The sequence below is a fragment of the Quercus lobata genome, chromosome 2 (assembly GCF_001633185.2).
Source record: "Quercus lobata isolate SW786 chromosome 2, ValleyOak3.0 Primary Assembly, whole genome shotgun sequence".
NCBI lineage: Eukaryota > Viridiplantae > Streptophyta > Magnoliopsida > Fagales > Fagaceae > Quercus > Quercus lobata.
This window is the reverse complement of record NC_044905.1, coordinates 27,964,873-28,036,961: the sequence shown is the minus strand read 5'-3', so window position 1 is coordinate 28,036,961 and position 72,089 is coordinate 27,964,873. Positions and strand designations below refer to the sequence as shown.

The 72,089-nt window shown below is 35.6% G+C and overlaps 2 protein-coding genes across 6 annotated transcripts; one reads left to right on the top strand and one right to left on the bottom strand.

Annotated features, from left to right (window-relative positions):
* Positions 1–33,622: 33,622 nt before the first annotated feature.
* LOC115975184 (mediator of RNA polymerase II transcription subunit 10b-like) lies at positions 33,623–45,934 on the top strand. 5 transcript variants are annotated; one of them, XR_004088094.1, is made up of 9 exons: positions 33,623–33,899; positions 40,028–40,089; positions 42,241–42,514; positions 42,607–42,687; positions 42,796–42,898; positions 43,034–43,123; positions 43,842–43,921; positions 44,919–45,048; positions 45,190–45,934. XR_004088094.1 is itself a non-coding variant. In XM_031095879.1 (8 exons), exons 3-7 carry the CDS (start codon positions 42,288–42,290, stop codon positions 43,911–43,913), a joined length of 573 nt encoding a protein of 190 aa, XP_030951739.1. In that variant the 5' UTR covers positions 33,623–33,899; positions 40,028–40,089; positions 42,241–42,287; the 3' UTR covers positions 43,914–43,921; positions 45,190–45,934. The 5 variants fall into 5 exon arrangements, 4 of the variants coding, with proteins under 4 accessions (XP_030951739.1, XP_030951738.1, XP_030951740.1 ...); XM_031095879.1 differs by lacking the exon at positions 44,919–45,048; XM_031095878.1 differs by lacking the exons at positions 44,919–45,048; positions 45,190–45,934 and adding an exon at positions 44,258–44,570.
* Positions 45,935–47,501: 1,567 nt separating this feature from the next.
* On the bottom strand, positions 47,502–48,698 carry LOC115975183 (homeobox-leucine zipper protein ATHB-7-like). Its single transcript, XM_031095876.1, has 2 exons — positions 48,112–48,698; positions 47,502–47,923 (listed from the first exon to the last, which is right to left on the bottom strand). Exons 1-2 carry the CDS (start codon positions 48,400–48,402, stop codon positions 47,618–47,620), a joined length of 597 nt encoding a protein of 198 aa, XP_030951736.1. The 5' UTR covers positions 48,403–48,698; the 3' UTR covers positions 47,502–47,617.
* Between the last annotated feature and the right edge of the window lie 23,391 nt (positions 48,699–72,089).

The window sequence follows — 72,089 nt, the reverse complement described above, 5'->3', positions numbered from 1 at the left end:
TTTAAGGTAAAATGTGTAAAATTGTACACTTTTTGTATTTTAGAAGAGTTGATGTGAGTGTTCTAACAGATAATATGAACAAACTTTTGTACAATCTGAAAATGCATTTGTTGGTAACCAGTAAAATATATTGGGTTTAGCAACTTTTTTGGGGCAACTTTAAGATCTATATCACTCTCCAATTCATTGCCCCTTTTAGTCATTTTGAATCTTAATTTACCTATATATATTGATAACGCTAGGAGTAATCTATACTACTATTTAAGAGACTTCCCCTTTTTGGGATCTTAAATTTAGAAGCCCAAAATACTTTCAAATTCATCCATTTCTAATGCTTAAATCATAGGGTTAGACATGTAAAATTAGTAATTTAAAAACTCCTAATTTTTAGCTAAATTAAAAAAAAAAAAAAAAAATTCTCTCACCTCCACATTTCTCTCTCGCATTAGTTGTCAAGTACTAATACAATTTCTTCTTTTTGAAAAAAAATAAAACTACTATTTTTTTTTCCAGAAATGTACCATTTTTTTTATTACTAAACATTTTTTTTTTCCATCTTCACATTTCTCTCTCACATTAGTAGTCAAGTACTAATATAATTTTTTCTTAAAATAAAAAAATAAAATAAAACTGTCATGACTAAAACCTTTAAAGCCAAAAAATAAAAATAAAAAGCATCATCACATGCCCAAGCTGTACGTCCAATGACATTTTGCTTGGTTATTTTGGGCCAAGCTAAGCGGGTTCTAGTTAAAGTATTCTCATTGATGGAAACCCACTGTCCAAATGTCCAACTCATGTTGAAGCCCAAACCATAATTGTGTGCCAACAACAGTCTTCATCAATTGGAAGTTCAATCCAAATGGACCAAATCTGAATTTGTTTAACCTGACTTTTCTCCATTTGGTTTAAACACACAGAATGACACAAACACATTCAATCAAAATGTTTAAAATTTAAATATTTAACTGAATTTGAAATAAAGTTATTAAATTCTCAATCCATTTAATAAAGGAATTAATGCAGATATCTTATTTTCTTCTAATTTTAATTTTGTTTGTGATTTTTGCCATATTATAATAACTTTATTTTGAAGTATCACATAATAAGCCATCTGTTTTTGCCTAATCATAACAAAATGTTAGACTAAACTCAAAGACATATACAATTCTACTTAAACAGTGGGTTATTATTATTATTATTTTTTGGCTTACAACAAGTCGCAGAAGGGAGGATTCAAATCTAAGTTTGGAGAATCGGATAATACCCTTAAGTTAAAAAAAATTCCTGGTCCTTTTTTCCTCTTTCTAAGTTCGATTTTGACGGCCTTACTTTGGTTAGATCTTTGAGTTTGATCAAGTGTCTTAAAAGAAATTTATATCCATTAGCTAACTAATACAGACTTGCCAGAAAATTAGCCTAGTGGCACAAAACAAAACAATGAGTGAAGTAAAATTGAAAACTAACACATATCATCTTGCAGATTAGAGTACGTATACTTTAGGAAGTGATTTTAGAACTAACATATATAAAGCTTCGATAATCAACTCATCTCAATTTTCACTTACTTAACCGGAAGGATTTTTTTTTTAAAAAAAATTCTAAAATAGGCTTCCATCAAGAAGTAAGGAGCAAACCGGTTTGATAATTGAAGTGGAGAAGACAAAATTGGAGCAAAAAATGTGAATTAGTTTTTTACCACTTTGATGAATTTAAGATTTGGGTGGTTTGGATTTTTTTTTTTTTTTTACAAGAAAGAATTTATATTCTAGTCTAATCTAAGTGTAATGTGTGTGAAACTCCCTCCTAGAAACTTGAACCTCGACCCTTACCCCTAACACCCCATATGCATTTATACCAGTGGAGTCACCAACGTACCAAGGGTGCGTGGTGGTGGTGGTTTGGATTGTTGGGTGCAAGCAAGGTAGCACGCCCACGTGAAAGCTCTTTAATGAGCTAAGCTACTCCTATTGTATTTAGGAGTTAGTGTGTGTTTGGCAAAAATTATTTTTGCTAACTTATTTTACTATTCAGCTTATTTTTGCTACTATTTATGAGCCCCACTGCACTTTTTGGTACTATTCATGAGTCTCACTGTACTATTTCAGCTAACTTTTACCTTTATCTACAGTACTTTCAGCAAAAAAATTTCAGTTTCAGCAAAATAAGCGGATTTCAGACAGACCCTTAGTGTGTTGAATAATTAATGCATGATAAGAATTTTAGTTGAAGTTGATTAAGAAATCCAAGTGTTCCTAGGAAAAGATTAGAGTTTATGTGCTACTAGGAGTGTAAGGCAGGTGAGGTTTCTTTTGTATATAAAGGCATGCGTGCGCTAAAAAGAAGAATACACACAAGCTGAAAAAGAGTGCCCCATAGTGAAGGAAAAAGAAAAAGGTCCGCACAAGAGAAAAAGAGAGAGAGCAGCCAAGAGTGAGCCACTTAGAGAAAGAAGACAGCCAAGAAAGAGAGCTGTGCATGGAGAAGAAAATAAAATGAGAGAACAAAGTGTGGCCGCATTTGAGAAAGATAATTAGTGTGTGTGAGAGCAAAGAAAATAAGAGAAATTTTTTCTTTAACCGTGAAACATACACAAGAATAATTGTAATTGATTTGATAATAGTAAAATTATTGAGTTTATCCCTTAGTTTTTCCCTTCAAAGAGAAAGGATTTTCCACGTAAATTTGTGTTCTTGTGTGTGGTTGTTTTTTTTGAATTGCTAATATTTGTGATAATATTATTTGGGACCCAACAAGTGGTATCAGGCTAGAGGTTAGAGTAGAAGCGATGGTCGGAGAAGAAGGCAAGGCTTCAAGAATTGAGAAGTTTGATGGAACAAACTTCGGGTATTGGAGGATGCAGATTGAAGATTATCTCTGTGGGAAGAAATTGCATCTGCCTCTTTTAAGGAAGAAACCTGAAATTATGAAGGATGAAGACTTGAACCTTCTTAATAAACAGGTATTAGGAGTTATTCGATTAACTCTGTCAAGATCGGTTGTGCACAATGTTGTAAAAAAAAAGACTACAGTGGATTTGATAAAGGTTTTGTCTGGCATATATGAAAAGCCTGTAGACACTCGATTTTGCACCCATAATTTAATCTTGGAAGATGACTAGAGTGACAATTCATATACCCCAAAATTTAGAATTGCATTACATGCATTAATTCATTCATTTCATATCATAAAAATGATCTTGAGATTCTAACGGTTGCGATGGTATGTCCGATTTCCAAATTGGATCGTCTGATTGAAAGATATCATAGGATCAAGTTTTCACGATTTGCATGCATTTTGTTTGGGTGGAGCCGATCACGATTAATTTAAATTAATTTTGATTAGTTAGACAATTAAAATTAATTAAACAAATTTGTGATCGGTTGTTGGTTAGTGTCAAAAGTAAGCTTGCTTGCATGAGAATAAAGTGGATAATCAGATAACAAAGAGGTTGTGGATAATCAAGTATTTTTAGAATATTTATCTACAAGATAATTATCACTTTAAAGACCTGAATATCAAGAAAAAGTGATTAATTTTTAGAATACGGATTAAAAATGCGTCTATGTACAATTTTTGGCTCAAAAATTCTCAATAAATGAGTTTAAATTAGACCAAAACTCAAACACGAGCTCGACACCCAAGAGTGCCTGTCGGCTCTCTTGGAGTGCCGATTGGCACTTCCTAAGTGCCTACTAGCCCAAAAGCTTGGCCCAACCCGAGGAGCCCCTGATTGAGATAAAGCCTATCTTTTTTGGATTTTTAGAGATAAGGACGCATTCCAACTTGTATCTGATCTCATTTAGCTTATTTTTTAAGCATCCCAACCTCTATAAATAGAGGGGAAAAAATCAGAATTAAGGGCTCTTCTTTTCTGACTTTTCTATTCCCTTTACGTCAAAGATGTTTTGGAGATTTTTGCTTTAGGAACTTCTTTTTTGTAAGAAAAGTATTTTAGACTTCAAAGAGGTGAACAAACTTCTTTGATTTCTAAAATATTCTTTCATTAGAAGAGTACGCTCATGCAAGAGGTATTTTTTTTTCTTTCTTTTCTTCTTCCATTGATTAGTATGTTTTTGTTTGATGCATGAATATGTTTAGTATGTTTTATGATGTCTTGTTCTTAATATATAATTGCCATGCTTAGATATTGTAGATGATTATTTATTTCAATTCTTTCTTTTTGACTTTGAAATCTGCAATGACTATCAAAACTCTTTTATAAAGATTCAAAACTGATCTGTATTTTCATTAAATACAGATTTGATTTTTTTCAAAACCCAAATTTTTTCTAAACTCAAAACTGATCAGGATTTTCATTAAATACAGATTTGATTTTTGTTTTCTAAAAAGCTTTCTTTGTTATAAAATTGCAGATTTTGAAATTCAAAAGAAGGGATTGAAAGTTAGGTTAAGGTTTTTTTAATATGTAATGCATGCATAATAAATTTGTCTCATGAATGTGGATCCTCTTTCAAAAGTCTTTTTTTTTTTTTTTTTTTTTATATGTCCAACAACAGATTTGATTTTTTACAAATAAAATCATTTTTTTTACTTTACACAAATCAGATCTAATTCTTTTCAAAATCTTTTTTTTTATTATTTATAAAAAATAGATCTGATTTTTCTTGATAAAATTACTTTTTTTTTAACTTTACAAAAATAGATCTAGTCCTTTTTAACAAAATCATTTTTTTTTTTAACTTTACAAAAAACAAATCTGATTTTTTTAACAAACCAAATTTTTTCTAACTTTACACGAAACAGATCTGATTTTTCTTGATAAAATCTTGCTTTTTACTCTTTACAAAAACAAATCTGATTTTTTTTACAAACCAAGTCTTATTATTTTAATTTCTAAGACAGATATGAATTTTCTTTAAAAAGAGGACACGTCCATAAGGCAAATTTATTTAAGTTAATATTTTGCAAGTGTTTGTCATGTGCATTATAACATATCATTCAACATCATTCAAAAAATGGTATATTGGTCATTAGAGTCTAGAAGATTAGACTTTGTCTGGGCGAAATGGGTGCCTAACACATTCTTATTCGTAAACTAGCCCTCAAGCTTAGGATTTTTGGAAAGGTAGATTAGTGTTTTGTCTTTTAATTTTGGTAGATTGTAAGTAGGGCCAAAACTTTGTAGTCTTTTGCATAGATTGTAAGAGCATCCACAGCAGTGGAGCTAAAAATTTAGCTTTTTGTCTCTACCAAAAGTTACTTTATCTATTTTACATACACACATGCTGCAACAGTAGATCTATTTTAGCTTTCAACACAATAAAATAATATAAACCCCACAATAAAATAATATATCCCATACAATAAAATAATATAACCCACTACCCAAAAAACATACACGGCACCAACCACAACCACCTCTATCATCAGCCACAACCACGACCACACCCACAACCACCACCACAACTCCACTACCACCGTCGCCGCCACCATTCATCAACCAGAGAAACCCAGCCACCATTCATCAACCATCAACAAAATCAAAACCCATTCATCTAAATAGAAATAGAACCCATCATCAACAATCAAATTAGCCAAAAGCCACCACAAAACCAAAGAAACCCAACAACCATCAACAAACCCCATTCATCAACCATCAACAAAATCAAAACCCATTCATCAAAATAAAAATAGAACCCATCAACATAAAACCCAATCAGAGAGATAGCAAAGAGATAGGGGCGGAGAACGAAGAGATCAATAGGCGCTGGGCAAGGGCTTGGGTCGGCGCTGGGCAGGGGCTTGTCTCGTTGGCACTGGGCGGGGCTTGGGTCGGCGCTGGGCAGGGGCTTGTCTCGTTGGCACTGGGTGGGGCTTAGGTCGTCGGCGCTGGGCTGGACTTGGGTCATCGGCACTGGGCAGGGGCTTGGGTTGGCGCTAGGCGGGGCTTGGATCGTTGGCGCTAGGCGGGGCTTGGGTCGTTGACGCTGGGCAAGGGCTTGGGTCGGCACTGGGAGGGGGCTTGGGTCATCAGCGTTGGGCAGAGCTTGGGTTGGCGCTGGGCGGGGGCTTGAGAGATGAGAGCTTGACAGACGGCATGGGCTGGGACGGCGACGGCGACGGCGACGGCGTGGGCTGGGACGGCGACGGCGTGGGCTGGGACGGCGACGGCGACGGCGTGGGCTGGGAGATGAGAGTTTGATGAGAGAACTGAGTTTGAGGGTGATGATGAGAGAGAGCACGGTGAGATAGAATAAAATAAATGAAAAATAAAATAAAATAAGTTAAGGATTATTTTAATCGGAAGTTGAATAAAAAAAAATTTTTTTTTTTAGATGTTTGCTACAGTGCACATTTATCTATAGATGTGCACTGTAGCAAATCAGCTAAAAATTATACCTTTACCTCCACTGCTGCAAGGCTTTTTTGGTATATTGGTGGAGCTAAAATAGCATTATAGCTTTTTAGCTCCACTGCTGCAAATGCTCTAACTAGGACCCAAAGCCTTGTAAGGTTAATTTACCAAAATTGTATTTTTCTTTATTCAATCAATGACATTCGAAGTATTTTGAACATGTAATTTGTATTTATTTTTTCTTTCTTTTTTTGTATAAAAAATAAGCGGTGACTCCACACCACTACCCAAAAAAGAGATGCCCTTACAAGCACCCAAATCTCTTATTAAGAAGCCCTAAATTTTCTCTGGTCTCTCACAAAGCCGTCAGCTAACAACAAGGTATATCTGATGAAGAAGTTATTTAATCTAAAGAAGGCAGAAGGCACTTCTGTAGTGCAACATCTGAATGAATTCAATACAATCACAAATCAATTATCCATGGTGGAAATTGAATTTGATAATGAGGTTCATGCATTGATTCTTTTGGCTTCTTTACCAAACAGTTGGGAAGCCATGAGAATGGTAGTGAACAATTCTGCAGGGAAAAACAAACTCAAATATGATGATATTCGAGATTTGATTTTAAGTGAAGAGGTTTGGAGGAGAGATGAGAATATGACAATGCACAAGATCAAGCCTTTGTCACAGGGAACAAGAGCAAAGGTATAAGCAGAGGACCTAATGATCGAAAATTCAATAGTAGGTCATAATCAAGAGATAGATCTCAGTTCAAGGAAACTAGAGAACACTTCCATTATGGGAAAAAGGGTCACTTAAGAAGAGATTGTTGGCATTGGAATAAGAAACAAAATAAAGGAAATATGAAAAGAATGATAGTGAGAAAAATACTACAGCTGCTATGATTGCTGAGGATGTTGTGGTGCTCTCTATTAAAGAACAAAAGTGTGAGCATGTTGCTAATAATGATGTTGAGTGGGTTGTTGATTCTACATCTTCCCACCATGTTATATCTACAAAGGAGTTGTTTACCACGTACAAAGCAAGAGACTTTGGTACAATGAAGATGGGTAATTCTAGTTACTCAAAAATTGTGAGAATTGGTGATTTGTGCATCAAAACAAATGTTGGTAGCACTGTGATGTTGAAGGATGTGCAACATGTTCCAAATTTAAGAATGAATGTGTTTTCTACATTGACGATTGATTGAGCTGGTTATTGTAACTACCTTGGTAATTGAAGATGGAAACTTACTAAAGGGCCATTGGTTATTGTAAGAAGACATGCATGTTGTGGTATGTGCATGACTCATGTGAAGACTTGTAAGAAGAAGTTCAATGAGGTTAAAAATTTTGAGAAGACTCCACAGTTGAGAGTTGGAATTAATGGTGTTAATACCAAAAGGGTGAAATTCTCATTGCCTGATAGTGCTTTAGAAGAGGAAGTGGCAGGTGACGAAGAATATGAAAATGTCAAGGCTGCATGGGATGATGATAAAGTGAAAGACCTTGGAGGTCTTGAGTAGGGGGAGCAATATCCTCCACTAGAGATTGTTGAACCTCATGAGAAAAGGATTGCTGGATAACATCGAATTGTTAGCTTAAAGAATAATTGGGCTTTTGATGAGGGTGAGCCAAGGGATTAGATTAAGGAAATCCAAGATGAGATGAATTCTTTAAGAATAAAAGGTATTGACATTGATGAGGTGTTCTCAGTGTTGGTGAAGATAATGAAGAAGGTCAAGCTTGGAGTTGGCTTGATCGACATGGAATTGAATTGAAGAGATAGATTGAAAATCTCCTCCTATCAATGGGCTGGAGGGGGAGATTGTTGGGTGCAAGCTGGAACCAAGGTCCAGCCCGCATGAAAACTCTTTAATGAGCTAAGTTAATCTTATTGTATTTAGGAGTTAGTGTGTTGACTAATTAATGCATAACAAGAATTTTAGTTGAAGTTGATTAAGGAATCCAAGTGTTCCTAGGAAAAGAATTAGACTTTATGTGCTACTAGAAGTGTAAGGTAGCTAAAGTTTCTTTTGTATATAAAAGGCATGCGTGATCTAAAAAGAAGAATACACACAAGCTGAAAAAGAATGCCGCATAGTGAAGAAAAAAGAAAAAGGTGTCGTACAAGAGAAAAAGAGAGAGAGCAGCCAAGAGTGAGCCGCTTAGAGAAAGAAGACAGCCAAGAAAGAGAGTTATGCATGGAGAAGAAAATAAAAAGAGAGAGAAAAGTATTGCCTCATTTGAGAAAGATAATTAGTGTGTGTGAGAACAAAGAAAACAAAAGAGATTTTTTCTTTAGCTGTGAGACATATATAAGAATTATTGTAATTAATTTGATAATAGTGAAATTATTCGGAGTTTGTCATATGGTTTTTCCTTTCAAAGAGAAAGGATTTTCCACGAAACTTTTGTGTTCTTGTGTGTGATTGTTTTTTTTTTTTTTTTTGGATTGCTAATAATTGTGATAATATTATTTGGGACCCAGCATGGATTAGATACTGGTTTTTTTTTTTTTTTTTAATTACATTTTATCATCCTAAACTATAATCTGTATTATCTTTTGCACCCTGATATCAATTTTGTTATTATATTTGACAAAAAAATCCAAATACATGCAAATCACATGACTCTTGCTTAAGTGACACCAAGTCGAAAAACCCAAATGTCCCTCTTCCCAAGTCAAAACTCAAAAGATCCTCACAAGTTTGAGGTATGATTATGAATATGATCTCTCTCTCAATGATTTGTTTGGTTTTCAATGAAAATGTATGAAATCAGTAGAATTAAAAGAAATTAACAAATTGCCAAGAGTCAACCATTTCACATGTTAGCAGAAATATTAGGTGTAGTTGGTGTATTCGGTAGCTCCCTATTAAGTGCTATGCATTTTTATAACCCTTGGGGTTTAAACTTTCACACTATTTTTGTACCAAGACCTATCCTGTGTAATGTGTTAGAAGTTATTTCTCTAGCTGTTCACAACCGGATCCATTATTGTTAGATCTCTCCTAATGTATTCTAACTTGGATCCTATATGATGTATCTGTTTTCTTTGGTATCAAAAAAAAAAAAAAAAAAAAAAACTATTATGCATGGTTTCTTGTTAACTTTAGTTTGATTAGAGAAACCACATAAAATCAACCTGCTAATGAATATTACAAATTTTGTCAATAGGAAGAAACTTAAAATATCATAGTTACTCATGGTTATTTTGGTTGATTGATTTTCTAAGGCCAAAATAGGAAATTAACCCTATTTGCCAAACAATATAATTAGTAGGCACTGTTTTCAGACTATATTTTTTACTAGCATCTCGAGTCTAAGAGACTCGATTTAGGGCCTATAAATCGAGTCTCAAAGACTCGATTTTCATGGTTTGATCATGTTTGATATGACATTTTTTCCACGTGACGACCACTTGGAAATCGAGTCTCTAAGACTCGATTTATAAGCCAACCCTACAAAATAAGTAATATCCTGCATCTTTAGCCTCCTTCTCATCAGAGAAGAAAAAGAGAGGAAAAAAGAAAAAAACCAGAAACAGAACCCAGAAATAGAATACCGGCGCCGCCCTCAATGACTACGCTTACCACTCCCTTCACCACCAACTAAGTCATCAGGCAGCGCGACCTAGGCGGTGGTCAAAGTGTATTTTTTTTATTTTTGGGTTTGGGTTTCCAATTCGATCAGTTTTTATTTTGTATTTTGTTCTTAGGTTTTTTGGGGCTTTGGAAGTTTGAGAAAGGAGAGTGGGAGAAGAAGAGGGCGAGAGGAAGATGGGAAAGAATGACTTTTGTTTGTTTTGTTGAAGAATAAGGAGAAGGACAATCTGGGTCTAGCTACCAGTACCACTCCAGACAATTGAGTAAATGTTGCAGATGTAAATCGAGTCTTAGAGACTCGATTTCCAGGTGAATACCACGTGAAAAAAGTGCCAACTCAGACCTGATCTGAATATGAAAACCGACCCTCAAAGACTCAATTTATAGCCCAAAAATCGAGCCTCTTAGACTCGAAATGTTAGTAAAAAATATAGTTTGAAAACAATGCCTACTAATTTTATTGTTTGGCAAACAGGGTTAATTTCCCATTTTGGCCATTTTCTAATAAGCTAGTTTCAACCCTTCCCATTTTTCTTGGTGTTTCAAACGAAAACATCTAGGATGTAAATCCCTCCTCTTCCATTGTTGTAACTATCGAATTATTAAAAGAAATTAACAAAATTATATGGGTTGGGTATTAGATCACATACTACTGCTTCAACAGGTCCTAATAAAAAGATTTGATATTTGGTGCTAGCATCTATCTCCCATGGGAATCCCACATTTATAAGGTCCACCTCTGTGAGAAAGATGATATAACTTATAAAAAAAAAATGAGAAAAAAAGTTTTTAAAAAGCAAAATTTTTAAAGAGTAATCATTTTTTTTTTAATCTTTTTTTGATGGGTTTAAGAGTAATTCTAGTACCATATAAAAAAGTTACAACTTTTGCCACAACTACCTTACACGGCAAATTGTGGCTGGTTGTTTGTCACTTTTACATGTATTCCATGATTTTTTTTTCCACTACTTACAATCTCCCACATGGACTGTTATAGTTAAAGTTGTGATTTTTTTTTTGAAGTAATGCTACATTCACAACATTTTTATAACACTTTCACAGCAAATCTTAGGTGGCAAATTATTAGTGGTGGGGAAGAAAATAATTTTAGTGATAAATTCAAATTAAAAACTTATAACAATCTGCTACCTAGGATTTGTTATGAAAATATTGTAAAAATGTTGTGGATGTAACACTTTTCATAGTTCTAACACAAAGACACACAACAAACTCCATTCAAAAGTCATAGTAACTTTTAAGAGAGGGTGGGGCAAGTTATACTACATACAATACACTTTCTTAAAAAATGTGGGTCAATTACTTATTCTTTTTTTTTGGAAACAAACACACACACAACACACTTTTTTTAAATCCATATCTTAAAATTACCTTTCTTTTTCCACCCATAACAATCAATAACAAATTACCACTTGCATTAAAAATAAATTAATAAATAACAACCTACCTCTTAGGTTTTAGGATTTATTATGAAAGTGTTGCGAAAATGTTATGGGTAAAAATTGGCAACTAACACCAATCCCTAGACAATATAGTTAGTTAGCAATGTTTACTAGTATCTCGAGTTTAAAAGACTCGATTTACCCCTAAGAACTCGAGCCTCAAAGGCTTGATTTTTGTGTTTTGATGTAGATGATGTGGTTTTTTTTATCCACGTAGAACTCGACCATTAGAGGCTTGATTTCCATATCAACCCTTAGAGACTCGATTTCCGTATTCTGATGTACATGACGTGATTTTTTTATCCACCTGGAACTCGACCTTTAGAGGCTCGATTTCATAAAAGCAAAATTCCCTTCACGCTATCATTCACTCACACTCTCCACTCTCAGTCGTTCACACTCACCACAAAGTCACTCTTAATTCCTCACTCTGATTCTTCCTCTACACTCTCAATTCCTCGTCCTCCACCAAATTCCTCGTCCAAACAAGGATTCTTCTCCCTCTACTCTTCCCCCTAAATCAAACCCTAAATCCACACACTCACCTAAACACTTCGGCCACCCTGCCTCACTGAAACCCGCTACCCATAAGTCGTAGCTTCTGTATCATTGAAACCCACAAGTCATAGCTTTTGCTCGTGAAACACCAAGTAATCCATTTCTTTGTTAAATGATTTTTTTTTTTGTGGGTTTGATTTTTTATTTTTACTCTTTTTTGTGTTCGTGGGTTGAACTGTTGATATATGCTTAAATCATTGAATCATGTATATATTGATATACGGATCCTCACTGTCCTAAAATTCACTATTAAAAAAAAAATGAATTAGGCAAATCAAATTTCTATCTTGTATTTTGTCAAAAAAAGGGAACGCATTTCAAATTTCTATCAAGTTTGAAATGCATTGTTCTATGATATGAAATGTGAGTTGGATGGATCTTCTATCAAATTTCTGTGCTTTGTTCTGTGATATGCATTTCACTTCAGTAATAGCTTGTAAGAGTTAAATTTGATTTGGTATATATGTTCCTTTTGCCATTATCTGTTACAAAGAAACATTAATCGCATTGTTTAGCAAAAAAAAAAAAAAAAAAAAACACTAATTTAATGTTTAATTTTGAAATGATATCGTTTCATTAGTAATGAACAAAAGGACTAAAATGATTTCGTTGCTAAAGTTAATATATGCCTGGCTCTATATTATTACATCTGACTTGTGTGCTTGTTAAACTACATTGAGTAATTTAAGCATGTTAATCATGTAGTTTTTTCAAGTAAGACAGAACAATTAATATAACCAAAATGATGCAACATCTGATATAAAATATTTTTATGATATTTTCACATTCCCTTCTAATTTGAATTTTCTCAAACAAATGCATCTAGAGTTGGATGTATTCCTCTAGAAAATTAGGCATCAAGGTGGGGTGATAGTTGAAGGAACTCAAAGAAATTACTCTCATAGAGATTAAGATATAACAACAACAATAAAGCCTTAGTCCTAAAACTTTTGGGGTTAGCCATGGATCCTCAAAAGACTTATTAAATTAGACCACATGTATTCTTCTTTTCCATTCTATCATATCCAAAATCATACTCATGGAAATTAAGATAATATTGGTTAAAGTTTTTTCAAAAAGAAAAAAATGAAAAACTAAGGGACATCTTATATTTTCTATGTTGTAGCTATTTTTGTATCAATGACTTTTTGGGGCTTTTTTTAGAGCTCTTTAGGGATTAACAGGGTGACCCTTTTCTATTATGACTTTTCTAAAAGTGGTTTTAGGGTTGCATGCTAATCTAGCTAGACTACAATGCTTTTATAAGTATTGTTGAGTAGGGGCTCTCCTACTTATATAAGGCTTCTTTTGGGGTCTCAATTTAAGCTCAATTCTTTGCAACATCTAACCATTAAGCAAACACATGAACCTTTTTGGAAGGTGTCCTAGGGAAGTGTGCTAGGGATTGGTTAACTTTGGTGGTTGCCACACCATCAAGACATTATAAGAGATGTAGTCTGAACTGGGAAGGGGAAGGGAAATAGTTGAAGAATTGGTAAAGTGAGATAACATTTCCATCTAGGACTTAATGGGTCCTTTGAGACCAGGCTAACATCGAATATAAATATTGATCTCTTAGGTAAGTATTGTGAAATTTTAATAGATAGGACTCAATTTACTTTAGCCTTCCTCTTCTCACCATTGTAGTGTTCGGCAAACATCTGAGATGAGTGTTTCTTGAAAGAGCGATTGAAGTGGTTAAGGAAGGGAAATTGTAAATTTTGTAATTTTATTTTATATGTTTAGAACCACTATGGACATGAATGTTTGAACACTTTTTATATTAGTAAGTTAATCGCTCATCTAATGTGTCTTGAACCCACAAGTCACTACCTCATCCCTATCCTCCACCTTACTCTTTAAGAGAAGGATGCTATTAGAATATGATATGGGAGGTTGAAATCATGATGTGTCTATTTTTTCAAAAGTCCCCATAATTCAATTGTTGAATATTTGTAGAATCTGTACAGGCATTGTCAGAGCTATAAACAATTAATACCTTGCAAGTCACTCATTTATCAAACTAACTGCTTGTCATTCTTGTGCAATATGGCTGTTACAAATGCTAACGAGATTGAGATTGCATGGCCTGGACCCATTGATGATTCGGTGTTAACTTTGCAAGCCCAACATCGGTCAGATGCTATTTGGGATGGGTAGGTAAAACACAACACTAAAACTAGTTGTTATGTTTTGAATTCTATCTTTCATATGGTACCCCATTTCATTCATAGAATGTAGACACACATTATATCTTATAACTTTTCTTAGTATAACTTCATGTAAATTCTATATTAATCCATGGTTTTATCATGTGCAGGATTCGGGGGCACTTACTTGTCATAGTCATAATGAAGAGTTTATCAATCTAGAGCCAATGATGGATGACCGTGTTGTTAACATAATTAAGGGAGTTGGTTTGGAAGGACTCCTCAAGACCCCAGGTAGAGAGATTGATCATGGGTTGATAACAGCCTTAGTGGAGAGATGGTGGCTCGAGACTTACACCTTTCATATGCCATATGGTGAGGTGACTATCACGTTGCAGGATGTGGAGTTTCTTCTTGGGCTTCCTGTTGATGGTGAGGTTGTAACTGGTAGCATTGAGAAAGTTTGGAAGGACGTGTGTCAGGACTTCCTTGACTTTAGTGTTCCTTTGGATAATATAATGGTGTTGCAAGGCTAGAGGATTGTCATCAAACAACTTTTGGAGCAAGTTGCAGTTCCATTGCCACCTAATGTTGAAGAGGATCAGGTGCATAAATATGCATGGTGCTACATTCTAGCGCTACTAGGGGAAACAATCTTCATGGACAAGTTTGGCAATAGGGTGCATCTAATGTGGGTGCAGTTATTGGAAGACCTTTGTAACCTATGAAGATACAGTTGGGGAAGTGATTGCCTTACATGGTTGTACAGAAAGTTATGTAAGGCAAGTGATAAGAGGACGAGTAAGATTAATAGGTCCTTACTGTTGGTCCAGTATTGGGCATGGGTCAGGTTCCCATTTTTGTGCCCGAGTGTTAAGTGTGGCCCGCTAATAGGTGTTTATGGTCCTCGAGTGCATGGTCCATTGTCCCTGAAGTAAGTCTCTACCTCAGATACCTCATATACATTCCGTGATCATTACCTAACCATGCAACTTGATTACATTATAGATTAATTACATTATAATTTTAATCATAAGAGTATGTTTGTCGAAAAGTTGTAGATATTGATCCCCTCGTTCTTGATTGTAGGTGGTTGTGGGTCCCAAGTAAGAAAAACAGGCCCTTCAACATCTTTTAGCTCCAGTATCGCAAGCAAATAGCTTCAATGCTATCGGACTAGGTACCAAAATGTGTTTTTTGACATGTTTAGGAATAAGATATAGTTTTGGTGAACTTTGAAATATACACATTGTAATTGTCTGTTACTCAAAAAGATGGAAAGTTGCCTAATGTGTTGCCTACTTGTTTTTTGGCTGCTGTAGGTGGTGTGACAACCGTATGAAGTTGAATTATGCGACCTTCCTAAGTATTGCGTTGCAGGGAGGGCAGTGTGGACGGCAACAGTGCCGCTAGTATATTTCCACCTAGTAGAGAAACATACATTGGATCGTGTCGTTCGTTAGTTTGGGATGGTCCAGGAAATTCCCCAACCCGTTAATACTGATATAGTGCTTCATGGGATTGATTTAAGGGGAAAGGTCGGTGTCGATTGGACGCGGAAACATACTGGACATATTCTCGATTGGGGTAATCGATTTGAATGGTGGTGTCAAGCAGTGCTTGGTGATATGCCTCTTCACCATGAGTACTTCGATTGGTTTCATAGTGTAACTCAGAGGTTCATCGATCACTGGGGCGCTAAAATGATTATAATGGTAAGTTCTTTCATTTCTCCATTTCTTATTTAGTTTTGGAATTTGTTTCCTTGGGAGCCTTTTGCATTCTGAGTTAGGCATGACTATAGCTAGCTTGGATTTGATGACATCTTGGCCTAGCTAACCCGTCTTGACTTTGGCATGCAATCATGATCTTTTCCTCACATTAATTATTGGAAAATGGAAATTCCATATAATTTGCAATTTTTTTTTTTAATTTATTAAACTATCGTTTAGGGGGTATTTTTGTTTGGTAAGCATGCATGAGTGTACTAATTCACCTTATAAAAGCCTAGAGCCTTTTCTACTATTGTAAGGCCATTCATATTGGCTTGAGGATAAGTAGACTATATGTATGATATTATGAATGTGGGATTTTGTATTTCAATTAGTTGTTAATTATTTTCATTCTTTTTGACCACTAAAACATGGTATTGGGTTGTGATTTATCATCAAAATACAAGCTTAATTTTTTACTTAATCATAATTTTTTAACTTGGTGGAAACTAAAGGAGAAGTTTATATTATGAAGGATTGACATTTGTTGGATATTGCTTGTATGTTCGTCATTCTTTGGTATTATTTCCTACATTATTTTGAAACATTATTAACTTGAAGCAAAATACTCTATGCCAAGTACTCTAGGTGACTGCATTTCATATGTTGTGAAATCTGAGATCCAGAGCTTTGATACTTGTGGGGATCGTTCGATTAATAGGCCCATAGGATTCAGAATGGGTTCAGGATTGTTGGGCCAGTGGCCCATCGGAGGCCATATACCCGTCCGAGGACACCATGGTCCTCGGCAGAACGCGTCCGAGGACGATCGCGTCCGAGGACGATCAGGACGTGGTCTCGTTGCAATCAGATCTCAGAATTCAGTCATCTCAAAGGGTAGGGTAGCCGACTAAAGATGAAAGAGATAAGGCAAACAAATATCTGAAGCTACAGCTACCTCCGCATTAATGACCTTTCAACCAACTCTCTGGCCGCATTAATGTGGAGGTGATACCTAAACATTGGGGAAGCAGCCTTACAGCTGCCCATAGGAAGTTCCAGGAGGTGCCAGAGGGGACAGAAAGAAATCCTCCGAACCCAACCTACATGTGTGCGGCGAGGATAGAGCGCAAAGGGAGATATATAAACTAAAAGAAGAACATGAAAAAGGGGGATCGAGACAGAAAAAAAGAAAAAAGAAAAAGAACAAGAGACGGAAAGTAGAGAGAAAAAAGGGAGAAGAGAAAGAAGGATTGGTACTAGTCATTAAGGAGGAATATCCAGAGTATCAACTGAAAAACCTTGAACGTTCATGAAATTGAGTCTTTGGAGGATAGATTACAGCTAGCCTAGTTCTTTGCACCCACGCTCTAAAAATCATATTGTCTGGGCCCTTTACGTATGAACCCGATACTGTTTTGGTTCGGTACTAAATCTTGTCCTTACAATTGGCGCCGTCTGTGGGGAGAACTTGTGTTAGCTTGTGCAACCTCTAATACAACGTTTTCGATGGAAGGAGTGGAACTGCCTCACCCCGCAGCGGGGCTGCATCAGGGTGATATCAGCCCGCATCAGGCGGAGTCAAGGGGCTCTCAGCATGGTGGTCCTCGAAGAAGTCCCGAACAGAGGGAAGTCCAGGAGGGGAGCATACATACTACTCACACCACGAGAACCCGTACACGCGGGAAGAGTCACGTTTCCCATGTGAAGCATGATGGGGATCTGCAACGTGAGATTGCGGACTTGAAGAGAGAGTTACGCCATGCACGACGAGAACGTTCGCCACCTCGCTTCGAACTATCATCCGGGGAGTCGGATGAAACTAGTTATAGGCGGAGGTCGAGGACTCCGCAAAGCGAAACTTTCTCCTACGAAGAGGAGCGTCGTCATAGGCGTAGGCGTAAAAGTCCCACTAGCAGGGGCTTGGGAAACGATGCGATGAACAAAGCATTGAGTCAGATTTCCAAATCACCATTTACAAGAAGCATAGATGATGCTACCCATCCTCAGCGGTTTAATCAACCTACGTTCTCTCTGTATGATGGCCACTCGGATCCGATGGAACATGTAAGTTATTACAGCCAGAAGATGGCTATTCATTCCAGGGATGATGCTTTGATGTGCAAGATTTTTCCATCGAGTTTGGGTCCGACGGCGATGAGGTGGTTCAATGGCTTAAGGTCCAATTCTGTGGGATCCTTCAAAGCACTGACCCAGGCTTTTGGTGCTCGCTTTATTACATGCAGCATAACTCCTTTGCCTCTGGGCTCCTTGTTGACTTTGTCTATGCGAGAGGGTGAGACTCTCAAGAGCTACTCGGATAGATACTGGGAAATGTTTAACGAGATAGGGGGGAAGAATGACGCTGTGGCTATAACCACTTTCAAAGCCGGTCTCCCAGCTGACTACGACTTGAGGAAATCTTTGACGGGCAAACCTGTCACCAGTGTGCGCCAGCTGATGGACAGAATAGAGAAGTACAAGAGAATAGAGGAGGATCAACATCAGGGGAAAGGAAAGGCCAAAGTGATCCCTCAGGAGAGAAGGGATTTCAGGTCGGATTGTTATAATAATAATCGACCAAGGAGGGACTTCGCTGGGCAGTCAGCCTCGGCGGATGCCCAGGCCGTTAATGCAGTGTTTCGGGAGCCTGTTCAACAGGTCTTGGAGAAGATAAAGGATGAGCCATTCTTCAAATGGCCGAATAGGATGGCGGGAGAGCCTACAAAGCGCAACCCGAGTTTGTATTGCCATTACCATCAAGACCATGGTCACACGACAGACAACTGTAGGAATTTATGGGACCATTTGGAGCAGTTGGTCCGAGAAGGGAAATTAAAGCAACTCTTGCACCATTCCAGTAGAAGGGCGAACCAGGCAGGTTCTGAGGTGCGGGGGGATGCCTCATCAAGGCTACCCCGGGGAACGATCAATGTCATCTTTGCGGCCCCGGGAAGGACTGGCTCTTGCCCCACAAGAGTGTCGTCGGTGTCCCGATTCCCCGCCGAGGATCGTTCTCAAGCATCGAAGAGGGCCAAGAGGCGTGTCCCTTTGATTTTGGGTTTTTCAGATGAAGATTTGATTGGAACTATACAACCCCATGAGGATGCCTTGGTGGTCACGCTGAGAATTGGTGGGTACGATGTCCGAAGAGTGATGGTTGATCAGGGGAGCACAGCGGATGTGATGTATCCGGATTTATACAAGGGGCTAGGTTTGAAACCGGGGGACTTGACGACCTATAATTCCCCTCTAGCCAGTTTTGAGGGAAGATTGGTCATTCCTATGGGGCTAATCAGGTTGCCCGTACAGTCAGGCACGGAGGTGATGGAGGTGGATTTTATTGTCGTAGATGTTTATTCTCCATATACGGCTATCTTGGGCAGACCTTGGCTTCACGCACTTAAAGCGGTTTCGTCCACCCTACATCAGAAGGTGAAGTACCCATCCGGAGACCAAGTGCTGGAGATAGTAGGGAACCAAGCGGCTGCTCGGCAATGCCAAGTAGCGGCCATTCAGCATCGGCCAGAGGCAGAAACCTCGGCTACAGCCGATAATGAGTCGTAGCAATTAAAGCCCCCAGCGTCGGGTTTAGACATACTAACCAATGGGGTGGAGTGTGAAGATCTGGAAAAGGTGATTGTCGTTGATGATCCAGAAAAATTCTTCCGGGTTGGGGCTAAGCTGCCTCTGCAAGAGAAAGCGAGTTTGCTTCAATTCCTCCGAGCCAATGTGGACGTCTTTGCATGGGACCCGTATGAAGCCCCAGGAGTAGACCCAAGTTTCATTTGCCACCGGCTCAACGTGAACCCTGCCATTCCCCCTAGGAGACAAATCCCTCGGCGACCATCGAAAGAGCATGCCGAGGCAGTTAAAAGTGAAGTCGCCAAACTGAAACAGGCTGGGGCTATTAAAGAAGTCTTTTATCCCCAATGGCTGGCCAATACGGTAGTAGTAAAGAAAAAAACAGGGAAGTGGCGAGTGTGCGTTGATTTCACCGATCTTAATAAGGCCTGCCCTAAAGACCCATTTCCTATGCCCAAGATTGACCAGTTGGTGGATGCAACCGTGGGCCACCCTAGGATGAGTTTCTTGGATGCCTTTCAAGGATATCACCAAATACCGCTGGCCGTTGATGATCAGGAAAAAACCGCTTTCGTGACCCCGATTGGGAACTACCATTACAAGGTGATGCCCTTCGGTCTAAAAAACGCTGGGTCTACCTACCAACGTATGATGACGAAAATGTTTGAGCCACAACTGGACAGAAGTATTGAAGTTTATATTGATGACATGGTGGTGAAAAGCAAGGTAGTGACTGAACATGTGGAGGACCTCACTAGCATCTTCGGGATATTAAGAGAGCATAAGTTGCGCCTGAATGCTTCGAAGTGTTCCTTTGGTGTAGGTTCCGGGAAATTCTTGGGGTACATGGTGACCCATAGGGGAATTGAGGTGAATCCAGATCAGATTAGGGCCATTAACAATTTGCAAGCGCCTCGAAATCTAAAGGAAGTCCAGAGGTTGACGGGGATGACTGCTGCGTTGAACCGGTTCATCTCCAGGTCGGCTAAAAGGTGTCGTCCTTTTTTCCATCTGTTACATAAGTGGCAGGGATTCGAATGGACCGAGGAGTGCGCTGAGGCGTTCCAGCAGTTGAAAGACTATTTATCCAAACCGCCTATCATGTCTAGCCCTGAAGTGGATGAGGTGTTGTATGCCTATCTGGCAGTAGCTCCTCACGCAGTCAGTTTCGTCTTGATGCGAGAAGACAGTGGCGTCCAGAGGCCGGTTTATTATGTGAGTAAATCCCTCCATGAAGCCAAGGTGAGATATCTGTTGTTAGAGAAGGCCATACTGGCAGTCGTTCATGCAACACGTAAACTTCCGCACTATTTTCAAGCTCACATTGTAGTTGTCTTAACCCAATTGCCTCTCAAATCCATACTTAGAAGTGCTGACTATACCGGCAGAATTGCCAAGTGGGGAACGATTCTGGGTGCTTTTGACATCAAATACATGCCCCGCACCTCTGTGAAGGGTCAAGTTCTTGCCGATCTGGTAGCTGAATTCGCTGAGTGCCCTGAGGAAGTTAGTAGGAATCAAGATCACATGGATGAAAAATCGGTTGGCATAATATCCGCTCCAGGAGGGCCGATATGGAAGGTATACGTGGATGGGGCCGCAAACCAACGGGGAGCTGGATTGGGATTGGTTCTGATATCTCCCGAAGAGGTCATCATCGAGAAGTCGCTAAGACTAGGGTTCTCAGCTACTAATAATGAATCAGAGTACGAAGCTCTGATAATGGGAATGAGCATGGTCCATAAAATGGGTGGGAAGGCGGTGAAACTGTTCTCGGACTCAAAGCTGGTCGTTGGCCAGGTGACTGGAGAGTTGGAGGCCAGAGACCCAAGGATGCAAGGGTATCTGAGCCGGGTTAGGCATATGCGAACAGAGTTCGAATCTTTTGACGTATTACATATTCCACGAGGTGAAAATACCCATGCAGACTCCTTAGCGACCCTTGCCACCTCCTCAGTACGAAGTTTCCCTCGGGTAATTATTGTCGAAGACTTGCATACTCCCACTTCCCCAGAAAAGGAAGTTTGCCAAATTCGTCAAGCTAGTCTGACGCCATGCTAGATTGACCCTATATTAAAATTTCTCGACAATGACGTGTTGCCCGAGGATAAGGTGGAAGCTGAGAAAATACGAAGGAGAGCACCTCGGTACTGGTTATCCGAGAATAAAAAGCTATATAGACGGTCCTTCTCTGGGCCATACTTGCTCTGCGTGCCTCCTGAGACCGCAGAATCAATCCTGGAAGAGTTGCATGAGGGCATTTGTGGAAGCCATACCGGAGGAAGGTCCCTGTCATGCCGAGCACTAACGCAAGGTTATTGGTGGCCGAATATGCAGAAAAAAGCGCAGGAGTACGTTAAGAAATGCGATCAGTGTCAAAGATATGCTCCGAATATCCACCAACCCGGAGGAGTTCTTAACCCTCTTTCGAGCCCTTGGCCCTTTGCGCAATGGGGGCTGGACATTGTCGGCCCTTTTCCTAAAGCTATAGGAAACAAGAAGTACCTGCTGGTCGGCACAGACTACTTTACTAAATGGGTTGAAGCTGAACCCTTGGCGAACATCCGGGACGTAGATGTGAAGAAATTTGTCTGGAAGAACATTGTTACGCGATTTGGAATCCCACGAGCTCTTGTTTCGAACAATGGGCTCCAGTTCGATAGCAATGCCTTTAGGAAATACTGTTCAGAACTGGGAATAAGAAACAGATATTCCACTCCAGCTTATCCGTAAGGCAATGGGCAGGCTGAAGCTGTTAACAAGGTCATTGTCAATGGGCTTAAGAAGAGACTAGACGACGCGAAAGGAAAATGGGTGGAAGAACTACCACATGTGCTTTGGACGTATCGAACAACACCCCGACGTTCGACGGGAGAAACTCCCTTTTCCATGACCTATGGGGCTGAGGCCGTTATTCCCCTGGAAACTGGATTCCCAACATTGAAGACCAGTGCATTCTCTTCTAGCAACAATGATGCAATGTTGGAAAAAAGTCTAGACCTGATTGAAGAACGAAGGGAGAGCGCGATGGTACGGCTAGCTTACTACCAGCACAAACTCAAGCAGTGCTACGATAGTAATGTGAGGATGAGGCCGTTAGCCATAGGAGATCTGGTGCTGAGAAAAGTCCTGGGGGCCACTAAGAATCCAAATTGGGGAAAACTGGGACCCAATTGGGAGGGACCATACCGGATTACTTCTGTAGCAAGAATAGGGGCTTACTATCTAGAAGACCTAGATGAAAAACCTGTACTCCATCCTTGGAATGTAAATAATCTCAGAAGGTATTATTACTAGTAAAGAAGTTTCAATTCAGATTTTCTCTTTTAAACTTACGTCGAATATGCATCCTGTAAATTTCGCATCTTGTCATATCATACTGAATTGTTAAACAGAAACTGAGTTATGCCAGGTCCTCGGATCGCAAACTTAGTGGAAATTAACATCCTATCATACTGAATTGTTAAACAGAAACTGAGTTATGCCAGGTCCTCGGATCGCAAATTTAGTGGAAATTAACATCCTATCATACTGAATTGTTAAACAGAAACTGAGTTATGCTGGGTCCTCGAATCGCAAACTTAGTGGAAATTAACATCCTATCATACTGGATTGTTAAACAGAAACTGAGTTATGCCAGGTCCTCGGATCGCAAACTTAGTGGAAATTAACATCCTATCATACTGAATTGTTAAACAGAAACTGAGTTATGCCAGGTCCTCAGATCGCAAACTTAGTGGAAATTAACATCCTATCATTCATACTGAACTGTTGAACAGAAACTAGGTCATGTCAAGTCCTCAGACCGTAAACTCGGTAGAAATTGACTTGCTAAGTGGTGTATCGAATTATTAAATGGTAAATAGAGCGATGATGAGCTTTCTAAATCATAAACTTGGTGAAAATAATGCCCTATGAACATTCATTAAAGAGTCAGAAAGAGAAAGCCCCGAATGCAAGGTTGGCGTATAATGAAAAAGGTGATTGAGATGGACCCATACAAAATTACGACGACAAAGTAAGTACGGGTGAAGATAACTTAGAGTCATCAGAATGATAAGAAGCTAAACGAGAAAGTACTCTGTTAAATGTCTAGTCAAAGTTACAAAACAGTTTCTACTTTTTTACTTTTAATCGGTAATGTCCCTAGTTGATTGAACTGTGGAGTCCAATTCTTGTTGAAAACCTTGTGAGACCGTCTCTGCCTTTGAAGAAGTGGTGGGTTTGTTGGGGGAAGCTCCTGGAGGGGAATTGCGAGGCAGAGCCTCCTCGTTAGGGTTAATAGCTGGGGAAGGGGTATCAGCCTGGTACGATTGAGGCGCTGAAGAGCGTATCGCTTCGGGGTAATATACGTTCTCTGGCTTACGTAGTTCAGATGAGGCTTCAACCCCAGCACGGTCCAGAGCCTCACTCCAGGTTCTTGTGCAGAAGATGCGGCATACCTCCGGAACTTCGGCTCTTAGGGCTTTCTCAGTTTCAGCTATCCCAAGTTCATAGCCCCTCTGCTCGGCTTCGTTCATTGCCTGTTCGGACTTGATTTTCGCTTTCTCGGCTTGTTCTTTGAGCTTTTCAGCTTTCTCCCTTAGCTTCTGAGTCTCTTCCAGATGCTTCTTAAGAACAAGAACTTGCTCCTGAGTCTTCTTCAGCTCGGCATTCGCTTCGCGCAGAAGCTTGGCTTGTTCCTTGGTCTGCTTCTGGTAACCTTCTGATGTCAATTCAGCATTCTTGCGAGCTTCTTCTTCGACCTGTAGTTTTTTCCTTGCGACGATTAAATCTTGTTCAGATTTGGACAAGGTTTGTACAGCCGTTGCCCTTCTTTTTCTTTCACCATCTAGCTGGTTGGAGCAAGCATTGAGCATCTCGTCGAGCTTGAAAGTATTTTGGATGATTTGTAAGAAACGGGGTGTGAATTAGCGTCCTAGTTAATGAAAAATGCGCATTAGTAAGCAACAGTCGCACAATGAAACAGTGTAAAAAACAGTATCTCACCATGCCCAAATATCGTTTATTGTCAAGGATGAGTTGATTCTTCCTCACATTCTTTATCTCAGCCATATCCTTTGGGAGCAATAAGGCCTCCTCTATGGCCGAGGCTACATGACACCCAATGCCGCCGTTGAAGTCCCTTATAGAGGCATCGTCTTGCAGGGGCTCCCCACCGAGCATAGGAGCTGGTAGCCACGCCTGTGAATCGGGACGTGGGGAATCGGATTTCTCTTGACCCCGCGTAGCGGCGTGCCTAGTTTTCTGCTGCTTTGCAGCTCGTTGGACATCCTCCTCTCGAGTGGGGCGAGATTTACTCGCATCTATCACCTCCTTACCCTTCTGTTCTCTGCGCTTTTCTTGCTCGGCAGCACTGGTTGGCGTTGGTTGCGGAGAAGATTGAGGAGGGTGGCGAGGAACTGTAGGAGGAGACCTGGCTGGAAGAGATGAAACCAGGGATGGTACTGTTTGGGCAGGTGCAGCCTTTCCCTGTTGACCTTCCATCAGCTCCATTAAACTTTTCTAGAGTTTCCTGTGTACCCCCATCTCGTCAGAATTTTCCTCGGGGCTTGTGGGCTGATCGAGAATCTCTAAGTCGTCCGTGGATTCAGACACTGTTACAACGATTTCCTTGTTTTTTCCCCTTTTCCTTTTCCTATTGGTTCCCTTTTTCTTGAAGGAAGATGAGGGTAAAGAAGGCCCCGCCGAGACGCTGGCCACAAGAAGAGGCTCTGTGAGAGGTGTCTGTTTGGAAGTGGGATACCCTCTGGAACAACGAACCCTTCGTAGGCAACACTGATACGGCGAAGCCGAGGATCGCGTGCCCTAATCACGTACTTCAGCGCCTGAAAGCCGAAAGAAAGGGGGGTATAGCCAAGAATTAAATGTGCTGCCCGTAGCTGACCATCAGCCTCGTTCACGTATATTTCGGCTTTCAATAATCTGTCCAGGCTCGCTTTATTGACTAATCTGAGATTGGGTTTCGTGTAGCGTCTATCTGCAAAACCGTTAATTTTAAAGTTAAATTTGTAAGATCCGAAAATAATAAAGGTAAGTAAAATGTGTTTACGAGCTAAGTGGCATAAGTCTGTAACTTTGCACCCACCTGGTGTTCCTTCTACTGTTGGGCAAGGTAGACCATCATGCCATTCCCCAGAAAAAATAAGGAAATCCTCCTTTAAGTACTTATTTGAAGTAGGGAGACACTGAATTAGCCTTACTGCAGGATATCTCGACTTGAGATAATAATCCTGGTCAGCTAGGCGGTGAAGGCTGTATACCCAATTCACGTCGTGATGGGATAGGTTTAGATCCATTCTCTGATTCAAAGCGTCTATACTCCCCAAAACCCTAAACATATTGGGAGCGCATTGGGTGGGGGATAGCCTAAAGAAATTAAGATAACCCCTAGTGATACTGCCCATGGGGATGGTCATCCCGCCTTCAATAAAGGCAATCATGGGGATAACCACCTCCCCAGTTTGCCTGGCGTCAACCCACTCCCCTTGGGCTGCATACCTCATCCCTACCACAGGTGGGATATTGTACTTAGAGCGGAAGTTTCTAATACCCTCCTCGGAGTCAACGAGACGCCGAAAGGGATTCCTCTGTTTCCCCATTTTTTTTTAAAGAGACTTAGTAGAGAAAAAACTTTTTGGTGTAAAAAAACAATGGCAAAAGCTTCAAGAGGACTTACAGGTTCAAAGGTAGGACCTCGGACAACGTATGATTATTTGTAGTCGCCAGGAGAACAATGAAGACTGGAAAAAGGCAGATTCAATGTATAAACTCTGGAACCACGTAACCATTAAGGACAAGGTGCAGGTTCAATTTGGGAGCGCCTTTATAGTCATGTGAAGGTTGTGAGCGGTAAAATTCCCGCTCACAAAACAAGAGAAGCCCCCTACCGTTTGATTTGGATCTCACCGTCGAACGTGGGAGACAAGGGAGTTGTCAGAATTTAATGCTACCAGAACCGGGGTGCTGAAGCGTCAGGGGCATGCCCCAAAACGCGCACAGGTGCAGGCTTATGACGTCAAAATCCACCTTTTCTCTTGAAGAGTCGGAAAGTAGGATTTTGAGGGGCTATTGTGGGGATCGTTCGATTAATAGGCCCATAGGATTCAGAATGGGTTCAGGATTGTTGGGCCAGTGGCCCATCGGAGGCCATATACCCGTCCGAGGACACCATGGTCCTCGGCAGAACGCGTCCGAGGAATCGCGTCCGAGGACGATCAGGACGTGGTCTCGCTGCAATCAGATCTCAGAATTCAGTCATCTCAAAGGGTAGGGTAGCCGACTAAAGATGAAAGAGATAAGGCAAACAAATATCTGAAGCTACAGCTACCTCCGCATTAATGACCTCTCAACCAACTCTCTGGCCGCATTAATGTGGAGGTGATACCTGAACAGTGGGGAAGCAGTCTTACAGCTGCCCATAGGAAGTTCCAGGAGGTGCCAGAGGGGATAGAAAGAAATCCTCCGAACCCAACCTACACGTGTGCGGCGAGGATGGAGCGCAAAGGGAGATATATAAACTAAAAGAAGAACATGAAAAAGGGGGATCGAGACAGAAAAAGAAAAAAAGAAAAAGAACAAGAGACGAAAAGTAGAGAGAAAAAAGGGAAAAGAGAAAGAAGGATTGGTACTAGTCACTAAGGAGGAATATCCAGAGTATCAACTGAAAAACCTTGAACGTTCATGAAATTGAGTCTTTGGAGGATAGATTACAGCTAGCCTAGTTCTTTACACCCACGCTCTAAAAATCATATTGTCTGGGCCCTTTACGTACGAACCCGATACTGTTTTGGTTCGGTACTAAATCGTGTCCTTACAATACTAAAAGAACTTGCATAATAAAGAGGAATTTTACTAGGAAAGGGTGGGGCAAGCTGTATAACATGAGTCAACTTAAAGTGATTAGCCTAAGACTGAAATTTGCAAGACTATGAAGGGAGTGTGAAGAGTGGTTAAACTAAGAGGAGCTTATAATAAAACTTTCCTAATCGTTTTTATTTTTAATCTTATAGAATATGGATTTACAATCATGGAAAAATTGGATAAAACTAGTTAATAAGATAGGATCCAAGATATGGTAATTATAATATATAGTAAAATAAACTAGCATGTGACCTGGGTATTGACTTCAATCCAATATGATTGAATTAATTCCATTCATATTTATTAATCTTCTATAAATCATTTGTGTCATTTAATCATTTTGATATTGTATTACTAATAGTAGTTGTGGGAGGAACGAATCTTTCCCTAATCAGGTATTGTCCGCTTTGGGATGGGCAAGGTCCACCCTTGCTCCCACTTGCATGGATTTGCTCAATCCCATATCGAGGAGAGACGGCTCCTGCCAGACGTGGTCGTCATCAGCGTGTTGCAACCCTTCAAGTTGTCCCTAGCCCTAATCCCTCTCCACCCACCTTATATCCATCTCGTAGCCCCAACATCCTTCCACCCACCCCACATCTATGTCCTGGGTCCAACATCCCTCCACCCACCCCACATTCATTTCCTGAGCTTTCACCCATTCCATCGTTTGACCTGGGTATTGACTTCAATCCAACCCCTCCTATCATGCACACAGAGCCACCCTCCCACACTAGCTCTACTGGCCCTAGTTCAAGCATCGACCCACCTTATGCCGACCATGTTCAGAGCAAGGCTCACCAACTACATGTGCATGTGTAGACTAAGCAGGCTGTTGGGTTACCTGTAGAGCTAGAAGGTTGACCGAAATGCACATCAAAGGCACCTCCTTGTGGGATAGGTGGTCACAAACATGGACACAAAGTTGGGCACAAGGCATCTGACTAAGGACATGCAAGACCTCTTCCTCTACAAAGTAAATATTATATGAGATAGCATAAGTTTCAAAAAAAGGTAGCTGACAAAGAAATTATGTAAACAAGCATTTTGATGTGAAGAAAAATAGGCATTAGTCTAGTATTTGGATGTGAACAAGTGTATAAAGTTAGGCATGTCTCTAGTATTTTGATGTATCAAATTATGTGAACAAGCAGTGGTAATATAGAAAATGCATTTTTGATGTGTTTTATTATGTGTACAAGTACAGTTTGATTATGAATATATAGGGAAATGACTTTTGTTTGAAATGGATTTTGGTTGAAATGACTTTTTTTTTTTTTTTTTTAATTCACACAAGGAGCTATGCCTTGTTTTACAAGGAAAAAAAATTTCAGTGGAACTCAAGTATATTAAACTTGAGTTCTATTTAGAACTCGAGTTCAGGCAAATCGAGAATCCAGGTAGAGAGTTATGCCTTTTAAAAAAAAAAAACACGTTAATGGAACTCGAATAAATCGAGTTTTAAAGACAAAATAATAGTTTGATTACAATATATAGGATAGAGAATAGTTCGATTACAAATATATTCAGCGATAAACAAAATAATAATTGTGTCGATACAACATAGCCTAGTTTGATAAGTGCACTTGTCCTTACTGAAGATAGCCACAACATCCAGCTACAATGCCATTCCAATCTACTCGCCTGACAAACATTTAAATATGGTCGTTAGTTCCCAAATATGAAGAAAAAAAAGCAGATGAAATTCCATGCAAGTTAGCTACTTTATACAATCTGATCTTTACATCTCAATTACTTTGTACAATTCGAGCATATTATATAAAAACAGCATATACCTAGTTTGTAACATCACCGCTTGTCGAAGCCCCGTGGGAAATTGGGACATCTTCTATGGTTATGCCCCTATTCATGACACACTTCGCATCGTTGCTTTAGTTGAATTTCCCTCAAGTTCGACTTTTCCCTCCGACTTCTCGATTCTCACCATACCCCATCCATCTCATTCCTTATTATTGATTTCATAGGTCAACTTTTGGCCCGCAACAGATTTGGGTCAGGCACCCACCGTGGGCCATTAACTTCCCTCCACAATGACTCTAACTTTGGCACCACAAATTGATGTGAATATGTGTAAATGACATTGTCCAAACTGTAACATGGGTTAATATAGTTGGTCGGATCAATTTGCAGACACTAAAAAACTCTAATTGCATGTGAACAAGAGATTTTAATGTTTTTCCATTTTCCACAACCACGTGTTCTAGCCACTATGTTTATTTCATGACTGTGGTTTCCCCCTTCATCGTTATAGTCGTTGTATAGGGTAACTACTTGATATATACCAGCTTCATGATTAAATGCCCTCATAGAGTGTCTTGAAACTTTGTGCAGATTTGAGCCATAGATCCCCAAGGCATATTTACTCCACACCTTATCTTGAGAGAGATCAGAAGTAATTTCTTTATGTTGATCATGGAAATATGCAACAAGTTTGCACTAAGTGAACTCAACCATTGCAGCAATGGGCAAGGCCTTTAAGTACCCCATTAAAGCACTTTAAGATGTTGGTTGTCATTGTCCTATAATGTCTTCCACCATCATGTGACTAGGTCCATTTATCTAAATCGCCTTTCTTCATTTGTATTGTCACATTCCTCCTAAGGGCATTAATCTCGACTTCCTTAATGGTTTGCATTATGAACTCAAATTTAGCTTCTTGAGTAGCATATCCAGCTTTCAAGGCCAATGCCTTTAGAATTGGGTCCTAAAATTGTGTGTTGAAATTGCTAGCCACATGTCGAAGGAAATATCGGTGAAATACCCATACTCTTCCATCATCACCTCTACGCCATGTTGCAATGGCGCTTTAGATACTGGTATGCCGGTCAAAAATAATGCAAGTGCCCTCATCAAGTATGACATGCCCTATTGAAATCCTGAGGCACTCTAAAAACCACCCCCAACTAGGCCCTGACTCTTTGTTCACAACGGCAAAGGCGAGAGGAAAAACCTTGTTGTTAGCATTGGTTGCCATTGCAATCAACAACACCCCTCGATATTTACTATACAAATGGGTTCCATCAATACTGATCACTAGTTTGCAATATCTGAATCCATCAATACATGGAGCGAATGCCTAAAATACAAAGCGTAGTAACATAGTACCAGGTACGCTCCTGGGTATGGTGTGATAGAAGTACCGGGTACTTGGATCTTGATCCAAGTATGCCAACAACAACTTTTGCAACCTTTGATAAGACTATTCCTAATCCCCGAATATCTTCACAATTGCCTTTTGTTTCACATCCTATACTTTATAGTAAGAAAGCTCATGATTATACTTCGTTTTAATGATGTCCCATAGTTGATCAATATGGGCACTGTGATCCTATCGCAATTTTGGAACCATTTCTGTTGCAACAAAATTAGAATCCATCATTCTACTGTCTCTTTGTAGGTCAAGGGGTATACAACTGTGTGGACCCATATAAGACATGACCATCCATAGACCATTAAGTTTAGGTTTCATGAATGCCCCAACATACCACTTGCATGACTCATCAATGCACCTCGCGCACAATTTAGTTTTGGTCAACCTATTGATTGTAAAATTTTTATTATCATTTGTTGCGTAAATTAGGAGTGGCAAAATTTGACACGATTTGCAAACCCGACACAATTAACCTATTTATAAACAAGTCATGGGTTGAGGCTAAACGGGTTGGGGTTATATTTGGGTTGACACGACTAACCCGTTTAATAAACGAGTCGTGTTTGTGTTCAACAGGTGAACCCGTCTGATTCATTTAGCTTTTAAAATTATCAATTATTTTGATATTATTGCTTAATTAATGGTTGTTTTTATATGTTTATTACTATATTTATAATTGTAATTGTATTTTAATTTTAGATATATGGGAATTGATAAAAATTATATAAGTTTGGTATGACTTATTAATTAAATAGATTATTAAATGGGTAATTTGTATTGACCTTTACATGATGTTAATTAAATGAGTTAAACGTGTCAGGTCGGATCGACTTATTTAATAAACAGGTCATGTTCGGGTTGAGAATTTCTGACACATTTACTAAACAGGTTGAGTTTAGGTCAACCTATATAGTCGTATACTCATGGCTTGACACGACACGAACCCAACCTGTGAACATGAATTGCCACCCCTAGCGTAAATTATCAATACACACTTCACTGTTTCTTTATTTTCAAAAGTCAACCCTTTACAAAAATTCATCTCCTCTTCCCAAGTACAAACAAATTGTATCTAAAGACATGAAGGATCAACCAGATTTTCCCAAGTATTTGCATAGAATAATGAGGCATGAGGTGTGTAGATAGTGGTCGTATTTGTAACATGCTAGACACCAATATCATCGCCCGTATCACTTTCATCACAATCAACTATATTTTCATCTTCCAAATTGGAAGCAAATTCATGGTCGTTAACATCCCTATCAAAGTTGCCTCGCTCAATCCTCTCTTCGTACTCATCTACATCATCAAGATTTTCACTATTATTGGCAGCATGATCTTCGTCTTCGTCTTCATCTTCCTCCCATAAATGTGTCTATTGAGATGAGAGTGTTTCACCATTATTGGCAGCATAATCTTCATCATCGTCTTCCTCCCCTAAATGTGTATTTTGATGTAGGAGTGTATAGCCTCCCATTGTAGTGCATCCATCATCTAGGGTTGTAAATTGTAAAGATGTAGTTGTTTGTTGCACCTCCTTGGCACCAACTTCTGCAAGCAGCTCCGAATTGATGTATAACTCAGTAGCTTTTACTTAGGGCATTTTATGGATCCTATTAAACATGATCTTCACATGTTTGTCTTCTTTGATTGCCATATACCTGTAATTTATCCGTTCATGAAGGACTTCTTGTGGGTAATGGTAAATAATCTTTATGTCATAAAAAGCAAGGTTCAACTTCAATTCTTCCATGATTTTCATCTCTAAATCATTCAATGTCTTCAACTTATGACGTCTTCAACGTCATCATATAATAGCACTCGATACCCGGCCCTTTAAATGGGAATCCGTCAGTCTCCTCAGGATTGATAAGGGGTCCACCATAGTATATATTTATATCAATCATCTTCAGTTGTGATTGTGAACTTATTAGAGTCAAGTATAATATGTTAGTGACATATTTTATCTCTTTCATTTAACATCAATTACAAAACCTTTTATCTAGTCAAAGTATAAAAATTACAACTTGTTACATCATATGCATATACAAACACACCCTACATTTGCATATACTCACCCCACATCACATACAAACGCACTCAATTATTATAATTTCATACTTAAAACCAAAAAAAACCTAAGATGCAGCTGCAATTGAATTTGGTTGTTCAACTATGACAAAACTCACACCCATTACAAAATTTCAAATCATTCTAGCAAAAGTTTTGATAAAGAAAAATATCAAACCAAACCAAAAAAAAGAGTTATGATCCATTACATACCCATGATAAAAACCTAACAATACAAATATATCTTAAATAATTTTTTCTTTTTATAAAAACCTAGCAAATATATACACTAACAATGAGATACATATGAATGGTATTTACAATAATATCTTAAAAACCTCACTCAATAAATCAATGAAATTGGTAGAAGTTCTAAAGTGCAGATAATCTTACCTAACATGTGGATTTATGAGTTGTGAGTATTAGAATTGTATGAGAGAGTGAGAGAGAGAGAGAGAGTGAGAGAGTACAAGAATGAAGAGAGGTATTCTTCTTTATCTGCTCGAGAGACCCACAACAGAGAAAGAGCTAGGGTCTGAATGACCTTTATGAGGCAATAGGGACCCAATGAAACTACGTGGATTAATATCCACCACTATTTGCAAATCGAGCTTTTAAGGCTTGATTTTGCTTTTAATAAATCGAGTTTCTAAGGGTCGATTTTCAAGTGGATTCCACGTGGATAAACCACATCATTCTCAGAACACAAAAATCGAGTCTCTAAGGGTCGATATGGAAATCGAGCCTCTAAGGGTCGAGTTCTAAATGGATTCCACGAGGAAAAAAACCACGTCATCTACATCAAAACACAGAAATCGAGCCTTTGAGGCTCGAGTTCTTAGGAGTAAATCGAGTCTTTTAAACTCGAGATGTTAGTTTAGTATATAGTTTTGAAACGTTTCTAACTAACTATATTGCTAGGGGATTGGTTTTTTTTTTTTTTTAATTTTTGAGAAAGACCAGGGGATTGGTTTTTTTATTTTTTATTATTATTATTGTTTTTTATTTTAAGAAAGACCAGGGGATTGGTTTTAATTGCCAATTTTGGCCAATGTTCTGTACTCCTTTTAAAAAAAATCCCACTATCTATTAGTAAAAAAAAAAAAAACAGAGCAAACAATGTTTAACACCGTCAATATGTTTGTTCTTTACTTTTTTTTTTTTTGCCCTGTTGAAACTTGAAACCCATTCAAACCAAAATCAGTCTCAATCTCCTCCACCAAATCCATAAACCCCAACAGGATTACTTATCGAGTCTGTGGCTCCCTCCAACGACGGCAAGAAAAGAACACTCCGGCAACTACCTATCGAACCGCGTAGTCAACAAGAAAACAATACTCTGGCAACTTTTACCTCGCCAAACCTGTCTTCTTTGTTGGACTTCTTCAATTCGAACCAAATCTGTAAGTCTAATCGATTTTCTGTTCCTTTCTCGAATTTTCCTATGTATGTACATATATAACCTTTTCCTTCTACACTAAACTGTCTGACCTTCCCCCATTCAATTGTTTCTCTCTCTCTCTCTCTCTCTCTCTCTCTCGCTCGCTCGCTCAGGTGAGTCCTTCCAAAGATATCAGAAAACAACAAACACAACTTCAATTTGTACTCCTATATTTTCTTATTTCTTTATATTTCTAGGCAATTTATCTCTGAGTTTTCTTATTTCTTTATATAAATATTCTGTGAAATCAGTGCTATGTTTTGGTTTTTTCTCAATTTAGTTAGTAAATGGTAAGAATTTTTTTTTTTTTTTTTTTTAAAGGAGATTGAGGGCTGATCTTATGTTGTGCCTTTAACAATCTAAATTAGAAGCTATGAAGAATTTTGGGGTTGTCAGTTGTTAATTGGTCTTGTTTTTGGCGGTATACCTGTTGTAACTCTATACAATGTTACACTACTTCATAACTTTTTGTTTTTATTTATTTATCTATTTATTATATCAATAGTATGAGAATTACACCTTTGGATTATGCATGCCAAATTTTGTGTTAACTAGATGTTATTTACTATCTGATCCGTTATTCATGTTTTGCATATAATTTTGAAGTTAAAAAATACTTGAAATTTAAACCCTTTATGGTGAGATAATTATTGGTTTCTGATTATCTTGATATTTTGCTAGTATGGAGAGTATAGCACGATTATATAATCCAATGATTGATTTGTCAAATTATTTGTTTAACATTGCAAAGAGTTACACTTGAACATGACCTATATATTTGTACATTTTGACCTTCTGCCAGTTCAGCACTTCTCTTTGATTCTTTATATGGGTTTCTTGTACCTGTTTTTGGGTTCTACTCTTGTTAGGTTAGTTTATTATTATTCTTTTTCCCAATAAATTAGCTGAATTTCATTCATGAAAAACATTTACAACAGTAAGGAAATAATCCCATAAGAACACTTATAATTCAGGAGCACAGCTAACAGAATCCTAAACTACGCAACTATTTAAGAGCTGAGGAAGATATTTCCCATTTACAGCATAGGAATTTGTTACAGATTGTGTTTTTGAAGCCTCATTCAGATTGGACATGAGTCTTTAACTTCCCATTTTATGGCCTGGATAGTGGACTCTTCACTCTTTAGATTCCCAGCATGGATTCTGGCATTACTCCAGATCCAAACATGATACATGACTACCTCCCAGCTCAGCTTGCATAACACTTCCTTAAGATTATTGCCCTTCAAATTATGCAATCCCCAGTTGACCACAGCATCCCAAGTCCCAACAACATGCAGGATTTCCAACAAGGCAGCATACCATCACTTCACTCCACATGCTTTTAGAAAGCGATCAAGTAATCAAAGAATAAATGATCTCTTCTCTTCGAGACCCTTCTTTAAAAAAAAAAAAAAAAAAAAAAAAAAAACCCACTGTTGCCCCTTTGATGGAACCTATCATGAGTGCGAAGTCTACTTTTAAACACAAGCCATCCATGAAAGCATGCTTTGATATGGCCATGAGAAACCAAATTAGTTTCCACCACGGAATTGTTGCCTTTTCACTCTAACTGCACACCAAGTCATGGCACGATTGAATTAACCTTTCTTTGAGGTTAGCTACATAGGCTAGTCTTTATCTCCATTCTCAACCAAGCAAAATTTTCTTTGAATGGCTACACACTCATATGATCTTGCAGGTTTTCATCTCCAATCCCCATCCCTCGACAAGCTAGCCAGCTTTTTTCCATACTACTAGCAGCATCATAAATGACCCTAGCCAATTTTGTTTTGGTTTTTTTTTTTTTTCATATAAAATTCCATTTGGGTGCCACGAATCATGCCAAATGATATTTGGGATCCATCTCCAATAGAAAATTTCAGATATTTCTGCCATTCCTCTTAACTTCAGTAATTTTCTCCAACCCCATGTACTGTCTTGGATGCCTTGACACACCAAAAGTCTTCCCCTTCAATATGTTTTATATGAAACCATGCCACCCAAATTGAACTTGCTTTAGCAAAGAGGTTCCAGAAAACAAGCCAGCTTATTCCACTCCTTAATCCCCTTCAAGCCTAACTCACCCTTCTTAGAAACACAAAGGCTTTCCCAAGCAACTTTGGCATTGCCTGCTGCTTCATCAGGACCATTTTACAAAAATTTGTAAAGCTTTTGTTCAACAATCTTAATGACCTTTTTAGGCAGTCTAAACATCCCAGGCCAAAAATTTTGGATGCTGTACAAAACCAACTGAAGAAGCTTTAATCTTCCAGAAAAGGACAAATTTTTTGAAGTCCAAAAAGGAAAAAAATTAATTCTAGTTGTAATATTATCAGGTTACGACTCTACAATAACTTAGCCTACCCAAGATGAGAGGCATTCTGATTTCTGAAATATATAACTGGGAGATTAGCTTCTTTGAAGTGAAGAAAAATAGGAATCTTCTGTTTAAGGATAGGGGATGTACCTGCACACAAATTTTCAGTTTTCTGTTCTTTAGTTTCCCACCCTGAGAAGGCCTTAAATTCATCCAACACCTTTTTGATCTTGCCTCCGTTGAAGTAGCCAGTCAAACCTCCATTAATGGCCACTGGAAATTTAGGTGTTGTAATACATTCTTTAACACAAATTTAGGTTGGTTTATTGGTACTTGATGTGGAGTGATATTGCAGTCACCGACCTACTAACTACTAAGTTGTAGGAACCTGTAATTATATAGTATAATTTTTATTAGATTTTTCATGCTCTCCACCAGAGACTCTGTGAAATGGACAATAAAAACTCAGTTGTTTTTTTTTTTTTTTTTCCTTTTAAATGATTATGATTTTTTTCCCTGATTGGTAAGTTACACATACTTCAACCCACGATCTCATCCTTCACCTTGCTCTTACAAGATTTCTTACTAGAACATGATTGGTTTCTTTGGTCACTTCTGGCTTTAGGCCTTTTATTGGATAGTCCTGTCCCAGGTGTTGTTTTTTTAGAAATGATGGAGGTACAATATTTTTTAAAATTTAAGAGAAGTTGGCCTGAAAGAGTATTGTATCTAAAAAATATCAAATTTAGATATTTTTTGTCAACGTACTTCTAGGTAATTCTTCAACATGATTACTGCATTATGGGAATGGGTGAATGGCAATATACTGTTAGAGTGGCTGGATAAGTTTGGCAGTGTTGCAGTGATCTTCATCTGTTTGATTGTGTAAAAACTGGGGGAAGAGTAAAAAGTAAATGTAACAGATAAGTGGCTGTTGAAATGTTATTAATGTACCTTTGATACTATAGATTTTATGCAAATATCTTAGAATTCTGGAGTCAAGTCAGTCAAAACTATTATTTTGTAGATATAAAATGATGTTTGATGTTGCTGAATTGGTCCACATGTGGTATTGATGCCAACGGGATTCATTTAATAAAAAATAAATTACACCAACCTCCCATGAGGTTTTATTAAATGACACTCCTCCCAAACATTTCATGAAATAACATTGCCCCCTTGAGGTGTAACATCTCGACCTTCTTGCTTATCTATTTCTTTCTTTCTCCTCTCTCTCCATCTCAATTTCAATTTCAATTTCAGCCCCAATTCCCCTCCATCTCAATTTCAAACAAATCCACCATCATCTATTATCCCCTCTAAAAGCAATCACCACCAGGCCATGTTATTTTTGGTCCTTTACGAAGACAAGGTAAAAGCTCTTTTCTTCATATTAGTTATGAAATAAATTTGATTTCTTCTTGGGTTATATTGAGGATGTAAGGGTATGTTTGGTTGGGATGATTTTGGGGAGGATGGAAAAAGGAGAGAAAATGGGTGGGAGGGGTATTTGGTTGGGAGGGGGAGGAGGAGAGAAAATTGGTGGGGGCTTGGCTATTTTTTCTCAGGCCCACCAAAACTTAATCTCTACAAAATGGAGAGAAAATGCAAGAGAAAAGGGGGAAGTGTGTTTTGGACATAGTTTTCCTTCCCCCAAGAACTAGCAACTTTTTAATCTTTTCCTCTCTCTCTCTTTTTTTTTTTTGGTTCCACTTTTTGTCTTTTTCTTCCTTTTGCTTTTATCTGTTTCTTACATTCTCATTTGTTTTTTTTTTTTTTCTTCTCATCTGTTTTGGATCCTTTGTCTTGTGGTCATTTTTTAAAAATAAAAAATAAAATTGAAGTGTCCATACACAATTATTAATTTAAAAAAAATGTATTACTTTTTGTTTTATTTAATAGGAATATAATTGTAAATATATACCAACTTCATTTTCCATCCTCCCCACCAAACTCATATGAGAGAACTAAATCTCTTCTATCCTCTCAATTTTCTATCCCTTCCCCATTTTCCACCCCTCCAACCAAACAGACCATAAAACTATGCCTTCAAGACTTGGGTTTATTGTTCTTAAGATCCAATTTTGATTTTTGTAGATCTATTGATGGTCGGAACTCCCAAGTTGCCCGGGTTTTCAACTCTTTAATGTTATTTGCTATTTTCAAATTGTGGGTTGTATCATAAAACTGAAACATCAATTTCTTTGTAAGACAGAACTCCTAATCATCTTCTACTGAATCTGTGAATTTCCATTGATTGAAGTAATGTCAAGAAACTTAAAATTTGCCCAAATATGATTAGATTAGTTTTTGTTTTGTTTTGTTTTGCTTTGTTTAATATATATATATTTACATATATATTCAGTTTCTTTGTAGCACCCAAAAGGCATTATTGGCCTATGAACTAAATCTCCGTGTTGGCAAATGTCATTATGTCACTGTGTCAAGGGCAGAACCTCTGTCTATTGACACAACATGTTATGAGATGATAGACAATAGGCTCTTGCTAATTATTGTCTTGTTTGTCGATAGATATGGCTAGTTTTATATATATATATATATATATATTTATTTATTTAGATCCCTCGGTGTTAATGACTTGATGCTTTTAGAGTTTAGTAATTGCATGAGTTTTCAAAGATTTCTAGTTGGTATGTTGGAGTTGCTAAAGGAATGGGAAACAAGGAGATTGGTAGGAACCAACTTAATAATGTAGCTAAGTTACAGTGAAAAGTGAAAACTTTGACTACGTCCTTATAATAGAAAATCAGCACTAGGGTGCTATTTGGAAGTGTATGAAATTGATTAGGGGTTGCTTTGGTGCCAAAGTTAGGTTTTTATTTATTTATATGAATTTGGTTTCATATTCACTTTTCAAATTTGAATTTGTAAGTAGATTTATTTCAATTTATAACTACACTGCCACTCTTGTTTGACAGTGAGTAAAGGGTATTCATCTTCATTTCATGGACAGGAAATAATGTGTAGTTTAGATATAAGTTTTCTTCCATGTGTTTTGGACCTCCTAAAGTTGAACTAAGAGTAGTGAATTGTTAACATGTCTAGAGAAATGTTCATGTCGTGTTTTTTTTTTTATATTTCTTCATGGGAGGGTCATTGTATTCGTTAGCAGGAAAAATATTGTGAAAGATAAAGGAGTCTTTCTAAAGGAAGATAAATTTTAGACTATTGTGGCTTAAGTTTTGAAATGATTATTGTAGCCTTGACATTTGAGATCAGATTAGGTCTGGAGCATGATTAAATAGGAGACAAAGGTTTACATGTTGAATTTGAGGCCTTTACTATCAAATGTAATGCCAATGGGTCTAAAAGAAGTCTTTTATTATTTTTGTAATGTGAGCTATTGATAAAGCCTCCCAGATTGTATAATCTTATGCCGCAGATGTAAGTTAAAAGACTTGTAGTTTCTTGTTTGTTTTTACCTTATGTGATTCAGTTACTACTTAGCTGAATTTTATTATTCCTTTGTTTTGTTTAGTTTTAGTTCCCAAAGGAAAGGCACAAGCTTTACTACTTCTATTTTTAATAATTCTCAATTTCATGAATGATGTGTGATATTGCTTTGTAAACTGCATGTTTTGAAGTGGGACGTTAAATTGTTTGATGTATGTAACTTGCTTTTTTGGGGAACCTCCTTTAGGTGGGTTGGGATTTTCATTGAGTTGCATGAGTATTTTAGGTTAAGAGTTATATGTTGATTTTCCTTAAATTAATGAACTAAGAATATTAACCTTTATTCTTTGGATTAGGTGTTCCTAGTACCCAGGATTGAGCTCCTTCAAGTTTAGGCCTGCGTTTCTTCTGCTCTGAGGTTAGGGAAACTATGTTTAAAAATATTTGGAAGGTCATGACACGATTTGAACTTCTCTGGTAGGGATAACGGTACGGGCTTTCCATGGAATGTGGCCTAGGCCAAATTGTGAGATGAATGAAGTAGCCAACCTTTGTTTGGTCATGACCAACTTGGGTGGATGCTGATCATCTCTATGATTGATGAAGGATCATCATGAGGGGCCAAGACCATTTGTGATTGATGATATGAGCATGTATGTACCTGGGAATACCCGACACTTTAGGGACTATTGGATGCCTGGCCCAAGAGGGTTGGATGCCTGGCCCAAGAGGGTTGGATGCCTCATGCTTTACATGCTTACTCGACAGATTGACCAAAGTTAAATTTTAAATAATTATGTTTTATGCCATGGTAAAGGAAATTATTAATTATTTAATTATCAGCAATTATGTTTTAAAGTGATCAGGAAATGTGTTATATGATGTTAAATAATGAAATATGATGATGTCATGTTAATAAGTTTTGAAGTAAGAGTTTTCCACATCAGGTCTTAAAAAGTTTTCTCATGAGAAAAATGCTTATTTAAAAAGAAAAATCTTCTAAGGAAAAACGGTTGCTTTATATAATAAGATATAATTTTCTAAGGAAAGTGTTTTCTTTATGTGACGAGATTTATTTTTAAAGAAAGTATGCAAGTTATTTTTTAAAGTTATGTAAAAGATTTGTTCATAAAGTTTATGAAAAATTATTTGTGCATGTTCAAAGAATTTTATCTTGAAGCATATCCATGTGTTAAAAAAAGCCTTTGATATACAAGCATTCATGTTTTCTTTTTAAATTTTCATGCTCCCTAACCCCCCTTGCTAAGTCTTTCAGCTCACCCCCTTTTAAAAACTATTCAGTGAGCATGTTTTATGCAATGGAGGAGCGGCAAGAGCCTTAGTTGAGTTTTGCCTGTGCCAGTTTTAGGTTTATGTAGTATCGCTTTCTATTTTAGGTATTTTTACGCTTATTTCTGTAGAGATTTTGTACCTTAGAATCAAAATCAACTGTTGAGAGCTGGAGCCTTTGATATAATTGGAGATTTTATGTTGTGAACTTGTGATATTTTAAATAATTGATGGCTTTGTTATCCATTGGAGAAAAAGGTTAAGGTTAGATGCTCTGACTAGCAAGTAGTAAGAAGTTAAAAAAAAAATTGCATACAAGTTTAGTGTATCAAGTTTAGGCTTGATATTAACATGCCACTCATGGTTGCAAATCCAAAATTTGGGTTTGGGTCGTGACATGAGGTTTATATAAATGTAAAAGTTTAGTTTTCATTAATGGAATATTTCTATTTTTAAAAAAGATTTCTATTAATTTATACATACCTAAGGGGGAGTGTCAGTCATCCACAGACCTCAAGGGAGGGGAGTGTCATTTTGTGCATTGTCTGGGTAAGAATCTGTTATAAAAATTGAATATCCTGTTAATAAAATAACAGTTTGAGAGGGTATGAACTTAAATGTTGCAATTATACAAACCTTAAAGGAGGGGGGAGTGTCATTTCATGAAATGTTCCCTGGTAGTGTGTTTGTAAAACCTTAAGGGAGGGTGCTGTAATTTTCCCTTTAATAAATGATGGTATTTTAAAATAATTATAAAATCACTAATTGAGTCAACTTTGTTCTCTTAAAATTCTTTTGCTTCTCAGGGACAAGCTCCTATCTTTATTTGCTGGAACCTTGTTTGATTGGTCACGTGCGTGGGGATTTACTTCTAGGGAATCCATACTGTTCTTAGATTCCCTTTCTTCTTGTACATAATTCTTTGTTTTCTTTTTGCTTCTTGTACATATTTTCTTTGCCTACTTCATTTCTTTAATGGACTAGTTTCCTCTTGATATAATTTTTCTTACCTATAAAAAAAAAAACTTTTGCTTCTTAAATAATGGAAAATTGAATGAGAGGATTGGAAAAAAATCCATTTGAATATACCTTTAAGACTTTTTTTTTTTTTTTTTTTTTGGCATATATATTCAGGCATGTTCATTATTTTATTGATTGAATTATTTTTGTGGTTTCCTTAAAATTTTTGACATCTGCAGGAAGTTATCGTTTAACAATTAATTGTCTACTTTTAATTTCTTTATATTCATATTGTACATTCTTTATTTCTTTGCAACAGATACATTTTCGAAAGTCTTAGTGAGGTTTTTGAAGTAAAATACAACAATGGATTCATCACAGAGTGCAGTAACAGCAGGGACTGGTGGTGGTGGCAATGGGATGATGATCTCTCAAACCAATGATACGGCAGCTACACCTGCTGTGGACAATCCAAAGCAAAACCTGAACCATGTCATCAACTCTATTCAGAAAACTTTAGGCCTTCTTCACCAGCTCTACCTTACTGTCTCTTCCTTCAATGCTGCCTCTCAGCTTCCTCTTCTCCATCGCCTGTATGTTTCTTTGTCTTATCTATTGCAATTAGTTCTTTATATTTTTTACTTCCTTTTCTAAGACATAAACCACTGTGGGTTTGGTGTTGCAGCAATTCTCTTGTTACGGAGCTTGACAACATGGTTAAATTAGCTGAGAAGTGCAACGTTCAAATTCCTATGGAAGTGCTAAAGTGAGTCTTATCCCATGATTAGCCTTTTTTTCAACTGCAAATATTCTTTTAGAACCAAATTCAGGTTTTCTTTACTTCTGATTGCTGATATTTTATTTTCTCTTTTAGTTTGATTGATGATGGAAAGAATCCAGATGAATTCACAAGGGATGTCATAAACAGCTGTATTGCCAAGAATCAGATTACCAAAGGCAAAACTGATGCCTTTAAGGTTGCTTTTGTTCCTGATACGACATATTAATATAATTATATATTTTCAGTTCTATTTCTTCATGTTAATTTGAGATTTAGTATTGGATTTTGTGTTTATTTGTGGTTTTATTTTGACCTTACATATTTTTTTCAGGGTTTACGCAAACATCTTCTGGAAGAACTTGAACAAACATTTCCTGATGAAGTTGACTCTTATAGAGAGATACGTGCAGCCTCTGCTGCTGTAAGTTATATTTGCATTGATGTACTAATTTCTTATAATGGTTCTCTGTAGACGTCACTCCATAAATTTACTTAAATTCAACATTTATTATTATTTTTGCCATTATTACGTGAAGAACCTCCTTCCAACCTGCTCTCCCCCAATTCCCTTTAATGCCATGTATAAGATCAAAACCACTCCATTTGTAAAAAGTTACCTCTTGCCCATGAGCTATAGTTCAACTGGCACTTCCTCCTACCATAATAATGAGATGAAGGTGAGATTGTGGGTTCAAAACCTACCGAGTGCTTGTGTAACTTACTAATCAAAAAAAAAAAAAATTTGTGAAGGGTACCTCTTTATTTGTTAGTTCTGTATTATTATTTCTGCTGTTGCATAAAATGTGAAGAATTTGTCTTAGAAGATTCTTTAAGAAGATTCTGGACGTGCATCTCATTCCTCAAGCAATTGTGTTTCTTGAGTTATGTTACTCAATGAAGAATGAAATGCTAAAAACAATTATGTGCATTATCTTGAATGGAGATTGGTAATGAATGCATGGCATGAGAATTTCAAACACCCAATGTTCAAGTCAATTCTTGATTCAAGTAATTAATCAGCTTTTACTTTAAAAGTAAACCGAGCTGGAGCATATTTGGGAGAAAAGTCTAGTGTATTTTTCTTTTTTATGTTTTGTGTTTACCATATTAAGCTTTTTTGCTATTTACATCTAATGCAGGAATCAAAGCGGCTTGCACAGGCACAAAGCATGTTACCAAATGGAGATCTGAAGGTCAAATCCGAGCTGTAGGTGTTCATGTAAGTATTGCTTTGGTTGTTAATATCCATCTCTTAGCATTTCTGTAATTTTGTGATTTTTGTTAAAATTCCAGATGGATACATTAATTTATTATAGTTATTTTTCTTTACTTCCTTTTCAATACATGCTGATAAAAAAAATTTGGACATGTGCACACTTTTAATTTTTTCTAATGATCTTTGTGGGGGAAAATATATAAAACAGACCATTCGTTGTATGTGTACACTTTGAATAACTTGAAACTTTTCCTTTCACTTCAATGTATTTTACAAAAGTATTCATCTCATCCAATTGTGTCTGCTTGGCCTTTATTTTATTTTAATGGTTTGTTTCAGATACTTTACACTAAGGAAATATGGGACCAAGTATGTTGTTATGGGACATACTAATATGGGAATTTTTAGTTTTCAATATTAGTAGGATCAGTAGAGTGGAAATTGTAAAGCATGTTATGGAATAATTTTCACCTACAAAACTGAAATAATAGGATAGAGTATCTATTTTTATTTATAGTTAACTTTCTTTATTGAGAATATGCTATGTTGTTGCCTTAAATTAAGGCTTAAATGTAAGATGCTACCAAGAATGTTGAATGAGGCTGAAAATATTCAAGGTAATTAATAGAGAAATTTGTGGTGATCATGTCAACGCTATCTAAGTGTTTAGGTATGGGACAAGTATTGGCTTTTTAGTTTGTATAATATCCTCTGTGGACGAGTTTGCATACTATTCAAATGTTCAACTGATGTTTGATGAAAAATTATAAACTGCAGTTAGGGGTTTTCTTACTCAAGTAATATAAACTTGGATTTCCTAGATTTTTGTTCTCTCTCTCTCTCTCTCTCTCATGCCTACTATTTGAGAGTGAATGTAATTAGTAATAATTGTGTATTTTTTGGACAAAAGTCATAGAATGCATGATATCAGAATCTTTGGTGTTTTTGTTAGAGTGAAAAATTAAGTGGTATGACATTTATTATTAATATGGTTACACAGCAAGGGAATCCTAATTCAGGGGATATATAGACAGTTCCAGTGTAATATATGCAAGTAAGAGAGTCCATATGCAGACTCTTGCATGGCCATTCTTAAATCCATCCATAAAGCCACATCAAATTTAAAGAAGGTTAGATTGCATATTTGGTCCTCAACTTTCGACTGTTATTTCAAATCGTCCTTATAATTTTAAAATGTTTCACTTTAGTCCCTATACTTTCATAATTGTGTAAAAAAGGTTCTAATTGTCATTTGTTGGATGAAAAACTAGGTTGCACCGACACGGCATTTTTGGCGTCGTGTTGGTGTCCGACACGTATCGGATACCGGAACCGGTACGATTCGCCGGACTCCGGTGTCCGAGCAGTGTCTATTTTTTTTTTTCTCACTTCTCCGACGTGGCGCCGACACGGCTCCGACATGTCCGACATGGCTCCGACACGTCTGACATGCCAGCAATGCAAAAAAAAAAAAGAAGAAAAAAGAAGAAGGAAATCATAGATTTTGATAGATGGACTTACCAATACCATTGATTTTGTGATATACCCTAAAACAACAAGTCTGAGAAGTCCCGAAACCCACATCTCAAGTTCTCACTTCTCAACCCACCCACCCACCCTCCCTTCGACCTCTGCTCTTCCTGCTGCTGCCGCTGCCCTCTGTCCCTTGCTGGAGCTAGATCGAGCCGATCAGCAAGCTCCATAGACGTCGATGCCGTGCTTGTCCCTTCCGATCTCTCTCTCTTGTTGTCAGGTCCAACCTCTTTAAGCTTCTCTCTGTTTTTTTTTTTTTTTTTTTTTCCCCAGATATTTGGCCATTTGGTTTGGGTGAATGACTTAATGGGTTACTTAAATACTCACTTGTTAGTTTGTTACTGCCATATAAGTTATACCTTATAACTTATATATATTTTTTTATGTTTTTACTTTGATGTTGAATGTAGCATATTTAAACTTTTGGTTTGTACTCTAAACATTTTATGTGTATTATTGTACTACTTTGGGTGTTAGTTTACTTATTTGTAGTTCTTATATAATTTAAATTCAGAGATAAACGTATTTTATGCCTAAAAAATGCCTAAATATAAAATTTAATTAATTATTTAATTGCCGTGTCCACGCCGTATCATGTCCTTGTTTTTCAAAAATTCCATATCGCTGTGTCCGTGTCGTGTCCATGTCCGTGTCCGTGTCCGTGCATCATAGATGAAAAATGCTGATGTGGCCAGCAGGATTCATGCAATGTCATCAAAGTGACCTTGGTTTTATTAATTTCGTTTGTTGTGGCAGTACTTTCCATCTATTAGATGATAGTGAGGACCTTTTTGAAATATTTCAAAATATAAGGAAAATTTTGAAGCAAAGGTCAAAGGTTGAGGACCAAATATGCAATTTAGCCTTTAAAGAAATACTGATTGCAATTTAGTGTGGCCATTATAAAAATTTTGTTCTTCAAGGCTCTAACTTCCTCATTATCAGTCAAATTCAGTTCTTCAAGGGACCTGAATTTTCTTGCATATATTTCTGAGAATTATTTGATAATTTGAATTTTCCACCAGATTCTAACGAATTGATGTTTGTTTCAGCTTCAGTAGTATTAAAGACTAATGCATATTCAGGAAATAAATAAATCACAACATGTGCAAGGAAGCACACATATCTGCTGATATTCCTTTTTCTTCCTACTGTTAGCTTTGCATAACAACTTGATTTTATATGTACGTATGGGTGTGTTTGTGTGCACTTGCATGAATAGAAGCTAGCTTGCTGAAGTAATTCTATTTGTTGAGTAAAAAATTCTCCTTACAATAAGTCTTGGGACGCAAATGTCCACATTTGTTGATATGGCATGTTGTGATTAGGGTATAAAAAAGTGGTGTCAATAGTGGGTTGATATGAAAGTGATGTCACTCCAATTTCCAATCATAATTTACCATCTAAATAAGTTGTGAGAAAAAAGAAGAAGTGAAAATAGCTATTTTCCTAACATTTCCCTTCTCTTTAGCCTGTACTAAACTGAGATATGCTACATGGATATAAGGTGGAGAATCTAAACTTATAGAACTGACAACTGTAGAGGTCCTGGATTTAGTTATTCTTTTGATGGTCATTTTTTAGTTGTGGATGCACTTTATGGAATTTGGAGTCAGCTAAATCCTTATAAGTTATTTGAGGTCTTTGGAATTCTTATATTTGAGTAGACTCCTTCCATCTTTGTTAACCAACTCGAAAGTGAGTGAAGTGACCAATGGGTATTGGGCGTGCTTGTACAAAAATGAACAGTGTGTTAATGCAATGCTGATCATATTACCTTACTCTCTAGGAAACTGAGATCTGCGACATGGATATAAGGTGGAGAATCTAAACTTATAGAACTGACAACTGTAGAGGTCCTGGATTTAGTTATTCTTTTGATGGTCATTTTTTAGTTGTGGATGCGCTTTATGGAATCTGGAGTCAGTTAAATCCATATTAGTTATTTGAGGTCTTTGGAATTCTTATATTTGAGTAGACTCCTTCCATCTTTGTTAACCAACTCGAAAGTGAGTGAAGTCAAGTCACCAATGGCTATTGGGCGTGCTTGTACAAAAATAAAGAGTGTGTTAATGCAATGCTGATCATATTACCTTACTCTCTAGGAAATTATTTTCATACATATTCTTGCTACTCTAATTGTAGGGGTAGTGCAATTGCTCAAAACTATAACTCCCACCATTGTGAATTACCACTTGACTGGTCAAGAAAACTGCACCAATCTTCTGATAATGTTAAGGAACCATCTATTGGTTCTGCTATGTTCAGCATGCCAGTTTCTTCCTCAGTACACTCAGCATCTTCACAATTAGCATCACCTATAAACGTGTTGATGTTATGGTTGACACTTTCTGATAAAATGCTGGGCTTCTCTTTTGATTCAGAGGTAGAATCTCCTTTCACTGAGTTGCTGTCACTACTCTTTCCATTTTTTCCATGTTGCTTATCCAGCATATTTTTCAGAGTCTGCAACTGTTTGTGTACCACAAAATATTTATCAGAACTGCTTGTAGTTAACTGTTCTTAACATGTCAAAAACCTTGTAACTCAATGATAACATCCAGTTCTCTCTATAGGGAGAATCTGGATTAAATTCCCCACCCTCACTTATTCTAATAAAAAACTGTTCTTAATAATTGTTAGCAACTAAATAATGGTACCTGAAGGAGTAATAACTGATTCTCTGTTTTAAGTGACTCAAAGTTGGAAGCTAGAGTGTCATAACTAGCTTTTAATAAGCTGTACTCTCGTTCAATCTGCTTATTCTTCAATCTGGCCCTTCTATTTTGGAACCAAGTAGCAACTTGGCGAGGATGTAGTCCAAGCTCATTAGCTAGCTTCTGTTTTATCCGAGACTCTGGCCTTGACTCTTCCTCGAACATAATTTCCAGCAACTTGATTTGTTCATCCCTGAATCTTTGCATGTTCTTGTTCTTCCTCTTACTTGCCATAGTATGTGAACTCTCTATTGCTACCAATGCACACTTCAGCCAACATTTACTAGTTATAACCTTATAGTAATAGATTAGAGACTTTGCTTGTAGGAGTGTGAACTGAAAGAAATGTAGTGAGGGAAGTGGTGTAAAGAATATCTAAAGTGTGGGTCTGAGGCTGGTCTTGATAGGAGCATTTTCTAATGTACTTGCTAGAGAGAAACATCCCACTAGCTGTTCCATGCGGACGCTTGTCAAGTAAAGGGGTTGGGATGTCCCTTTCTGCTTCCATGTTCTCTGTATCTAATAAGGTTCATGGAATTTTTATTTTTGTTTTTCTTTATACTTTTTCAGCTGAGTTCCTCACATTTATACTCTTACTGTTTAAGTCTACTGTTGAAAAATTAATCTTGAGTTCGTTACATAGATGCAGCGAGTACACCTCATTTACAAGCATAGTACAGGATACAAAAGTTTTATTTAAAAAAAAAAAATCCCACAATTATTGATGCAATAAGTTATAATTAGAGCAAACTATCAACAACATTTTTATTGAAACTAATTATAACTTGCCACTTCAATAGGTGTCATTCAGTGGTCGGTGAAATTTTTTGTTAATGAATATTTCTTTTTTAAGGAAAAGGCTTATCCCCAAATCGGTTTGATAAAACTATTTACGGGTATTTATTTTTTCTTCACATTACTTATTTAATGAGTTATGTAATTTGTTGAAATAATACCCATCGATTAGTTGGTTTTGCAGGAAAGTTTTTTTTAGTATAGATTTTTAAAATTTTTATTTTTTAGGCTCATGTTTTTCAAATTACTTTATTATTTTTTAAAAGTTGAGGAATAAGAAAATATGAAATAGGAAAATTCTTTATCATCTTGAAATGCTTGGTTGCCACGTTGATCTAAAGTCGCTATGCATACTTAGAGCACTAGATGATTGCGTTTAGGACAAAGTGTGATGTCCCTAGCAGCCAATGACAAATTGACAATACACCACCCCTATTTGTGGTCTTACCCGTTGGGTCCACCCATGTGGTTTTATTTCGATGTTTTATATGACGTCTCCGTCATAACGTGGCAACAACCTTGTGGTTTACCACTCTAGCTTACGACTTGTTTGGCCACGTGAGTTAAACAAAATACATTGGCTTTTGCTTTGGGACACAGAAAAGGTTGAGTTAGGCCTTTGAAAATGTTGCCCCAAAGTCCCATTTTGGATACAAATCAAAACTTGGGAGAATAAAAAGTGATTCTTGAAGATTCGATGTTTACCAAATGACTTCAGTGGACTGCAGCTACTTCCTACTCTTTCTTTTTTCATAAATTACAAAGGGAAATGATTCTCATTGTCTGTTTTGGTATCACAACTTATTTGCATAGCTTATCAAAAGACATAACATTTATTTAACTTTTATTTTTGTTAAAATGCGTGACAAAAAACAAATGGTTCAGTTAATGGGTACACTTGGGAGTTATTTTAAAAAAGTTTTTATATTGTCTTTATGAGAATTCTGAAAAAAAATTGTCAAAAAAATCAGTTACTTTTTTCTTTTTTCATAAAAAGTTTATAAAAATATTTCTTAAACTAATGTTTTCAAGCATTCATTAGTTTAAAAAAAAAAAAAAAAAACTAAATGCTTTTATTTATTTACTTATTTATTTTAAGTTAATAGTTAGATTATTTGTAAAAAATACTGAGACTTAAAGCTTTCATCTTTTCCAAAACATTCTCTCACTAATTTGATTATAAATATAGATCTTACCAAATAAAAAATGGACTAGTTAATGTGATATTCAATTTGGACTAGGCTCTTGATTCCCCTAGCCAGCCCAATACAACCCAGGACAACATGGGCGCGCACTAGTTGGGTGATCACCCCTAGCTGAAGGAGAACCCATAAAGTCTATGCATTTTGCAAAATTTGGCCCTTGGCGGCTTGGCCCCAAGACTATCTAAATAAGCTCTCCCATCCTTAAACAACTACAGAAGTGTTTCATCACGAATTAATTTAAGCATACACCACCTACTTATACTCTCTCATTTTAGGTGTTTCATTTCTCTGCTTTGAGGTCATTGATCTTGTATTTCGGCATCACCACAATGGAATATAAATTTTTTTTTTCTGCTAAATATAGAAATTTCCTACAACTAAATATAAAATTCTTCCTTTTGTTGAATATGAGATATTCTTATTAGAGTATTACTTTGATTGATTTCTTGTTTTTTTTCTCGAACTTGGTCTCTGGTGTGCATATTGGGCTCAAGATGCATTGGTAGCAGCTGAACGAAGGCTCGTAAAGCTTAGAGTTCTGAACTTAATTGACTCCACCATCTTTAACCCAGGCCCAAGGGACACCCAATCCTTTCTTGACACGTGGCAAGTCAAAAGAAAAGGATATATGCTTACGTTAACTTTTTTAACTGTTGGCTTCCAACATAGGTTGGATGTAGGGTGAAGATAATGATGGAACAAAGTTATAAGTATTGCATCGGAGACTATTTTAGTTTTATTAGAGGAATAAAATATTTTGGTACTAATTAACACAAGTATATGTCAATTTGGTACTATTACATCGAACTCATATTTTAAGAACATATTAATTATATGAAATCAAAAAAAATTTATTCTCTTATGTTTAAGAAGGAAAAAAAAAAAAAAAAAAAAAACCTTCAAGAATTTGAACTAATCAAATGTACATGCTGAAGTTATTTAGTATTTAAATTGATATGTTTCAAGGGTTAAGTATACCAGATTTCTGGCCGCTACAAAGCATTTTGACCAATATTACCGGTACACTTCGGTATTTATTACTTCGATTTGAGGACAATGTTGACAAGTTGTGCAATATATTGCAAGAATGCCAAGAAATATAGTCAGTAATTATACGATGACTTTGGCAAGATGGCACGAAATAAGAAAAACAGTGATTTGTAGTGAAGACGGACCTAACTTTCATATTTTTGTGTCCAGTTAAAAGCTATTGGGTTCATGCATGGGTCATTTCTTAATCCACATAAAGGACTTTAATCCAAATACGCAAACGTCATGTTAGAGAGTCAATTTTGGGCACGATAGCACCAATTCTTTTTTGGGTCTTGACAGTGCCAACTAATTAGCCAGCTCACTAAACACTTAGGCAGGAAATGGACATTTTGATTAATCTTAAGAAGTGAATTTGAACCTTACTGATCATAAGCCCAGAGATTGTTTAGCCTGCTGTATTGGTGTTTCTTTCCTCTCTTTTTTTTTTGGGGGGGGTGCATTTTATTGGTTTAGACCTTGTTGCTTAATTGATGAATTGATGATTAACATAGACTAATCATTGGATAATTTTCAGGTCAAGCTTCAATTTATTTATTTTTAACCTAAGTCTTGGGCCTAGCGTAGTAGACTTGCTTGCATATCGGTTCAAATTTCTGCTAAAGACAAAATTAAAGCTGACTGGTTGTTAGCTTTAATTAAAATAGTAATATAAGCTTTAATAATAATAATACTCTTCACATTGCCAGTAAAAACAGTCTCCAACACCTGCTCTTCCATTATAATTAAATTAAAAACGAAATTCAATGTGTCGTGGCTTGTATGTTTTGAGTTTGAAGTTTCAAACATCAATAAACACCCACCTAGCTTTGGTTCTATTTTCTACGTTGTCTAGTTCACAAAGAATCTTCTTTTCTCAATCAACCTCTACTCGGGTTGGGTGGCCAAAAAGCTAACACAAAAGGGTCTTTATCTTTTTCACTTTTCAACCACTCTTGCATATTCATTTCTTAAAGAGTTAAAGGTTACTTGCATGAGAAAGAGGACAGGATTTTAATTCTTTGAAGAAGATTTTTTTCACTATTTTAGAGGTACTAGTATTTTAGGCCTTTTAGGATCACAGCTTGCTGTGACAACAATGATTCACAATTTTTTCTCATCGTGGTTGAATCAAAGAAAAGCAAAAGGTCAATGGAGGTCATAAATATATGTAAATAGTCATTGGTTCACTAATTAACGATGACAATGTGGCTGTGACAAGAGATTGGTCAAACCATATAGAAACATAGATATCTTAAGGGTTAAAAAAAGTTGTTATTAGTAATAATTTTCAAGAAAAAGAGGAGACAATGCCGTTAATATGTGTATGGTGGGAATTGGGAAAGAACACAAATCTAGGTAAAGTTTGGTGCCTAAGGTGGGGTTAGGTCAATCACGAAGAAATTAGGGCCTTATAAAAAGAGAAATTAACAGTATTATTGCTTTCATAATTTCATGTCTTAGGTCAAAAAGGTGACAAGGTCAATGGAGGCATATATTATACACGGATTCAATCAAGACCTTGCCTAATTCTATGATATGTTAATGTCATAGACTCATAGTGTTTGATTGGTAACAAAAAAGTTCAAAATGTTCAACATTCTCCAACTTTATTAGTTTGGCTCCTCACATGGTCATTTACTTCTACACATAGGGCATGTGGGCAGGGACCCAAGAGTAAGTTTTCACATTTGAGTAATGTTACAGTTACAAACTATTTTACAACATTTTTACAAAATGTTGATTTGACCAACTTCTTATTAGTTTTCATTTAGACCCAATGGCAACTCTAGGAATTTTTTTCAAGGTGTTTCTTAAGAAGAATAATTTTTTCCAATGACGGCTTCAGGAATTTTTTCCAAATGCATTTGTTGTTTAGTTGTTTCATTAATTTATTTGTCTTTTATAAACTATAATTTGTTATATTGTTGTTTCTTTAATTATAAAATTATTAATTGTTGTTTAGCTTAACATAATTTAATTTGTTTGTCTTTTATAATGTATTGGTTAATTAAATTATTAATTATTGTTTATTAGTTGCTTTTCCCAATTAATTATTGGTTAATTAATATCCCAAACAAACAAAATTAATTAGTTCAACTAATTACTATGGTTGTTTGATACTTGGAATATCACACTATTACTTAACAAAAAAAAGAAAAGTCAATAAATTGTGCAGCACAAAAAATATATAGGCCGTATAGCTTAAGTCCAAGTCTAAAAAAGAGTGATTCATTACATATTTTATGACCATTAGTTGAACTAATAAACTAGCACACAACCATATTTATTAATTATTAGTTGCACACTAGCACTAGCACTAGCACACAGTAAATCAGATAAAGCCAATTGATTGTTTCTCACCAAAAGACACCGACACCAACACTAACACTAAAAGACAATTAATAATCTCACCTACACCAACACCAACACCAACACCAGATAAAGCCAAAAACATGGTAAATATTAATAAAGAGAGACTGAGATGAAGAGAGAGAGAGATTGAAATGAAGAGAGAGAGAGTGAGAGACTGAGAGAGAGTTAGAGAGAAAAAGAGAGAGAAATACCTTGAGGGAGCACCAGAACAGGGAGGCTGAAGGTTGAGGCTGAGGCAGTGACTGTCACTGATGATTGATCTCCGATGAGGGGCGACGATGTGTTCTGGACTGCGATTGGACTGATCTTCGATGAGAGGTGACGATGTGCTCTAGACTGTGATTGGACCGATCTCTGATGAGGGGAGGCGTTGTTCTGTTTTTAGGTTTGCTTTAGCATGATTTTTGATTTAGTGATTTGCTCTGTATTGGGTTTTTTTTTTTTTGAGAATCCGTGGGTTTGCTTCCTTTGTAATTTGTTGGACTTGCTGTCTGTTGTTTTGCTCTGTCACAATTTTTTTTGGGCTTTTTTTTTTTTTTTTAATAATAATTTGAGGGTGTTCCTATTTTTTTTTTTTTAAGGGTAAGCAAATAAATTTTTTTTAATTATTATATATATATATATATATTTCAGGTTAAGGTGTTCTTGGGAACACCCTGAGCATAATGTGGCGTCCCCACTATCTAGACCCACAATTAATATCATATTTTTATTTACCAATAACCACTCACTACATCAACAGTTTGTAAAATTTTTTGTAAAATAGTTTGGATCTCTAGCATTATTCTTTCACATTTTTGGTTTAATTCATTTGTCATAATATATCAATTTAATAACAATAATGAATAATAAAATGAATCTATAGCTATTAAATGATGTTTAGAATATAAATTAAAATTCAAAAGAGTAAATTAAAGATAACTAGAGAAGTGTTCAATATTTAAACCAATATATATAAAATATAAATAAAAATCCTCACAAGTTCTACCTATCTCTCACTATTGGGAGGTTGAGTTACGACTGTATCTAGGTCGTATCAGGGCTATATCACTAGCATATCTTGAATGTATCAACACTTTTTAAAATAATAATAAGAAATAAAATTAGCTGGGACATGCATGTAGTGGTATCCTAGAAGGGATAAGGCTTCTTTCCAAACTAGTTTAAAGAGAAACCTTTCAAACTCCTCGTATACTTTTTATTGGATGTGAATTTTGGAAATTTAACCTTTAGATTGCATGTTCTTTATGTTCGTAATACGTATGTAAAATTTCGTTCAAATTGGATGTTATTTACTATTTGAGCAATAAATTTATTTTTTATGCATAATTTTATACCACAAAAACTTGAAATTTAAACATTTGATTGATGACATAACTATTGATCTTTGATTTTCTTGAAACTTTTCAAGTATGAAGGATATAATAAGAACGTGTAATCTAATAATTAGATTTTCAAAATTTATATCTAATAAAAAAATAGAGGAAGAGTTTGAAGTGTTTCTTTCCAAAATAGTTTGGAGAAAAACTTTAGAAGTATCCAATATGGATACATATATATTAGATACCAGTGTTTGAGCAAAAATTGAATATACATGCTTCCTAGCTGTTAGGTTTTAAATATTTAAGATTAAATGTTTAGGCTCTGATTTTATGTAAGTTGGCAAACCGAGTACAAAAACATGTCTAGCATAAGATATTTATGTTTTAAAACAGTTTTAGATATTAATTGCTCAAGTTAATTCAAGTTAAGATTCAAGAACAGTCAGAATCTGCCTTACTTGACTAATCGAGAGACACCTTCGACCGATCGAGTTGTGTTTTCTGCAGATTTTAAAAAAAGCGCGAAAGCCCATGAAATGTTTAGGGTTTGAGTCCAACATTGCTAGGTATAAAAAAAAAACCCCTAATACACATTTTCCAAGACTTGTGAATTACTCCTATGAGATTTGAGAGGTTCTGTAACCTTCTAATTAACTCAATAAGCATCTACCGAAGATTAGATTGATATTGCATGAACTGGTAGAGATAAGTTGCTTCACAAGATCAACTACTGCTGATGATATAAACCTTTGAGTGGGATCTCAAAGTCATAAACTGGAGTGTTTGTGTGCAACAAATCCAAATAGAAGAGTCCGTGGATTTGGAGTTGCGTGTGGTAATGTAAGTATTACAAGAGGTAGCATTAGATTTAGGAAAAAATCTATTGTAAACACTTCCAGTCTATTTAGTGAATTTGTTGCCTTGTGAATTGTTTAGGTTAAATCCTTCCTAGATTTTTTATCTTGAAACTGGATGGTTTCATTGGTTTTCTTGGGTCATCGTATCACTTGTCTTTTTTACTTTTTTGCTATTGTGATATGATTTCATTGTTTAACTTAGATTTGCTTAATAAACCTAAGTAACAACTTGGCCATTATATTAAGTTAAACAATCTGAGTGTTCGGGGGACTAAATATTCAAACACTAGCTTTCAAATCTCTTAATATAATTGTATATGCACATACCAGGGCACAAATATTAGCTACTAATTTTGGAATTTTATAATTGTGTTTGGATTGGAAAATGGCTATATATATATAAATATATATATATATATATATATAGTAGTTGGAATTGACTAAATTAATTGGTTCTAGGGCACTCACTGTATTGAAATAGTGGAATATTAATGTGATTTTTAAGAAATCCCTTTAATTCAATATAGGATGAAGTTTAACTACAAAATTGGTTGTAGCCTAAGGCTACAACTTTACTTAATATCATTAACATTATTACATATTTTAAAAATCTAATCATTGGATTGCACGTTCTTTACACTTTTAATACAAAATGTTAAATTTTGTGACAATCGGATATTATTTACTATATGACCTATAAGGTTATAGTTTATGCATAATTTTAAACTATAAAAACTTGCAATTTAAACAATTTATTGATGACATAGCTATTGATTTTTAATTTTTTAGAAATTTTGCAAGCATGGAGGATATAAGAAGAAGAAGATGTAATCCAATGGTGGATTTGTCAAATTTCACCTCAAATAAAAAGATATTGATTAAGGTTATAGCCTTAGGTTACAATCAATTTTGTAGTTAAACTTTGTTTGTCAATATATATTGGGAATAATACTTAACTTCTTGTGCATTTAAAAAATAGTTAGTGCTGTAAGTTTTAGTTAGCTCAACTGGTAAATTTTTGATGATTGAATAAGAGATCTAGGGTTCAATAAATTATCTTAAAAAAAAAAAAGTTAGTGCTTTTAATCTCTAATATCTCTAAATTCTAAATTATAGTAGTATTTACTTTTTGTCCTTTCCATTTTGGATGTTATAAAGAGAATAGTCCGATCTCACCCTTTGATTTTTTCCAAGTCCATAGGCATCATATTCACATTAAAATTGAAAATTCAATTGACTGATGAACTTTAAATATAGGAGCTAGAGTGCATCTCAAGTATAAAGCTTTACGGAGTCAAAAAAAGAAAAAAAAAAGTATAAAGCTTAATTTCATGACATAATCAAATTGGTGGTTGGCATGGATTTGACAATTCTATCTTCCTTTTTTCTTTTTTACTAGTTACAAAGTTATTCTGATTATCAAAAAAAAGTTACAAAGTTATTCTAAAATAGAAATAAAGTAACCAATTTACATATTAGCACATGTTTTATGGCATTGACAGTGCCACAAAAGTAGGCCAAGCTTGCTTAATGCGATTTTTTCTTTTATGGCAAAAACTTTTCTTTACAAAGCAATATGGTTAAAATTATTCTAAATATCTTATCATTCAAATCCCACAACCACAGAATAAGCTTTCATTTCAACACCTTATTGACATGTGACATGGATCTTGTGCCATTTGAAATATGAGTGGGTAAGTACAACATGTATATTTTTAAAATGTTATTTTGCTATATAATGTATTTTTTTCCCCTTGAATATCCTATGAAATGGTTCGTGATAATCGAATTAGTGGTTAGAAACACGATTGGCAAATGGGATACCTATAAAAACAGAGAAAGCTTAGAATGATACTGGTGTGGTATCAACCTAATACTTTGATACTTGAGTTAGTGATTGTTTTCTGGTGGGACAAAATTTGACTACAAAATTGGTTATAACTAATAGCTACAACCCCACTCAACATATTTTTATTGGATGTGAATTTCAACAAATCTATCATTGGATTACATTTTTTTTTTCTTATATTAATTTTCAGAAGATAAAAAATTAATAGTTATGTTATTAATAAAATGTTTAAATATCAAGATCGTGTAGTCTAAAATTTCGCATTAAAAATAATATTTTGGATCTAATAGTAAATAACATTTTGTTGGTATAAATTTTGACATGTATGTTAAGAACATAAAGAACATGCAATCTAATTGTAAGATTTTCAAAATATGTAACAATGTTAATTTTTTTAGTGAAAGTTGCAACCATTGACTACAACCAAGTTTGTAGCCAAACATTGTATTTTGTGGTGGATGATACGAATAGAGAATGAAGAGAGGTTGTGTAAGGAGGTATATATCTTAGATGAACAAAATTTTCCTCTAACCCAATTTAGAGGAATTTTCTTCAACCCATTATGTGGTGACTCATAAAACCATCTACGAGTTTTCCTCCAATACATAAGTCACGTAACTAAAAGTACACGTGAATAGATTTATCATTCGCCACATAGTGGGTTTGAGGAATTTTCCTCCAAATCGATTTGGAAATAAATTTTTTCATCCTGGATTTGGATTCCTAATTAGAGAGTTATGTGTAGGATGCATTTTGAGTTCTTCTACGGACACAAAAAAGTCTCACAACAAGATCAGGTGTCACCTCATCATAGTTCAGAAATTAAAAAAAAAAAAAAAGATTATATCCAAATCTACCACAACTCAAAACAAGGATGTGAAAATTCTTGTGAGATTTTTGTTATGCTCCTAGACTTTCTCGTGCTTTTCCTTGATTCCAATTGTATTGATATCTTGCACATCAATTGGATTTAAGGGAAAATTTTTATGATTCCCACACTTTTGTTTGTGACTATAATACCTCTACTAATGCATACAGGGTTACACATGATAATCATTTTGTCACATATATTGGTCACTCACTCATGTTACATTGAACAATCAATAACTCCAAAGTTTCTAGTATTTATTTTATTTTACTTTTTCTTGTTAAATTGTGATTAAGTTAAATTTGATGGTAAATTCCACCATATCACATGATAACCCATATTTTGTAACTTACACTTATTTTAAATAAATAATAATAGAATCACATTTGATAGTAACTTTATCACATCAAATAAGAACTTTAAGCGAGCATCATAACCCCTACTATACTCTATATTTTTATTTTTTATGGATAGCCCCAAATACAGACTGTTTTAACCTAACATATCAAAATCAACACTAAACAGTACTTGATTAGAAAATTGTTTTCATTCTAAAATGGTTATATAGCTATAAGAACAATACACTAGTGGCACTAAATTTAATGGTGGTGCTCAAGTAAAAGTTCTTGGAATCAAAATGGGAGGAGACCATATATCAACGGTGGACCGTAGAGCACCTGAAAATCTATAGAAGTAGAACAGTACGCTGACTCCTCTCTCTGTCGTAATCTCGAATCCCCCGGCAAGCCTAGTAAAAGATGTGGAAAAAAAAAAAAAATTGCACTGAACGAGGGGGTTTTCCCTTTTTCACGTTTATTATTTATAGTGTTACCCAAATTTTACAGTACCCAAGAAAATGTAAAAAGTTTGTATAATAGTAAAAAAAAAAAAAGAAAAAGAAAAAAGGAGAAAGAAACGAAAAGAAGGAACCTATTTTCCAATATTGGGTTGGTAAATTAGCTCAACTAATTCTCTGACTTTTCCTTGGTTTACTTATTTCGTGTCTCATCACCATCCATCATCATCATCATCAGGTCTCCCTAATCGTATGTTTTTGAGGTGTCTAGGGTTATTATGTCATCATTATCAACTTTATAGTCGTAACATAGATAAAAAAACAAAAATCTAGTAATGGTCTAAGGTATATTGTTTGAATTCAGTAAGTAAGATATATTAAAGAATCTTTTCCATTTAAAGTGGATTTAAATATAGAAATTTATATTATTTAAAATTTTAAATAATGTAAACTTTTTATATATATATTTTCAAATTTTAAAAATAGAATCTCAACTATGAAATTGACTCTTTTAATTTCAAATTTCAATTGAGATAAACAGAATTGATGTGGGTTTGTTAGGAAAAGTTAGTGCTAAATATTATAGCTGATGGTGTGATTAGGTCATGATGATCTCTCGCGGTAGACAAGGGATTTTGATATCAACGTGTAAAAAGAAAAAGTATGCGTGAGATATATAGAAAGAGAGAGAGAAAGAGGGAGCTGAATTCTATATATACTGCATGGTAGTAGAGACGATGAGATAGATGACTAAGATGAGTGATAGAAGTGAGAGAGAGAGAGAGAGAGAGAGAGAGAGAGAGAGAGAGGGTCGTGGTCATTTCTTGAACCCAAGACCAGTTGGTAGGGTCAGGAGGGGTCAGCTACTTTTATTACTTTGTTTGTCCTTTTCACCTCTCTATCTCTCTTTCCCTAGCCTTTTTATCCCTCTATCTCTTCCCTTCTCTCTTCTCACTTCTCTATATCTCTATCTCATTCATCCACTTCTTCATCTCATTTCCATTTCTTAGCCACCACTATGATCACAGTTCACACACACCCATATATCTCTCTCTATATAGAGAGATAATTGGGTATGCGAAAATAGAGAACAAGGAAGAAGAGGAAGCTTGTTGTTTTGAGGGGAATGTTGTCTGGCTCGAGGCCACCAGCTAGATCTATGATCTTTTTCTCAATTTTTAACATTTTTTTTTCCAGTTTATTAGATCTTTGAGATACCCAGTTGAGAAAGATCATATATTTGATCATAAGTTAATGACCTCGGACCAGGCTTCATTCCCCCCAATAATTGCTTCCCTCTATTCACACTGATCATCACAATCTCCTTTTGATAATTCTCTCTTCAATGTTTTGCTTAATCTGCCTTGATCTATTGGTGAGTAACTAAATATTCTTGCTTTTTCAAATTTTGTTCCACTATATATATGTATGTGGCATGCTTGTTAGGTTTTTGGGAGTGTTTTTATTCATGGGTTTTTTTGTCATTAGAAAAATTATGGTTGTTGGGCATGAGCAGATTGGTGTAATGATTATACATATTGACTGCTTTTTATCACTCTTTTTCTGACTGAAAGAGGGAAAGGATCATCATTACTCTTTTATTTTTATCTCTAAATTTCATGGATCAGGCAGGTTTTGTTTGTGTTTTTCTCTGTGTCAGTCTTTAACTCTTTCAGGTTCATCATTGGGTTGGATTTTTTCATCATGGCTTCAAGAATCTTCTCTGTCTGTTCCTTTTCTCCCCTGATCTACTACATAATTGGTTTCTTCTTCTTCTAAAGCTTCCACTTTCACTCCTAGCTAGCCTCAACACCAAAGCACTACTTTTGCTTAGGGTTTTTCTATATCTGGATGCAGTTCTTATGATATGAAACTTGAAACCCCTTATTTTGACATTTCCTTTATCATTTCTATATACGAGTTATTTTTTCTTAAATGGGATTTGATATAAGTTTATTATAAGGTTAAACATACAAGCTTATAATACTAATATTGTGGATATATGCCATACTTCTTGGTTTCACATCTTTGTCTTTTATGCTGCAAGAGATAGTGGGCGATGGTTGGAGCGGTGTAATCTCCACCCCTTTTTTTATTTTGTTTCTGGCCTTATCTCTGATTAACTAGTTACTTTTCTACTAACTGATGCTTTTTTCATGGCTGAAGTGATGGGCATATCAACCAGATCCTTTGGAGGTATGCTTATAAGGTTACTACTTATACTCTCTCTGTGGCTTAGGTTCTACACTCTGATCAGATTTTCTTTATGCATTTAACTGATACATATGCTTTATTTATCATTGTTACTTTAGTTATGTTTTCAAGATTTGATCCAACGATGTTACAAGCTTTTGTAATGCGTGCGTTTCACACTAATTACGTTGCTTCAAGGAAGGTGAAAGTATAATTTTTCAGGGCTGACTGATGTGTGAACTCTATTTAAGAAGCAACCCACTTAACAAGTGCAATATCTATTATTTGTTATTTGCAGCCCCAGAAATCTACGAGGTTTTGTTTGGATTGGAGCATTAATATTTTGAATGTGAATTATGATGTATATTTACATAAAACAGAAAAGAAAAAGAAAAAAAGAATGATGTGATAGATTGGATGTCTGATTTGCTTAGACCTTCTAGTGTTGTCTAATACATGAGCAAGTTGCAGTCTAGATTTGTGAATGTGAGGGGAGAAAAGAGAACCCTAGATTCAGAAAAATGAGAGGGGAGAAAGATAATGAGAAGTTCATTATATAAAAAAAATATGCATTTTTTCTCTCTAAAATCTAGATATTGTGAATGGTGGATATGGTGTTCATGTTCCTCTACCTATAAAACAACAATGTATGGTTTTTGCTCTGCGATTTGTAACCCTTCTTTGGAAAAAGTTATGTATTACAGAAATCAAATAATTTAGTTTAATTTCGACTTCTAATTTGGAAGTATGGTTTTGATGAATAAGTTGCACAATGAAGATCGGAAGGTTAAAGGTGGGGTGTAATATGCAAGAAGTTATTTTTCACAATTTTAATACTACATTTATCACAATTTTTTCTTCCGCAATTGCTAACATGACCTATTGTGATATTCGTATATTTTTAAAGATCTTAGGTGGTTAAACCAGTTGAAAATGATGTTCATCATATCAGAACTGACTATATCAATTGTTATGAATAATGTTGCTCTGTAATAAGATGACGAACATTACATCTTTGAGCTCACTTCTTAACAGTATGTCTTGGCAAAACTGTGCTTAGAACTCACAGAGAGAGAGAGAAGTTACATGCATTGCGAAATTGTTTCTTATGTTCTCAAGGGTATCATTTGTTGAGTTCATCCCAGAACAGTGGACTACTGTACAGAAAGAACTATAAAGGAAACACGTGATTGGAAAGATGAATGAGAGAAGCGTCACCAAAGAGGACAACTGTGATGGGTCTCTACTCTCTACTCTCTAGTGCTTTGTGGCGTTGTGTGGAGTGTTGTGCCTCATTCTGTCATCAATTTCTGAAGCTTGAGGCCTATGCAACACTGAATGCCTTTAATGGTCTGACTTTCTTTCTGAATCATTTACCATTATACAGTTGAGTCAACATCAGCAGTTACAACATGGATACCCTTTTACCCTCACTATGATTAATGTCAACAATGATATTTCCATTTAGCAGAACTTTGTGTAATAAACTCATTGCTTAGCATTTCAATTACTTTTTTTTTGTTTTGGGGGGGGATGGTGGGGGGAACCTACTAGTAAGGAATCTAGTATACAAAAAATGTCAGCATACAGTGTTACAAGTTACGAACCCCCACACACTGTTTCCAACCCATATCAAAAGCACCTTATAATAAATACAGCTCAATGTGTAAGAATTATAAGCTGATAGAAGAGCCTAGATAACCAAATCTGTCTCGTTGAGGCATTGATAAAATGCTCTATTTCGATGAAGATACATCCTTTTCATTTTAAGTTATAGTAATTATGCGCCATCTGTACCCTAAACTATACATTTTAATAAATGTCCTTATTCAAGAATAGTATGCAATCCATTTTGTCATTCAAATTAATTAGTTTTGAAATTAACAATTTAAGAGGTTGGTGGGGGTGGTGGTATGCATTGATATGTCTAAATTGACATATATATCACTTCCCATCATATTTCTATCCATCCCTAATATATTTATTTTATTTTAACATTGAAGTCTGAATGGTGGGGTGGACATTGTAAATGATCCCACAATTTATGGTGAAGAATTACAATTAACCAAATATGTATTGACTTCAAAATATGCAAGGTTGTGTCTATTTTTTTTTTTTTAATATATATATTTTTAATAATTTGGATTTCTCAAATCAATGTATGCACCTACAAAAATGGGTGTTATAAAGAGATGGAAGGGACTGCCGAGAATTCTGTGATTCAGTAGTATATTCTCCGATCTTCCACATGAAAAAAAAATTCGAGTTTAAATTCCCTCTCTTTTACTTGTTGTGAGCAAAAAGAGATGGAAGAAGCGCAGGTGGGGGAGAGAGGTAAGAAGAGGTAACACTTTCTGCAACTTTTCTTGAATTATTGGTGTGGATACCAACTTTGAGAAGTCATGGACCTAGCTTTTTAGATGGACCGAAAGTGTCCAAAAGTTGGACATGGAATCCGCTCTACATAGGTTTTTGTGGTCAATAAAAATTAGACAATAGCCCATAACATCTTTGTCTTAAGTAACAGTGTAACACAAAGGTATATATATATATATATATATATATATTATCCAGAATAAGATTCCACACATGCAATTAAGATTATTGCTACTTTTACTTTTTGTTAAATTATTTAGCCGTGTTTTGTCTGAGGCGTATTGTGTGAGTTCTGTTCTCGACAGTGTCACTTTGATGTAAGATGTTGATGTTTGGGAGCTGGGTGTGAGTCAAGGTGTTCCCCTGTAGTACTAGACAATGAATGACCTTACAAGTTACAACCACAATTTGGGCAATAAATAAGGTTGAAATAATAAAAGTTCTGCTTTCTTGAATATCTGTGTTTTTGTTTTTGCTTTTGTTACCCAAAATGAAAAGGTTTAGGGGGGGTGGGGGGGGGGGGGGTGGTTTACGCCACTTGGCTATCTTATACTCTAAAACAATATTAAACCTCAAAACCGAGAAAAAAAAAAAAAAAAACTTTAATAAATCCTTGTACCGCATTGATCTTCACCTCAATGACTATATCTGTGACCAAGAGAGTGGACTCTTCGTTTGTTAAAAAATCCCTAGACCTGTGCAAGCTTGAGAGGATGAAAAAGGTCTGATTTTTCTGTTTATTTTGTGAAGCCGAAATGCACAGGCGGCTCTACAGCTAGCCCAGGGGGTTCAAATGAACCCCCTGCCTTGGCCCAAAAAAAAAAAATTTATATATAAAATTTTTAATTTTTAATTTTTTGTTTTTGTTTTAACCCTTAAAATAAAATTTTGACCACCTTGACCCTAAATTTTGTTTAAACCCAATTGAAATAAACTTGAAATATGATCATATTAGTACTATTTTCACAATATTTTTACAATAAAGGTTAATTGACAAGTTGTAATTGACTTTTTGTCTAAACTTATAACTGACATAACTTTTTTACATATTTCTAACAACTTGCCATCTAGATTTTATTGCGTAAATATTTTGTCAGTAGTACTACTTTTAAAATTGCTCATTTGTTAAAAAATAAATAAACATTCTCTCTGGACTCTTACTTACTTTACTATTGATGGTAGAATGAAACTCTTTTTTCCTCACTTTTCTTCTTTATTAACAAAAAATTACACCACTTGTATAACCAACTGACCTGTATTTAAATCTATGATTATTTTCTCATTCTCTCTTTCTCCCTTTTATATTTTCTTACTATCTAATCAAGTAGTTTGATAAGTGTTCTACAGTTTTTTGAGTCCAAAAAGTCTTTTAGTGCTTACTCCAATTCCAAGAGAATGACCACATGTGTGGTTAAAAATCTATACACTTTAAAAGAAAATTCTTATAAGCCACTATTTATTTTTCTTAGTTTAATGTTTAGTCTTAGACCTACTCTTAGGTATGTTACTATTCTTCTCTATCATATATTTTTATTTAATTGATATTACATATGATTATAATAAATTATTATTAATTTGACAAATATTATGATTAGTTATTTATTTATATTTATTTATATGCATTCTATCGTTGTTTTCTTACCAATCTTTAAATTATTAATAATTTTTTTAGACTATTTTACAATATTTTATTGTATACTATTAGAATACCATGTTAGATTATTGTATGTAATATGAAATGGAATGAGAATTTTCATCTCAACAAAATTTACTACGTAAGACTATGCACTTATTGTGTGTTGCTAGCTACCTTATCTTGGGAAAATTAATCAATTAATACAAGGACAAAATTTAGCCACAAAATTGATTGTAACCTATGGTTACAACCTTACTCAATATCTTTTTATTGGAGGTGAATTTTGACAAATCCACTATTGGATTACATTTTCTTCTTATATCCTTCATGCTTGCAAAATTTCTAGAAAATTAAAGATCAATAGTTATGTCATTAATAAATTATTTAAACTGCAAGTTTTGTAGTTTAAAATTATATATAAAATATAAGCTTATAAATCATATTATATATAAAATATAAGCTTATAAATCATATTATAAATAATATCCGATTGACACAAAATTTGACACGTGTATTAAAAACGTAAAGAGCATGTAATTCAAAAGTTAGATTTTAAAAATATGTAGTAATGTTTATTTTATTAAATAAGGTTGTAACCTTAAGTTACAACTAATTTTGTAGTTAAACTTTATTCTTAATACAATACCGAGCGAAATTATTTTCTTTTCTCTTTATAGAAATTCAATGGATATTCCAAAATAAATTATCCAAGCACAATAATCAATATAAACAAAAATTTTCAGTAACAACCCACAATCAGGAAGACCAAATTTCTTTCTCAAAAAAAAAGAAAAAGAAAAAAAAAGAAAAAGGAAGACCAAATTTTTACATGGAAAACCCTTCACCAAGAAGGGAAAAACTATGGGATCTAGTCCAATAAAAAATTTCTCTATAAAATAATGGGTATATAACAATATTCTCTAGTACAAATGCTATAGCTACCAAAACATCAAGAACACACCATTCTTAGTTCACTATAAATATTCATCACAAGGGTGGATTTCAACTATAGCAAACATAAAATATCTCACTAAGTGGGTCTAATCATTTGAACAAATGGAGAGGAACTTCAAGCACCCAAACAAGTCAACACAAAGCTCTCTTCGTTAGGAACAACATATTGAAATTTCATCAAAATTGGAGTAGAAATGACCTTACAATTTGGCTACAAAGTGGTTGGTCTGCATAAGAAATTTTGTTTCTCTCTCACTGTTCTCTCGAGTTACACTAACTCTTTGTTTGTTAAAATGGAAAACCTTATGTGAAGATAGTTTTTCGCATTTTCCAGTTTTTGTTAGCATATAAAAAAAAGAGTAAAAGGAAAACTATCTTTGATCAATATAAAAGTGAAGCTTATTTTTCATCAATTCTTTCTGAAAAACTACTCTATCTTATAGCAAGCTATATAAGGCAAGTTAGGAAATCGTTTTTTAACACATTTAAGGTTGCTATCAAACATTAAAAAAAAAAAAAAAAATGAAATAGTTTTAGAAAAATGACTCATTTTCTAAAAAACTTTAATGTTGAAACAAACACAATCTACATTTTCTTATTCTTTTCTTTTCAAACTACATGGTTCACTTCTTCTTATTTATTTTTAAATTTGGTGCAAGTCCCTGACATAGGAGGGAACATCGCCAACACCTTAATAAGGGCTTATATACATAGCTTGAGATGGGACCAAAGAAAAAAAAAAAAAAAAAAAACCTAGTTTTAATGTGCCTTTGATTCTTGTAATTAGTCTAAAGTTACCATTAATTATATTTTATTATACTATTAAAACATAATTGTAATTTCAAATTTGCTTAATTAAACAAGATATTCCTTGACTACTTAAAATTATATCTATCCCCTCCATGAAATATTCATCTTGAAACAAAGTTAAATAGTTATTTTCACTGTATTACACTACATCTTAAGTCATTGAGTCCCCAATTTAATCCCTTGATTAATTATTCTTATATTCTTGGAATCCAATTTCGTATAATATAAATTTTAGTAACTCCTTACTAAAATGATCAAGCTTGATACTTTGAATAAGCACTTCCTATTAAATCTGAATGCTCTAAAATGCGTAAAAAACACGAGCTATTCAGACCCTCAAATTGAAATTACGACTTGATAGATTTTACTCTAACTTATACTAAGTGCGGAAAAGAGTAAATGCGAGCGTATAAACAAATAAGCTACTCTAACCCATATTCATAATAACACAGCAGTAAAATGAAAGGTAAAAGAGTAGGGAGGAAAGATGCAAACACAAGATAACACATCGATGTGTTATCGAAGAGGAAATCGAAGAACTCGGCGAAAAACCTCTCCGCTGCCCTCCAAGCGATAATCGATCCACTAGACAATCAGTTGTGATACATGGGTTAGCAAGAGACCCTCCAAGCCTAATCTACCCACTGTACCTAAGCCCTCCAAGCTCCTACTCCAACAAGGTTTCTCAAAACCATGTCTTGTCTAGCTCTTCGGATCTTGCAATACGCTCGATTGCATCCACCAAGTCTCACTGGCTTCTTTTGGAAATTCTCCAAAGCTTCCCAAGCTCCAAAATACTCTCTACACTCTGAATAGGTGTGAGTTGTGTTTGGGTACAAATCTCCTCTCAAGGTATGACAATGAGAGAAGGAAGGAGAACGGGTTACAATGATTTCTCACTAAGGATAGATAGTTTTCTCTCTAAAAGATGGGTATGTGTGTTGTAGAAAACCTATCTAGGGTTTTTCTCTTTGAATGACCTCTTCTACATTTGTGGGTAATGAGGGTATATATACTATAGGTGAAGGGTAAGAAAGTTACACTTAAAAATCCTCCAAGCAGAATGTTTTGTGATTACTTCGTAGGAAGGCCTTACCTGTGAGACACTTGCGAAAACGACAGCCTGACACGATTCTTCAGCTTCCAGTCATATGCTCCTCACATGCCCTTTTTGCAGGAAGCCTTCTTGCGAACTTCTCGTGAGCTAGTATCAAAATGCACCGATCTTCAATTAAGCTTAAGTCTTTACCAACTTAATACTAAATCCAATACAATAAAATCCCACAAAAATACAAGGAACAAAATTAAAGTAATTACAACACTTTTTGTTATGGAATAAAGCTAACATAAAACATAGTTATAAATCACAACTTTACAATCTCCCCCTTTGACTATTCTGTGACAAAACACCCTATAACAGACTCTAGACTTAAACGTGAGTTTGGGAATAATGACAAAACTCACTAACGCTTAAATCTAGAAGCTGTGATGAACTTGGAACATATATACCTGTAACCTGAAATACTTATACAAAACACATTAGACTCTCAAGGTAAATCAAATGATAAAATAACAAGTATAATGTAACAAGTAAATTGCGATTAAGTAAACATGTTGTAAAACATATGAGCAACTCGATCAAACATAAAATAGTCATATGGAAATGACTACAACGATCACATAGCAAAGCAAATGATCATCTGAACATACAACCAATAAAGCACATTAGCATAAGGATGTAAGTATGTCCAACACAAAAATACGATGCGATGAGAGTAACAAAACATATCAAAGCACCATAAAACAATGAGAAAACAAGCATAATGTAAAGCAAAAGAAACAGGGTTTTCTCAAAAAGAATTTTCTTCTTCCCCTTGGTATATGCATTTCCTCTATAGCTTTCTCTCCCTACGAATGTGCACAAGGTAGAATTTCTCCCCCTAAGAATGTGCACATGAGTCATATAGAAATGACGAAACATATCGGTATATTCTCTGGTATACTCTCCCCCTTTTTGTCACGAATAGACAAACGAGATAAGAGGAAGGATGGAAAGAAAAGAAGATATGAGCAAGGGTAAAAGATGATGTATGAGGGGTGCAAGATGAATGAGAAAATGAAGCTCAAATGAAAAAAAAAAAAAAAAATCTTAAAACATGCTACAAAGCATAAAGTAAACATGACATGTTAAAGATGATGGAACATGATATAGACCTAGGCATGACATAGACACAAGAACATGTTATATGTGCTAAAAGGTCTAAAAAGACTTAACTAGCATTATTGAATGTAAAAACATGTCAAGTGATCAAGTGTGTCCAGCAAAGGTGCATCTAGTGTGCATCTAGTATGCATGAGCAAGCACTTAAGGGGCAAAGTGTATAAAACATACAACCAATGATCAAAACATGAATAATTATGGTGATCCCCAAAGTTTGGTACTCATCGGAGTCCAAAACAATGAGAAAATGTCATTTGGGCATTTTATCAAACACTTAGAGTGCACATATTACACATATATGTTAAACAATGCATTAACATATGAAAAATTTGCCTAAATACATGTTATTTTTACCACAAGGGGCTAACATCCAAAGTAAATCATCATTTAAAACAAAACCCAATAAAAAAGACTGACAAAAATAAGTTTTCCAACTCCCATTTGAGAAAATTACAACTATGAATATAAAACTCCCAAAAACATAATCTAAGGATCAAAATCAATGAAAAGTGTTAAAGATTACCTTAGAGATGTTAATGGAATGAAAAATATTTGAATTTAGTTGGGTTTTGATGTAGAAACATTAAAACAGGGGTTTGGGAGAAGATGGGAGGAGTTTAAAACAAATGTCCCACAAAATGCCTTTTAGAAGCTGATTTGGAAATTTTCACTGGTAATTTCGTTGGTTAGCTTCTTGCGAAAATTTCGCTAGTATCTCACTGATATTTTGTTGGTAAGCCTTACTCGTGAAATAGTCGTGAGAGAGTCGCGAAACTCTTTGTCCAAAGCTGAAAAACATGAGAATTAGACCCTTTAATTCGTGACTAAACTTACACATGAAATAAGTCATGAAAACACTCAGAAAACATGTTTTTCACACAAAAATAACTTGAAAAAGTTTGAAAAATATGGGTGATACAAATCACTTTCCAAAGCGAACAAAAAGAACAAAAATCTTTTTGGTTGGATCCACATATGGTTAAGCACATACCCATCACATTTGAACATGTACAATCACACAAATGAAATAGATATTCATTGAACATTAGACTTGTGTGTTGTGTGTGTGGATTAAGTGTGGAATAGTCCTTAGTCTAGAGTGAAACTTCAATAATCAATTCAATCAAGTCATACACAATTAGTACTAAGTCAAGAGGTCTATCTCAATTATAGAAGTGAACATATATGACCACTCATAAGAAAATGATTACAAATCTTAGAAACTTTTCATTTGGCTTCTATACAAATCATAACAGTTAATTTTTTTTTTTTTTAACAAATACATCTCTTTTTGAGATTGATACTTGAAATTTTTGATATTTTAATATTGAGAGTTAGCCTTTGACTTTTTGAGCATCATACATTTCAATTTAAAATGTCGCTTTCCCTTTTTTCTAGTCAAATACTAGTATGTGCGACGGCTTTTGCAGCTCATAATCTCTTTTTTATTTTGAGATTTACATTTGGTGAGCTCTATTGCAAAAACATAAAAAATAAAGGTGGGAAGATATATAGGCACAAGTCTATGCAAGTATCAAGACCATTAACTAATCATTCATGACAAGCTTGAATATCTATTTACAACAATCACACATAGTTTTCAAGATTTCTCCCACAAAGATATATGTGCATGCATAATAAGTTAAGCTCGTAAATGTACTACGCCATTAATACGAAGGTACTAGGCCAAACTCACATATGATATGTGTTCAAACATATATGATCAAACTTTTTGAATTTTTCACTTTTTATGTGGTTTTTTATTTTTACTCACACAAAATAAAAGCAATAAAGTAAGACCAAAAACAAAAAAGAAAAACAAAACAATGCATATAAAGAGATGCATGATGCACAAATGCATGACAATGAAGCATCTAATACATGAAGGGTCCTACAAAGATCGAAAGAATTAGATCAAGGACTAAAAGAGTAAAAGTTCAACTATAAGAACCCATCCTCATTCAAACAGAATGATTGTTTGGAATGAGTGTTTGGAATGAGTGTCTCATGAGAAGTGAGATAATGGTTGGAAAAATGAGAAACGGAGATGCATATAGAGAAGGTGGTAAGAACATTAAAAACTTTCTTCAACAATTTATCATTTTCCATCAAATCTGGTTTAGCTTGCAAAGCACAACTTCCAAGAAGTTGAAGTTTCTCTTTTCTTTTGATTCTTTTAAGAGCATAAAACTTAGTGCAATGAGGTCTTAGATGACCAAAAACACTACAATGGTGACAAACAATGTGTTTAGGTCTGCTAGGCCTTTTGGGAAGGGATCTAGCAACATGAGTTTGTTCTCTCTTCAATTTATGACATTGAGGTCTTATATGACCAATCACACCACAATGGTGGCAAGTAGGAACAAACTTAGATCCACTCAATTCCCTAGGATGGGACCTAAACAGAGGCTTAGGCTTAAGAGCATTTCTCTCCACTTTTTGATTTCTTTTGTGTGGAGGAATGTACACCGATTTGTCCTTTGAGGTAGAACACACAATAGACACAAAATCGGGTACCACAACATGATTGCAACATATATTTTCTTCCTTTTTAGCAATAGGTTCAGCAATCAAATACTTAGTATGTATCTTAAGAGATTCATTTTCAGATTTAAGATCATCAACAAGTTTGTT

Bases quoted from the DNA above. Each gene is read 5' to 3' on its own strand.
- LOC115975183 (XM_031095876.1), bottom strand. From the start codon at position 48,402: ATGGCAAGTAAGAGGAAGAACAAGAACATGCAAAGATTCAGGGATGAA. The intron at 47,924-48,111 runs GTACCATTATTT...GTACACAAACAG, and splicing joins ATCAGTTATTACTCCTTCAG to TTGCAGACTCTGAAAAATAT.
- LOC115975184 (XM_031095879.1), top strand. From the start codon at position 42,288: ATGGATTCATCACAGAGTGCAGTAACAGCAGGGACTGGTGGTGGTGGC. The intron at 42,515-42,606 runs GTATGTTTCTTT...TTGGTGTTGCAG, and splicing joins CTTCCTCTTCTCCATCGCCT to CAATTCTCTTGTTACGGAGC. The intron at 43,124-43,841 runs GTAAGTTATATT...CATCTAATGCAG, and splicing joins TACGTGCAGCCTCTGCTGCT to GAATCAAAGCGGCTTGCACA.